The sequence below is a fragment of the Salvelinus namaycush genome, chromosome 33, assembly GCF_016432855.1.
Source record: "Salvelinus namaycush isolate Seneca chromosome 33, SaNama_1.0, whole genome shotgun sequence".
NCBI lineage: Eukaryota > Metazoa > Chordata > Actinopteri > Salmoniformes > Salmonidae > Salvelinus > Salvelinus namaycush.
The window spans coordinates 29,764,826-29,836,914 of NC_052339.1; positions in this window are offsets into that span (position 1 = coordinate 29,764,826).

Consider the following 72,089-nt stretch of genomic DNA (forward strand, 5'->3'; position numbering starts at 1 on the left):
CTCTCCTCCCTAAACCCTGGGCTGGATTTTCTCTGGGAGCCTGAGATGGAGAGAGTCAGAGAGAAAGAAAGAAGGAGAGAGAGAGGGTTAGAGAGAGAGAAATTGCGAGATGGAGATAGACAGAAAGAGAATATGAGAGCGAGAGAGAGAGAGAGAGAGAGAGCGAGAGAGAGAGAGAGAGAGAGAGAGAGAGAGAGAGAGAGAGAGAGAGAGAGAGAGAGAGAGAGAGAGAGAGAGAGATAATAATGAGGAAATGGGTCTGTCTGGTTAGCAGCCCCCACCCTGCACCCCCTGTCACATGACAGACAGATACAAACTAACACAAACACAGATTGCTTTCCAAAGTGGATGTTTTCTACTTGGTGTTTTTTTTTCACTTGTAAATATTTGGGGTGGGGGGGAATGGTACTTGTCTTTTCATTTCATCCTAATATGTTGTATTCTCTGTCAGCTGTCAAAACAACGTCCAGCTGGAAGCCACAAAATGTAGTCCACATGTTGAAGTCCGGCCTCTCCCTCTGCCTGCCCGGCTCTAATGGATCCCTGGCCCATTCACTTGCAATCCATAATGCAAACCAGAAGGTAGAAATTGGACTGTCGGGAGGAGTGAGCAAGTGTTCTTCAGTGACACACAGAAGAGCAAATGGGATTTTTAAAGAGAGCTCGTCTCGCACTGTGTTTGAGCGTTTTGCGGCCTCACAGGATGAGTCTAATTTGTCTTGTGGTGGAGGGAAAGGAAATCATTTCATCTGAGGATTAGCAGGGAAGGTTTGTTAGTTCGGAGACCAATGAGATGTGCTCAACAATCTAAATGATTACTGTTTGCTCCGTTGACAAGCAGTTAATGAACAAATAATTCCTAGAAAACAGGAATTGATCTGTAGAATGTGGTGGGGGTGGTGAGACTTGGTGGTGGAGAGTCAGTGGTCGTAGACGTTTGGATTTAATTTTAGCATTAGGATTATTCAAAGCAGTACCATTATTAATAAAATGACCTATCCTTCTTTACAATCCTATGACACTACGAGAACCAGCCTGCATGTGAATCCATCAACTCTTTCACTTTCTGACCATCTGTTTGTTATTATTTTCTGTCCTCCTCCTGGGTTCCTTTAAAGAGTTTGACCTTGACTTTGTCCTGTGGCCCAGGGGGGAGCAAGGCAGCTGATTGTGACAGGTGTCTAGTCTTAACAGAACGGATGATGACATCCTCTGGAGAGATAGGTTGGAGGGACTTTAAAATCTCTTATCTCTCTCATAACCACACAGATAGATATACAGCACTGCACTGCCAAGGTGGCCCCACTATAAGCATAGGAATCCCAGGTCTAATTTTGTTATCACCAGTTGTCCTCTGAAGCCTTGAAGGGCCGAACGGAATGAAACAGCTCTTAAGTGGCCGGAGAGAAAATCAAGAGAGATGTTTCACTTTAGCGCCTGTTTTATTTTTGGCATCTCAATATCCAATAGTACAAAGTACAGTAGCATTGCCTATAGGTATGTGGTACATCATGAAGAAAGCTTCATATGGCTGCGGATTTACAGGCTCCTGGTCAATTGTGCTATTTTGTGTGTTTTTATCTGAAGTTTTTAACCTTTTTTTGTACATAATGTTACCTCCATTGTCTCTTATGATCGAAAAGAGCTTCTGGGCATAAGAACAGTGATTACTCACCTCGAACTGGACAATAATTATTTCTTTAATCAGTCGGATGTGAAGGACCAGGACCTCCCGGACCAGGCCCAAATCCCCATCATTCGATATGAAGAGGAGACGCCGTTACAGAGGTCAGAGAGCCGGATGCCTGGCGAGACTGCGTCAGCGAGTGGATATTCCGCCTTTACCTTCCGTTCTGCTGGCGAACATATAATCACTGGAGAATAAACTGGATGAGCTTTGTTCGAGACTATCCTATCAACAGGACATTCAAAACTGTACTATCCTATGTTTCACCGAGTCGTGGCTGAACAAGGACATGGATAATATACAGTTAGCTGGGTTTTTTGTGCATCGGCAAAATAGAACAGCAGCCTCCGGTGTGTCTCTTTGTCAACAACAGCTGGTACGCAATCTCTAATATTAAGGAAGTCTCAAGGCTCTGCTCACCTGAGTTAGAGTATCTCATGATAAGCTGTAGACCATACTATTTACCAAGATTTTTCATCTATATTCTTCATAGCTGTCTATTTATCACCACAAACCAATGCTGGCACTAAGACCACACTCAACGAGCTGTATAAGGTCATAAGCAAACAACAACATGCTCATCCAGAGGTTGCGCTTCTAGTGGCCGGGGACTTTAACCTGTCTGACTCTAGCGTTCCGCCAGCGGAACTCCTCCCACATTCCACTGAAAAGGCAGAGCGCAAAATTCAAAATATATTTTTTAGAAATATTTAACTTTCACACATTAACAAGTCCAATACAGCAAATGAAAGGTACACATCTTGTGAATCCAGCCAACATGTCCGATTTTTAAAATGTTTTACAGCGAAAACAGCACGTATATTTATGTTAGCTCACCACCAAATACAAAAAAGGACAGACATTTTTCACAGCACAGGTAGCATGCACAAAGCCAACCTAACTAACCAAGAACCAACCAAACTAACCAAGAAACAACTTCATCAGATGACAGTATTATAACATGTTACACAATAAATCTATGTTTTGTTCGAAAAATGTGCATATTTGAGGTATAAATCAGTTTTACATTGCAGCTACCATCACAGCTACCGTCAAAAATAGCACCGAAGCAGCCAGAGTAATAATAGAGACCAACTTGGAATAACTAAATACTCATCATAAAACATTTCTGAAAAATGCATCGTGTACAGCAAATGAAAGACAAGCATCTTGTGAATCCAGCCAATATTTCAGATTTTTTAAGTGTTTTACAGCGAAAACACAATATAGCATTATATTAGCTTACTACAATAGCCTACCACACTCCCGCATTCATTCATCAAGGCACGTTAGCGATAGCAATAGGCACGTTAGCGTTAGCGAATAAACCAGCAAAAGATATTAATTTTCACTAACCTTCATAAACCTTCCTCAGATGACAGTCCTATAACATCAGGTTATACATACACTTATGTTTTGTTCGAAAATGTGTATATTTAGAGCTGAAATCCGTGGTTATCCATTATGCTAATGTAGCTTATTTTTCCCAGAATGTGCAGATATTTCTATTAGATATTTCAAAAATCTAATAAAACTATATTGAAAAAACATACTTTACGATGATATTGTCACATGTATCAAATAAAAACAAAGCCGGAGTTGGTAGTCGCCTATAACGAAAGCTATTCCGAAGGCAATCCCACTGTCCTCTTCGCGCCTTCCTGAAAACATGAAATCGGTGACACGTCATTCCAAGAGGATGTATTCCATCTCAGACCAAGATAATCACCTCCTTTCTTCTCTCACTGCATCTTGACATCCAGGGGAAGGTGTATGACGTGCATGTATAGTAATAGCTATCATGCCCATTTATAGGCAGGACTTAGAAGAGAGCCTCGATTTCAGACTTTCCACTTCCTGGTCAGAAAGTGTGCTGCCAAATGAGTTCTGTTTTACTCACAGACAAAATTCAAACGGTTTTAGAAACTAGAGAGTGTTTTCTATCCAATAGTAATAATAATATCCATATTGTACGAGCAAGAATTGAGTACGAGGCCGTTTAAATTGGGCACGTTTTTTCCCCAAAGTGACAACAGCGCCCTCTGTCCTCATCAGGTTAATGCAGGAAAACTGAGATCCGTTTTCAACCATAAGCCATGGATTACAGGCAACATCTGCACTGAGCTAAAGGCTAGAGCTGCCGCTTTCATGGAGAGGGACACTAATCCGGACACTTATATGAAATCCCGCTATGCCCTCCGACCAACCATCAAACAGGCAAAGCATCAATACAGGACAAAGATCAAATCCTACTACACAGGCTACACAGGCTTTCTCATAGGATGTGGTGGGGCTTGCAAACTTTCACGGATTACAAAGGGAAACACAGCTGCGAGCTGCCCAGTGATGCGATCCTACCACACGAGCTAAATGCCTTTTATGCTCGCCTCGAGGCAAGCAACACTGAACCATACTTGAGAGCTCCAGCTGTTCCCGACAACAGGGTGATCACACTCTCCGTAGCCGATGTGAGTAAGACCTTTAAACAAGTTCAAATTCACAAGGCCGCAGGGCAAGACGGATTACCAGAATGTGTACTCAGAGCATGCGCTAACCAGCTTGCAAGTGTCTTCACTGACATTTTCAAACTATCTCTGACCCAGTCTGTAATACCTACATGTTTCAAGCAGACCACCATAGTCCCTGTGCCCAAGAACACCAAGGTAACCTGCCTAAATGACTACCGCCCCATACCATGCTTGTAGCCATGAAATGCTTTGAAAGGCTGGTCATGGCTCACATCAACACCATCTCAGAAAACCTGGCCCCACTCCAATTCGCATACTGCCCCAACAGATCCACAGATGACGCAATTACTATTGGACTCTGCCCTTACCCTTTCCCACCCGGACAAAAGGAACACCTAACTAAGAATGCTGTTCATTGACTACAGCTCAGCGTTCAACACCATAGTGCCCTCAAAGCTCATCACTAAGCTAAGGACCCTGGGACTGAACACCTCCCTCTGCAACTGGATCCTGGACTTCCTGACGGGCCACTCACAGGTGGTGAGGGGTGGCAACAACACATTCGCCACGCTGACCTTCAACACGGGGGCCCCTCAGGGGTGCATGCTTAGTCCCCTCCTTTTCTCCCTGTTCACCCACAACTGCATGGCCACGCATGACTTCAACACCGTCATTACGTTTGCCGACAACACGACGGTGGTAGGCCTGATCACCGATGACGATGAGACAGCTTATAGGGAGGAGGTAAGAGACCTGGCAGAGACTCTCAGAGACTCTCCCTCAGTGTCAGCAAGACAAAGGATGAGTACGACCCCATTCACATCAACGGGTCTGTAGTGAAGCGGGTCGAGAGCTTCAAGTTCCTTGGTGTCCACATCACTAAGGACCGATCATTGTCCAAACACACCAAGACAGTTTTAAAGAGGGCCTCTTCTCCCTCAGGAAGCTGAAAAGATTTGTCATGGGACCTCGGGTCTTCAAAAAGTTCTACAACTGCACCATCGAGAGCATCCTGACTGGTTGCATCACCGCTTGGTATGGCAACTGCTCGGCATCTGACCTCAAGGCGCTACAGAGGGCAGTGCGTATTGCTCAGTGTATCACAGCTTCCTGCCATCCATGACCTCTATACCAGGCGGTGTCAGAGGAAGGCCCTAAAAATTGTCAAAGACTCCAGCCAACCAAGTCATAGACCTTTCTCTCTGCTACTGCACGACAAGCGGTACCGGAGTGCCAATTCTGGGACGAAAATCACCTTAACACTTCTACCCAAAGCCATAAGACTGCTGAACAGTTAATCAAATGGCTACCCAGACTATTTGAATTCACCCCCTTATTTTAATATTATATATTATACACACACACACACACACACACACACACACACACACACACACACACACACACACACACACACACACACACACACACACACACACACACACACACACACACACATATTGACACCACACACAAACACATAGGTTCACATTCCTTCACAATTTTTTTATTATCTATGCATAGTCACTTTACACTACCTACATATACATATTACCTCAATTACCTCGACTAACCCATGCACCAACACATTGACTCGGTACCGGTACGCGTTTTATACAGCCCCGTTATATTTTATTGTGTTACTGTTTTTCCTTTAGTTTATTGAGCACATTTTTCATACAGGCTCATAAGTAACCATTTATGGTAAGGTCTACACCTGTTGTTTTCGGAGCATGTGACAAATAACATTTGATTTGATGATTTGATATCAACCATTTTGTTTGTCAACAGTTAAAACTTCTTCAGGATAGGGTCCTTTTTTCAGAATTTCCACCTGACTGACATGCCCAAAGTAAACTGCCTGATACTCAGACCCAGAAGCCAGGATATGCATATAATTGGTAGCATTGGATAGAAAACACTTTGAAGTTTGTATAAATGTAAAAATAATGTATGAGACTATAACACAATTGATATGGCAGGCGAAAATCCAAAGTAAAACAAACCAGAATTGTAACTTATATTGGCTGAAAGCTTAAATTCTTGTCAATATAAATTCACTGTCCGATTTGCAGTAGCTATTACAGCGACAACATGCCATGCGATTGTTTGAGGACGGCGCCCCACATCAAAATATTTTTCCACCGGCCCAGGTTTCGTACATTCACGTATAACGAATAAATATTTACTTACTTTTTAAAATCTTCCTCTGATTTATCATCCAAAGGGTCCCAGCTATAACATGTAGTGTCGTTTTGTTAGATAAAATCCTTCTTTATATCCCAAAAAGTCGGTTTAGTTGGCGCCATCGAATTGAGTAATCCACTCGTTCAAATTGCAGAGAAAGGAATCCAAAAATCTACCCCTAAACTTTGTTTCAACGAGTCAAAATACATTTCTATTTACTCCTCAGATACCCTAAAATGTAATCAAACTATAATATTTATTTTGGAAAGAAGTATGTTCAATAGGAAACCGATTTTAGCAGGTGCGTAATGTCCTCATGGTGCGCGCAAACAATAATTTCCAAGACTGTGTCCTTCTACTAAAACTGTTTTTTCTTATTCGTTTTTGAAATGACAAGCCTGAAACCTTGGACATAGACTGCTGACACCCTGTGGAAGACATAGGAATTGCATACAGGGAGCTAATTTTCAATATGACCTTTCTCTTGCATTTCTAAGAGAATGGTATCTCAAAAAAATAATGTCCAGCTGATTTTTCTTTGGCTTTTTGGCAAACTTCAAAGTGTTTTCTTTCCAATGGTATCAATTATATGCATATCCTGGCTTCAGGGCCTGAGCTACAGACAGTTTACTTTGGGCACGTCATTCAAGCAGGAAGTGGAGAAAAAAGGGGCCTAGCCCTATGAATTAATGTGTTAATGAGTGGTCGCCGTGCCGTGTAGCTTCTATGGTGTCATCGTATTGAGATAGTCCCCTATGGAGTATCCATAATTCTACAAACTATGCAATAGATGGATCAGATGTCACCTTCATCTCTCTCAGTTAATGCCGTGACACCACAACACAACAACAACAACACCAACAGCACATCAACAACACAACAAACCTGGAGAAACTGTTTTCCTTCCTCATTAAAGGCATAGTGGTTCAGTTTTGGTGAAGATACTGCTATTGGAGTTGTTTGTGCAATGAGTTGGCATTATTTCCCCCTACGAGAAAAAAAGGAGATTAGTAACAGTGAATTATGCATATTTTATTTCCTGGATTATCTCAAACTCGAGATGCTATCTCGCTAAAACCCTTTTAAAGTCATTACATTTATGCAGACGGTATGCAAATATTCGTTGTTACTTGTTTATCTTTTTCTAGAAGTCAAATTTTAAAAGGAGGCAAAACTGGGTGTTTTATGAGCACACTGAAGTTTAGGATTATTCAAGTAGTTAAGAATAAATTGCCCCATACACACAATAATGAGGGTGCATAGACAAAAATAAACATGTAGTATACTGTATCAGCCCTACTGTACATAATACCAATAGGTATGTGCATTTAACCAGACACTGTAGCCGAGCCAAATCAGACGAGCACTGGAGATGCGTCCATTTGAAAGCTGTCCCAATTACACAAACAGACTGGCCCCGTATTGAGCACATTGTCGACAATAATAGTGGATCTATTTCCATCCTATTGGCTGGCGTTGGCCTGGGTTATCCATGCGTATGTATGGCCCCTCTCTGATTCCTGATCAGTGACTCTGCATGGGAGCTCCATCTACACAGCAGCAGTAGCAGCAGGCTTGGCGGCCCCGGTCCTCTGCTGCCTGCCTTTTCTCTGAATGCAACGCTGGGGAAAAGGGCCTTGAACCTCAGCCATCTCTCTGCCGAAGCAAGGTGGTGTGGGAGTGACAATTCTCAGCTCAGAGAGTTCCCCCCCCCCCCAAGACCCACACGCTCTCAGATCCTGGTGTGTGTTTGTGAGTGTCTGTGCGTGCCTGTGTATGTCTTTGTGTGTGTGTGTGTTTGTATGTGTTTGTGTGTGTGTGTGTGCACGTGCGTGCGTGCACAATGCACATATATGTAGTTGGATAAGGATGTGTGTCCAAAGGAAACAGACATGGCTGCCACCTCAATAATTGTCACTGATCCTCTATCTGTAAAGTACATTCAGCACATACGTGACTCGTTTCAGGAAACGCACATCACTACTTCACAGGTTTAGGCATTAAAACATAAACAGAATTTAAAAAAATCTAAATCTGTTTTTTTAGCAGGAATTCCCTCCTAAACATGTGAACTTTCATGTGCCTTAACAACAAAAGTGTGTGCCATCTGAAATATGAATAAAATTGTTCAATTATGAGCCTAGGTGGTTTAGCCACGGAAAAAGTCAGGAACCTTCCCGCTAGCCATTATTGGCTGAGATAATGGATGGGCTTTCTGCCTTCTGAAACAGCGATCAACAGTGCTGTTGTCACAAAAGAAATTGGCCGAGTTTTGAAATAAATGGAATGCCCGGTGGAAGCAGAGTATGATAATTAAGGAGATGGAGAAAATTCAGGCGTTTGATTGCAAATATGCGGAGGGGGTTGAAAAGAGAACACAAAAGGCTGTTGTATTAAACACCTGTCTCCGGATTACATCTTCAAACGAAGGGCAACCATGGCATCCGTGACAGAGAAGGAGAAGCATTCATCCATGTATACAGGTAAGAGAGAGAGACTCTAACTATCTATATTTTCAGATTGTATAAGTTTCTAATTTTGTCAGAAAGTTGTTTTCATTGCAAGTTAGCTAACGTTATGTGTATGATCTGTGTAGTAATATTATTTGTATCTTAGAAAGCCATATGTATTGCTAGTTATAGCCTAACGTTAGCTAGATAATATTGAACTTAGTTGGTTAGCTTTAGCTACCTGCAGATTCATACATGATGGCTAGCAATGACAATCAGTTTGTATTGCTATTAGCATGGGTTAGGATTATTGCTGCGTTCAAAACAACTGGGAACTCGGAAATCTCCGACGTCCGACTTAAGTGCGTTCAAGACAACTGGGAACTGGAAAAAAATGAGCTCCGACTGAGATTTGTTTTTTGAACGGTCATCCAACTCGGAATTCCAAACTCGGGAACTCGGGGACTTTCCGAACCAAAGATCACTGACCTCATGATTTGACCTAGTATTTTTCCAAGTTTCCAGTTGTCTTGAAAGCACCATTAGGATAATTGTTTAGCTAGCTAGCTACGTGTCTAAACAAAAGACTCCACTTCGCCAGATGATTACATGACCCATCAAATTAACCAGGTGTGTCTAAGGGGGATTATGGCAATCTATTGTATTTCATGAACATGTGTACATGTCTATACAATAGTGACCCACCCACTTAGCTAGATGTGGCTGAAGGGTGGTTATAGCATTTCTTTCACATGACCCATCAAGTGTGTCTGGGTAAGAATCATCTAATAATTATAAAATATTTATGCAATATTTAACTGGATATGCAAGTAACCAATTCCCTGTACCATTTATACCTTCTGTATCCTGTGCATGTGGCAAATACACTTTGATTGTATTTGATGTAGTGTGTGTTTACCAGAGACAGTAATGTGAAGATCAACATGACCTGCACCAAAGTCAGATTAGGATACAGGCCCAGGATCAGATAAAGTGGATTTTACTACTTTCACCACTTTTAATCTTTATACCTTACTCCCTCTGTTTAGCACATGGCCTCACATGTGAATCCTTAAAGAGATGGGGGGGGCTAAGGCTTAAGAGGGTCTGAACGACACTGAATGGGTGTAGACAAAGAAGAGCTCTCCAGTATGTGTACAGACATTAAATGGCAATTTTCTCAAAAGTGGGGTTGCAAGTTTATCAACTTTCAAAGCAGAATTACTTTCCCGTTGTTTCTCAACTGCAGTGTATGATCTATCTACATTTCACATTATTCTACATAGGACTGAATTGAGCCAGTCGGTCACATATATGTACTTGTCCTGGAATTGCTAGCCTGTCTTGCGTCTCTGGATGGTGGTACAGTAGCCAGGGTGTTGTGCCATGCAGCTCGGTGGATTATGTGAGCGGTAGGGGGGCAGGAGCTGCCAGAGTATCCAGCCACCACTGCCCATCGCCCCCATGCAGCCAGACTAAGCCTGGGCAGCCGGGGCTTCCATCCTCCATCAATGTGCAATTGACACATAAATAACACAGCCTGTCCACCACCCAGGCAAATTCAAATGCACATGTCAATGTGACGAAGCACTCGCCTGTAGGGGAGCATTGTTTATTTTCCAAGTGTAAATTAAAGACAAGTGGGACAGAACTGAGAACCAAAAGGGATCAACCAATGAATGGAAGGAAGTGAGCGCCACTATATAAATTGCATTCAGGGAAAAAAAGCAAAGGAAAACAGGTGGGTGGTACTGAATAGGATGGTCAGCGGCTTTTATCTCAATTAAAAGAAAGACAGGGAAAAGAGGGAGGAGAATGAGAGAGAGATAAAGGGAGGAGGAGAGAGATATAGATGGAAAGAGGGACAAGGAGAGATATAGAGGGAGGAGAAGGAGAGAGACAGAGGGAAAGAAGGAGGAGAAGGAGAGAGAGGGGGAAAGAGGGAGGAGAAGGAGAGAGGGGGAAAGAGGGAGGAGAAGGAGAGAGAGGGGGAAAGAGGGAGGAGAAGGAGAGGGAGACAGAGGGAAAGAGATGAACGGCTCACACAGGTTGCAGTGGACAGCGTGACCATGGAGGCTTCACCTTTCTCTCCAACCGCCAGCTCCGTGAGTCATACAGTATACCTTTACCTGGAAAACCGTTTGCTCTTGTGCATCACCTTACCCTCTGGACACACACATCACTGGAAAACCGTTTGCTCTTGTGCATCACCTTACCCTCTGGACACACACATCACTCTGGGGCGTATTAAGTCCTGTTGTTTATTCATCAGTGATGCAAAGCCTATGGCTGCGGTTTTCAAAATGGTAGTTCAGGACCCAATGGTTGGCTGTACTTCTAACCAATTCCTACAGTCTCAGCTTCTGACCAAACTGTGGCTGAGAAATAATTAAATTATGGAAGGGTCGTATGCAAATCTGGATATGGTAGGTTACGGGAGTAAAATGTTTGGGAATCGCTGTCGTTATCAGTTGCGTCACAGAGTCAGAAAAGCATAAGGTCGCCAAGGAATTCCTCTATTTCAATTATTGTCAACTTTAGAAGGCCGTTGTATTTATATATGCTATTTGCAAGTGTCAAGGTCGAGTTATTTAAATACAAATGCACTCTATTCACAGCCATGCCTATTCCTGAAATAGTTTACTAAAATGGTTACTACTGAAATAGTTTACTAAAATGGTTATTCCTGAAACAGTTTACTAAAATAGTTATTACTGAAATAGTTTATTGAAATGGTTACTACTGAAATAGTTTACTAAAATGGTTATTACTGAAATAGTTTACTAAAATGGTTATTACTGAAATAGTTTATTGAAATGGTTATTAATGAAATAGTTTACTAAAATAGTTATTAATGAAAACGTTTACTAAAATAGTTATTAATGAAATAGTTTACTGAAATGGTTATTAATTAAATAGTTTCACCCGGTGACATATATTTAGATATATACTGTGTTGTGTAGGGAATCATTGTACCATCTAAACCGCTGTGAAGTATCTTTTCAATAACCAAAAATGTTATATTTTCAGGTATTTGAAGCTGGTGTAGAGTAAAAGAAGCCAAAAAAATACTTTAAAATGTGAAGTATAGAAATAGCACACATATCTACTGCTTCTTAGACTTGCTTCAATGAGAATGACATATCTAATGCTTCCTAGACTTCAATGAGAATGACATATCTAATGCTTCCTAGACTTGCTTACATATTGCAAGTCAATGTTCCCCCATTGACTTGTTCCACATTTTGTTGATTTACAAAGTGGGATTAAAATGGATTTAGTTGTCATTTTTTGTCAACGATCTACACAAAATAGTCTTTAATATTAAAGAGGAAGAAAAATTTGAACATTTGTAAAAATATATATAATAATAATAATAAAAACACGAATAAATCTGTAATTGGATAAGTATTCAACCCATGTTAGAAACATATTTGGCAGCGATAACAGCTGTGTCTTTCTGGGTAATTCTCTAAGAGCTTTCCACACCTGGATTGAGCAACATTTGCCCATTATTCTTTAAAAAATTCTTCAAGCTATATCAAATTGGTTGTTGATCATTGCTAGACAACCATTTTCAGGTCTTTCCATAGATTTTCAAGCAGATTTAAGTCAAAACTGTAATTTAGCCACACAGGAACATTCACTATCTTGGTAAGCAACTTGGCAAGCTTTGTGTTTTTTTAATGGGTCCACCTGTCACCAGAGGGCGGCAGAGACCGTCCGAGAGACGTTAACGACTCTCAGGTACATCCTATTTACTCATTATATTATTTTGAATCTGTGTTTGAAATTCACTGCTCGATTGAGGGACCTTACAGATAATTGTATGTTTTGGGGAAAAGAGATGAGTTAGTCGTTCAAAAATCATGAAACTTCTTAAGGATTCGCCCCTTTTTTCAATTTCCGCCTAAAAAACATACCCAAATCTAACTGCCTGTAGCTCAGGACCTGAAGCAAGGATATGCATATTACTGATATCATTTGAAAGGAAACACTTTGAAGTTCATGGAAATATGACATGAATGTAGGAGAATATAACACATTAGATCTGGTAAAAGATAATACAAAGAAAAAAACATGTTTTTTTCTGTGTTTTTTTTGTACCATCTTTGAAATGCAAGAGAAAGGCCATAATGTATTCAAGCCCAGGCGCAATTTAGAATTTGGCCATTAGATGGCAGCAGTGTATGTGCAACGTTTTAGACTGATACAATGAACCATTGCATTTCTGTTCAAAATTTTGTGTCAAGACTGCCCAAATGTGCCTAATTGGTTTAATAACTTTTCAAGTTCATAACTGCACTCTCCTCAAACAATAGCATGGTATTCTTTCACTGTAAATTGGACAGTGCATTTAGATTAACAAGAATTGAAGCTTTCTGCCCATATCAGATATGTCTATGTCCTGGGAAATGTTCTTGTTACTTACAACCTCATGCTAATCACATTAGCGCACATTAGCTCAACTGTCCAGAGGGTGGGACACCGATCTGTAGAGATCCTTAACACTATTTCACACAGAGTGAGTCCATGCCACTTATGTACAGTGGGGCAAAAAAGTATTTAGTCAGCCACCAATTGTGCAAGTTCTCCCACTTAAAAAGATGAGAGAGGCCTGTAATTTTTATCATAGGTACACTTCAACTATGACAGACAAAATGAGAAAAAAATTCCAGAAAATCACATTGTAGGATTTTTAATGAATTTATTTGCAAATTATGGTGGAAAATAAGTATTTGGTCAATAACAAAAGTTTATCTCAATACTTTGTTATATACCCTTTGTTGGCAATGACAGAGGGCAAACGTTTTCTGTAAGTCTTCACAAGGTTTTCACACACTGTTGCTGGTATTTTGGCCCATTCCTCCATGCAGATCTCCTCTAGAGCAGTGATGTTTTGGGGCTGTTGCTGGGCAACACGGACTTTCAACTCCCTCCAAAGATTTTCTATGGGGTTGAGATCTGGAGACTGGCTAGGCCACTCCAGGACCTTGAAATGCTTCTTACGAAGCCACTCCTTCGTTGCCCAGGCGGTGTGTTTGGGATCATTGTCATGCTGAAAGACCCAGCCACGTTTCATCTTCAATGCCCTTGCTGATGGAAGGAGGTTTTCACTCAAAATCTCACGATACATGGCCCCATTCATTCTGTCCTTTACACGGATCAGTCGTCCTGGTCCCTTTGCAGAAAAACAGCCCAAAGCATGATGTTTCCACCCCCATGCTTCACAGTAGGTATGGTGTTCTTTGGATGCAACTCAGCATTCTTTGTCCTCCAAACACGACGAGTTTTTTGAGTTTTTACCAAAAAGTTCTATTTTGGTTTCATCTGACCATATGACATTCTCCCAATCTTCTTCTGGATCATCCAAATGCTCTCTAGCAAACTTCAGACGGGCCTGGACATGTACTGGCTTAAGCAGGGGGACACGTCTGGCACTGTAGGATTTGAGTCCCTGGCGGCGTAGTGTGTTACTGATGGTAGGCTTTGTTACTTTGGTCCCAGCTCTCTGCAGGTCATTCACTAGGTCCCCCCCCGTGTGGTTCTGGGATTTTTGCTCACCGTTCTTGTGATCATTTTGACCCCAAGGGGTGAAATCTTGCGTGGAGCCCCAGATCGAGGGAGATTATCAGTGGTCTTGTATGTCTTCCATTTCCTAATAATTGCTCCCACAGTTGATTTCTTCAAACCAAGCTGCTTACCTATTGCAGATTCAGTCTTCCCAGCCTGGTGTAGGTCTACAATTTTGTTTCTGGTGTCCTTTGACAGCTCTTTGGTCTTGGCCATAGTGGAGTTTGGAGTGTGACTGTTTGAGGTTGTGGACAGGTGTCTTTTATACTGATAACAAGTTCAAACAGGTGCCATTAATACAGGTAACGAGTGGAGGACAGAGGAGCCTCTTAAAGAAGAAGTTACAGGTCTGTGAGAGCCAGAACTCTTGCTTGTTTGTAGGTGACCAAATACTTATTTTCCACCATAATTTGCAAATAAATTCATTAAAAATCCTACAATGTGATTTTGTCTGTCATAGTTGAAGTGTACCTATGATGAAAATTACAGGCCTCTCTCATCTTTTTAAGTGGGAGAACTTGCACAATTGGTGGATGACTAAATACTTTTTTGCCCCACTATTTATGCTTGCCATAACAAATGGGTTGAATACTTATTAATTGAGGACATTACAGCTTTTAATTTGTAATTTGTAAAAAAAAAATATATATATATATATATATATATATATATATATATAAAATATTTCCAAAATGTAATCAAGTTTAAATTCAGGCTGTAACACAACAAAATGTGGAAAGGTCAAGAGGTGTGAATACTTCCTGAAGGCGCTGTATCCGGCTCCGTTTCACCCAGTGGGAAGTTTCTATTTCCATCAAATGTGTCTGCCCTCTTTTAAGGTTCTTTGTATGGTCCATTGTTTTGTTAAGTTGAAAGACATAATTGTATGTAATGCATTGTAAGTCCTTTTAATTGGGGGTAAAATTATTTTCAGCCTCAAACTGTTGAGTAGAAAAGTTTTATTAAAATGTTTTAACTCCCACTGTTCTTTTCTTCCTTATCTGAACGCTGACACATTTTCAAGCATGCTCTCTTTTGTAAATATTTACTATTGCATGCAAATAATTGATATACTAAAACATTATCTTATTAAGTATTAGTTTTGAACACTAACCTGGCTGACTATAGACATAATAATACTGAAAAACCATTGAGTTATATTCAAATTCAGACTTTTTGTGATCATCTGAGGGTTACATGCAGAATAATTTGTCAACAGTGGACCAATGGCAGCTGTTTGATTCTCTTCCCACTTCCTGGATCTGCCGCTCTGTCTGGACATTTGCGGTAATGTGTACAAATCCCGCAATTGATGTCCTTGCTGGGAGACATGGCTTGCCTTTTATAGTCCCTAAAATAAACAACGCTCGTTTCTCTCCAAGCGAGTCAAGAGACTGATACAGACTCTATCAGATTTCCTAAACGCAGACGTCAACGATAAATCTAGTCGAGATTGGTCGGAATTAGGTTAGCTCACTTGAATTCTATCTGCTTAACCCACAGCTGGTCGGCCTGCTACACCAAGGCATTGAATTTAAATCAGTCACTTAGTGCTATCAGATTGAACATTGGGAAAGAAGAGAGCACTCACACAGCCTCATATAGAAGCAAGGCAGGCCAGAAACAAAACCAGCCTTCTAATGCTCGCTGTCACTCTCTCTCTCTCTCTCTCTCTCTCTCGCTATCACTCACTCTCTCTCAATTCAAAGGGATTTATTGGCATGGGAAACATATGTTTACATTACGAATGCAAATGCTATAGACAATAAACAAAGGGGAGATGAACAAGGGAAACATTAGTTAACATTAAACTCACAAGTTTTAAAAGAATATAGACATTGCAAATGTTATATTATTGGCTAAGTACAGTGATGTAACAATGTGGAAGTAGTTGAAGTATGAAAGGGAGAATGATAAACGTATTCAGTAAATATTGGTTGTATTTACAATGTTGTTTGTGCTCTTATCATGGCCTTTTATCATGGCAACGGGCCACAAATCTTGCCACCTCATTTTGTGGGCAGTGGGCACATAGCCTGTCATCTGCCTATGGCGGCCTTTCTCAATAACAAGGCTATGCTTACTGAGTCTGTACATAGTCAAGGATTTTCTTAATTTATGGTCCGTCACAGTGGTCAGGTATTCTGCCGGTGTGTACTCTGTTTAGGGCCAGATAGAATTGCAATTTGCTCTGTTTTTTGGTTGATTCTTTCTAGTGTGTTGAATAGTCATACATTTTTGCTTTCTCATAATTTGGTTGGGTCTAAATGTGTTTCTGTCCTGGGGCTCTGTGGGGTCTGTTTGTTTGTGAACAGAGCCCCAGAACCAGCTGGCTGAAGGGACTCTTCCCTAGGTTCATCTCTCTGTAGGTTAGGGGCTTTGTGGTAGAATGTGTGGGCATCGCTTCCTTTAAGGTGGTTCTAGAATTTAACAGCTCTTTTCTGGATTTTGACAACTAGCGGGTCCCATTTAGTTAATTCTTGGTTTGTGAGTGGACCCCAGACCTCATGACCATAGAGGGCAATGGATTCAATAACTGATTTAAGTATTTTTTGCCAGATTCCAGTTGGGATGTTGAGTTTTATGTTATTTTTAATGGCGTAGAAGGCCCTTCTTGCCTTGTCTCATATCGTTCACAGCCTTGTGGAAGTTACCTGTGGTGTGGATGTTTAGGCCGAGGTAGGTGTAGTTCTTTGCGTGCTCTAAGGCAATAGTGTCTAGATATAATTGGTATTTGCTGTCTTGGCTACTGGACCTCTTTGGAACACCATTATTTTGTCTTGATTCACTGTCAAGGCCCAAGTCTGACAGAATCTGTGCAGAAGAGCTAGGTGCTGCTGTAGGCCCTCCTTGGTTGGGGACAGAAGAACCAGATCATCTGAAAACAGTAGACATTTTAATTCGGAGACCAGTAGGGTAGAGACAGGATACTGCAGACTGTTCTAGTGCCCTCGCCAATTCGTTGATATATACTGTATATGTTGAAGAGGGTGGGTTCAAGTCTGTGGGTTTATTGCTAATTTTAACGGCACACTTGTTGTTCGTGTACATTGGTTCTAATGGCATATGCTTTCTCCCCAACTAAGAAAACCCACTGCTGCTCCAGCTTCACCTGCCTTATGTCCAGCTGGGAGAATTTATCTTTCATTTCATCTCTTTTTTTCGTTTCAATTTCAATTAAATTTAAACTTAAGGAGCTTTATTGGCATGGGAAACATATGTTTACATTGCCAAAGCAAGTGAAATAGATAAACAAAAGTGAAATAAACAATAAAAAATGAACAGTAAATAGAATAAAGACATTTCAAATGTCATTATGTCTATCAGGAAGTGTTGTAACAATGTCAAATAGTTGAAGTACAAAAGGGAAAATAAATAAACATAAATATGGGTTGTATTTACAATGGTGTTTATTCTTTGCTGGTTGCCCTTTTCTTGTGGCAACAGGTCACTTATCTTACTGCTGTGATTGCACACTGTGGTATTTCACCCAAAAGATATGAGAGTTTATCAAAATTGGATTTCTCTCTTTCTCTCTCTCTCTCTGTCTGTCGTTCTCTCTGACGTTCTCCCTCTCCCTCCATCTCTCTCTTCCCCGTTGTCTATCTCTATCTCTCTCTCTCTCTTTCTCTCTCCCTCTTCCTGTAGCTACAGTTCCCTCTGTGAACCACGGTGATACTGTACGTCATCCCCCTCATCTACCCCACAGGAAAGTAGGAGGAGGAAGCTATCAAATAGGCTACTCAATGATCTAAAAATGATTCGATTCATGTTATCGTGAATTGATTATTGGTTATTGGGGAAGGATGTCACCAGATCACATGATTCAAGATACGACGGAGCTAGAGGATATAGCTAGGTCCTTAACCGTAATGAATACCCGAATTAGAGTTAAAGATATGCCTCCCACTGAGTTTCCTTCCGTAAGTGTTTACGGCTGGTCTTCCCTCTCTCGAACCAAAGCGACTCTTTGACATTTGTGACAATGAGGTCCTTTTCTCCAGGCTGTCTGCAGTGTGTTTAAAGCAGTTGTCTAATTACGAGTTGGTAATGACTTGGGTGTTTTCGAACGGCCCTGAGTTGTGTTTGGCTAACTGTTTAAGTAGTTAGGAGAAAATCAGGACATCGATATACTTCTCCAAATTAAGTCTCTCCTTCAGCGTGACCCTGCCACTCAGGCCCTGTGAATGAGTTGGCTTTTCAGTGTTTTCTTAGACAAATCGTAATTAAGGAGCCAATTAAGGGGTCACCTTGAGTTTATTAACTCTGCTGCCGGAAAAAAACTCTGATTTCACCCAACCTGAACCTTCAGTGTACGTGCGTGTCTTTACCCTTGTGTGTGTGTGTGTGTGTGTGTGTGTGTGTGTGTGTGTGTGTATGTGTGTCTCCACAAAGTGACTCATGTCTTAATTAGGTCCTGAACCTGGCAGGATGTGAGCCTGCCTCAGCTCGCCTGGCTCCCCCACCACCACACAGTCAGTGTTACGAATCCCTTTGGCCCGACAATCTAGGGGGGATGGTAATGGGACCCGTAACACAACTCATGCAAATTATTATAGTGACAACGTAACAGTGAGAACAAAAATAACCACAGACAACTAAATTACTACCGTCAAACACTCAAGGTTTATTTAAAAACACACGGTAATGGGGGGAGCAGGAAAAGGGGCTGAGCGGGACCCAAGGAATGAAAGAATAATCCATCATCAAAAACACCCCTAAGCTAGACTAGCCTACTTCACAAACAGCTAACTAACTAACCAAAAATACAGGGGGTGGTCCGCCCAGTTCTAACTAGTGTTTTTAACAATATTTAACTACGGGTAGTGTAGCCCAAGGGCGACTTGTCTGGTTACCCCCTTTTCCCACCATCAAACAAACACTCAAACACCATAACCAAAACAATACTCACAGGTGGGGACAAAGTGACATGTAGATGCAAAACACACAAGCGATCTACAGACAGAAGGCATTTACAAAAGAGATTGAGCTGGGGAGACAACAACTGCCAGGGGTTTTAAACCAAGGGAAAGGGACCGTGATTGGGTAAGGGAAAAGGAGCAGGTGTCTTCTGATTAGCGACTGATTGATGATTATTGTCACCTGTGAGTAGGGGAGAAGGAGAGAAAAGAAATACACACAGGATACACACAGAACACTTGTATCCGTAACAGTCAGTCAGCCTGGCTTCCCCCACCACCACACAGTCAGTCAGCCTGGCTTCCCCCACCACCACACAGTCAGCCTGCCTGGCTTCCCCCACCACCACACAGTCAGCCTGCCTGGCTTCCCCCACCACCACACAGTCAGTCAGTCTGGCTCCCCCACCACCACACAGTCAGCCTGCCTGGCTTCCCCCACCACCACACAGTCAGCCTGCCTGGCTTCCCCCACCACCACCACACAGTCAGCCTGCCTGGCTTCCCCCACCACCACACAGTCAGCCTGCCTGGCTTCCCCCACCACCACACAGTCAGCCTGCCTGGCTTCCCCCACCACCACACAGTCATCCTGCCTGGCTTCCCCCAACACCACACAGTCAGTCAGTCTGGCTCCCCCACCACCACACAGTCAGTCAGTCTGGCTCCCCCACCACCACACAGCCAGTCAGTCTGGCTCCCCCACCACCACACAGTCATTCAGCCTGGCTCCCCCACCACCACACAGTCAGTCAGTCTGGCTCCCCCACCACCACACAGTCAGTCAGTCTGGCTCCCCCACCACCACACAGTCAGTCAGTCTGGCTTCCCCCACCACCACACAGTCAGTCAGCCTGGCTTCCCCACCACCACACATTCAGTCAGTCTGGCTCGCCCACCACCACACAGTCAGTCAGTCTGGCTCCCCCACCACCACACAGTCAGTCAGTCTGGCTCCCCCATCACCACACTGTCAGTCAGTCAGTCAGCCTGGCTCCCCCACCACCACACAGTCAGTCAGTCTGGCTTCCCCCACCACCACACAGTCAGTCAGTCTGGCTCCCCCACCACCACACAGTCAGTCAGCCTGGCTTCCCCACCACCACACAGTCAGCCTGCCTGGCTCCCCCACCACCACACAGTCAGTCAGTCTGGCTCCCCCACCACCACACAGTCAGCCTGCCTGGCTTCCCCCACCACCACACAGCCAGTCAGTCTGGCTCCCCCACCACCACACAGTCAGTCAGTCTGGCTCCCCCACCACCACACAGTCAGTCAGTCTGGCTCCCACACCACCACACAGCCAGTCAGTCTGGCTCCCCCACCACCACACAGTCAGTCAGTCTGGCTCCCCCACCACCACACAGTCAGTCAGTCAGCCTGGCTTCCCCACCACCACACAGTCAGTCAGTCAGTCAGCCTGGCTCCCCCACCACCACCCAGTCAGTCAGCCTGGCTCCCCCACCACCACACAGTCAGTCAGCCTGGCTCCCCCACCACCACACATTCAGTCAGTCTGGCTCCCCCACCACCACACAGTCAGTCAGTCAGTCTGGCTCCCCCACCACCACACAGTCAGTCAGTCTGGCTCCTCCTCCACCCCCACACAGTCAGTCAGTCAGTCTGGCTCCTCCTCCACCCCCACACAGTCAGTCAGCCTGCCTGGCTCCTCCCACACCACATCTCAGAGGATGAGTCCTTTTACTCAGGCTGCCTGGTGCTCTGTCCCTCTGTTCCTTTACTTCTCTGACTCTGTCTCTGTCTCTCTGTCTGTCTTTCTCTCTGTCTCTGTCTCTCTGTCTCTGTCTTAGACTATCCCTCTGTTCCTTTACCTCTCTGTCTCTCTCTTTGTCTCTCTCTTTGTTTCTCTCTTTGTTTCTCTCCCTGTCTCTCTCTCTGTTTCTCTGTCTGTCTCCCTGTCTCTGTCTCCCTGTATCTGTCTCTCTTGGTCTCTGTCTCTCTTGGTCTCTGTCTCTCTTGGTCTCCGTCTCTGTCTTTCTGGGTGTTTCTCAAAATGCATACTACCGTGCGCCGAGCATGTAAATTGGAGCACGGGTGTCACGACTTCCGCCGAAGTCGGCCCTTCTCCTTGTTCGGGTGGTGTTCGGCGGTCGACGTCACCGGCTTTCTAGTCACCATCGATCCATTTTTCAGTTTCGTTTTGTTTTGTCTGTATTATACACACCTGGTTTCAATTCCCCCATCATGTTCCCTATTTAACCCTCTGGCTTTCATTTCTGTTTGTCCGTGATTGTTTGTGCGTTAGGTGTTGTATTTGATACGTGTTCGTATCTGTTTATGTTCCATTTGTGGAATTGTGCATTTATTTTGAGTAAAACTCTGTGGTTTCGCTCAACACCTGTGTCCTGCGTTTGACTCCAAATATTCTCCGCACACAACCCTGACAGAATCACGGACCTAATTTCAAATGGAGTCAGCAGGCGCAGCCAGCCCTTCTCTCCCAGTAGAGGAGCAGGTTCAACAGCACGCGACTATGTTGCATAGTTTAGGGACAGCCATGGATCGCGTGCTACAAACTATGGAAAGATGGGAGAGAGGAGGTCTCCCGGTAAATCATAACCCAGCACCAACACCCGCACCTCTACCTACACCACCATCCATCCCTCCACAGGTCGGACCCAGTGGAATTCGGCTCTCGCTCCCGGGAGCGTATGACGGAACAGCAGCTGGGTGTCAGGGTTTCCTCCTACAGCTGGAGCTATACCTGGCATCTGTTCATCCGTCCCCTTCGGGACACGAGAGGGTGGGCGCTCTCATCTCCTGTCTGACTGGTAAAGCCCTGGAGTGGGCCAACGCCATCTGGGGAAGAGAGGGATCTACCCTGGATAATTATGATGACTTCTCTCGCCGCTTTCGGGCAGTCTTTGACCATCCACCTGAAGGGAGAGCGGCGGGAGAGCGATTGTTCCATCTCAGGCAGGGGATGAGGAGCGCTCAAGATTTCGCTTTGGACTTCCGTACTCTGGCCGCTGGTGCGGGATGGAATGAGCGGGCCCTGATCGACCACTTCAGGTGTAGTCTACGAGAGGACGTTCGTAGGGAGCTAGCCTGCAGGGACACCACTCTCAACCTGGACCAGCTGGTGGATTTATCTATCCGGCTGGATAACCTGTTGGCCTCCCGCGGGCGTCTAGATCGGGGTCCGCCCATTCCATTACCCAGCTCCTTGGATCCAACCCCTATGGAGTTGGGAGGGGCTGCTAGGAGGGAGACCGGAGGGGGAACCACTCCATGTACCAACTGTGGACGCAGAGGGCACACTGCTGTCCGGTGCTGGCATGTTTCTCCTGGGAGTCGAGGTAGCAGGCGGAGCACTGGTGGGTCGTCTCAGGTGAGTAGGCACATAACTCACCCAGAGCCTTCTGTTGCACTCATGTGGTTATCTATAGAATTTCCTGGGTTTTCCCCACATTCCCAGCATAAGGCGCTAGTAGATTCAGGCGCAGCTGGGAACTTTATTGACCGCTCTTTGGCTCATAGCTTAGGGATCCCTATTATTCCGGTTGATGTTCCCTTCCCTGTACATGCCTTAGATAGTCGTCCTTTGGGGTCGGGGCTGGTTAGGGAGGTCACAGTGCCCATCGCTATGAGAACGCGGGAGGATCACGAGGAGAGAATTAGTCTCTTCCTGATCGACTCTCCTGCGTTTCCTGTTGTGTTGGGTCTTCCCTGGTTGGCCTCTCATGATCCGATTATTTCGTGGCAACAGAGGGCTCTCAAGGGATGGTCCTGTCAGTGTTCAGGGAGGTGTGTAGGTGTTTCCTTAGGTGCCACTACGGTGGAAAGTCCAAACCAGGTTTCCACCATGCACATTCCTCCCGAATATGCCGATTTGGCACTCGCCTTCTGTAAGAAGAAGGCGACTCAATTACCACCCCATCGACCGGGGGATTGTGTGATAGATCTCTTGGTAGACGCTAAACTTCCCAGGAGTCACGTGTATCCCCTGTCACAGGAGGAGACGGTGGCTATGGAGACATATGTCACCGAATCTCTGGGACAGGGATACATTCGGCCTTCCATCTCACCTGTCTCCTCGAGTTTCTTTTTTGTGAAGAAGAAGGATGGAGGTTTGCGCCCGTGTATTGATTATCGCGGATTAAATAAGATCACGGTAAAATACAGTTACCCGCTACCACTTATAGCGAGTATGACCGAGTCATTACACGGGGCGCGCTTCTTCACAAAATTGGACCTCAGGAGCGCTTACAACCTGGTGCGTATCAAGGGGGGAGATGAGTGGAAGACAGCATTTAGCACCACTTCTGGGCATTATGAGTACCTCGTCATGCCGTACGGGTTAATGAATGCTCCATCAGTCTTCCAATCCTTTGTGGATGAGATCTTTAGGGACCTGCACGGTCAGGGTGTAGTGGTGTATATAGATGACATTCTAATATATTCCGCTACACGCGCCGAGCATGTGTCCCTAGTGCGCAGGGTGCTTGGTCGACTGTTGGAGCATGACCTGTACGTCAAGGCTGAGAAATGTCTGTTCTTCCAACAGTCCATCTCCTTCCTAGGGTACCGCTTTTCAGCGTCAGGGGTAGAGATGGAGAATGACCGCATTTCAGCCGTGCGTAATTGGCCGACTCCAACCACGGTAAAGGAAGTGCAGCGGTTTTTAGGGTTTGCCAACTACTACCGGAGATTTATCCGGGGTTTTGGTCAGGTAGCGGCTCCCATTACCTCACTGCTGAAGGGAGGACCGGTGCGACTGCAGTGGACAGCTGGAGCGGACAGGGCGTTTGGTCACCTGAAGGCTCTGTTTACCTCAGCTCCCATGCTGGCTCATCCTGATCCTTCCTTAGCATTCATGGTTGAGGTGGACGCGTCCGAGGCGGGGATAGGAGCTGTGCTGTCTCAGCGCTCGGGTACGCCACTAAAACTCCGCCCCTGTGCATTCTTTTCGAAGAAGCTCAGCCCGGCGGAGCGAAACTATGATGTGGGGGACCGGGAGTTGCTGGCTGTTGTCATGGCTCTGAAAGCGTGGAGACATTGGCTTGAGGGGGCAAGACACCCTTTTCTCATTTGGACTGACCACCGCAATCTGGAGTACATCCGGGCGGCGAGGAGAATGAACCCTCGCCAGGCAAGGTGGGCCATGTTTTTCACCCGTTTTGATTTCACCCTTTCCTACAAACCAGGTTCCCAGAACGTTAAGGCAGACGCACTGTCCCGGCTGTATGATACAGAGGAGAGGTCCTCAGATCCCACTCCCATCATTCCCGCCTCTCGCCTGGTGGCACCGGTGGTATGGGAGGTGGACGCGGACATCGAACGGGCGTCACGTTCAGAGCCCATTCCACCTGACTGTCCAGCTGGGCGTATGTACGTTCCGTTTGATGTCCGCGATCGTTTGATCTGTTGGGCTCATACGTCACCCTCCTCTGGTCATCCTGGTATCGGTCGGACGGTGCGCTGCCTTTCTGGGAAGTACTGGTGGCCCACTTTAGCTAAGGACGTGCGGGTTTATGTTTCCTCCTGTTCGGTATGTGCACAGTGCAAGGCACCTAGACATCTGCCCAGAGGGAAATTACAACCCCTTCCCGTTCCACAGCGACCATGGTCACACCTATCGGTGGATTTTGTGACGGATCTTCCCCCGTCGCGGGGTAACACCACGATCCTGGTCGTTGTGGATCGGTTTTCTAAGTCCTGCCGTCTCCTTCCTTTGCCCGGTCTCCCTACGGCTCTACAAACTGCGGAGGCTCTGTTCACCCATGTATTCCGGCACTACGGGGTGCCTGAGGATATAGTTTCTGATCGGGGTCCCCAATTTACATCTAGAGTCTGGAGGGCGTTTATGGAACGCCTGGGGATCTCGGTCAGCCTTACCTCAGGTTTCCACCCCGAGAGTAACGGGCAGGTGGAAAGAGTAAACCAGGATGTGGGTAGGTTTCTGAGGTCCTATTGCCAGGACCGGCCGGGGGAGTGGGCAGCTTACATCCCCTGGGCGGAGATGGCCCAAAACTCCCTCCGCCACTCCTCTACCAACCTAACACCGTTTCAGTGTGTGCTAGGTTACCAGCCGGTCCTGGCACCATGGCATCAGAGCCAGATTGAGGCTCCTGCGGTGGATGAATGGTTTCGGCACTCAGAGGAGACTTGGAACGCTGCCCATGTGCGGTTACAACGGGCCATCAGGAGACAAAAGGCGAGTGCCGACCGCCACCGCAGTGAGGCCCCCGTGTATGCACCGGGGGATCGGGTCTGGCTCTCGACCCGAAACCTACCCCTTCACCTGCCCTGCCGGAAGCTGGGTCCGCGGTTTGTGGGGCCATTTAAAGTCCTGAGGAGACTGAACGAGGTTTGTTATAGGTTACAACTCCCCCCTGATTACCGTATTAATCCCTCGTTCCATGTGTCTCTCCTCAGGCCGGTGGTGGCTGGTCCGCTCCAGCAGTCTGAGGTGCGGGAGGTCCCTCCGCCCCCTCTTGACATCGAGGGGGTCCCGGCGTATACCGTAAGGGCCATCATGGATTCTAGACGTCGGGCGAGGGTCCTTCAGTACCTCGTGGAGTGGGAGGGGTACGGTCCGGAGGAGAGATGCTGGGTACCGGTGGAGGACATTCTAGATCCATCCATGTTACAAGAGTTTCACCGTCTCCACCCGGATCGCCCTGCACCTCGCCCTCCGGGTCGTCCCCGAGGCCGGTGTCGTCGCGCTGCTGGAGCCGCGCGTCAGGGGAGGGGTACTGTCACGACTTCCGCCGAAGTCGGCCCTTCTCCTTGTTCGGGTGGTGTTCGGCGGTCGACGTCACCGGCTTTCTAGTCACCATCGATCCATTTTTCAGTTTCGTTTTGTTTTGTCTGTATTATACACACCTGGTTTCAATTCCCCCATCATGTTCCCTATTTAACCCTCTGGCTTTCATTTCTGTTTGTCCGTGATTGTTTGTGCGTTAGGTGTTGTATTTGATACGTGTTCGTATCTGTTTATGTTCCATTTGTGGAATTGTGCATTTATTTTGAGTAAAGCTCTGTGGTTTCGCTCAACACCTGTGTCCTGCGTTTGACTCCAAATATTCTCCGCACACAACCCTGACAACGGGAGGGTTGGAGTATGAGTCCAAACAAAATGATGCGAAACAGAGCACGAAGGGAACTTCTCGATTGCATCGATGCAAGCTTCAACGAAAAGTTTGCAAAGAAATATGACGCAAACGTAAAAAGTTCAGTACATTTTCTTGCAATTAATGTCAGCCATTATTTGAGCTGAAGCGATGGAAAATACCCTCAGACTTTGGAATGAAATGTTGCCTATTCAAATCTCTTATGTTGCCTGACGGCAATATTTTAACCTCATATGTTAATAAATACATGCTGTGTCAATTTTGGCATGTTTACCTGCCTACAATGCCCACTGTAGTGTGCGTAGGTCGCAAGCCCATAGTAAGTAAACAGAGCTAACTGGCTAGCTAATACTGTTAGCTAGCCAGATAGCCATAAAGAATTGTTAGCTAGCTACCCACGTAGAATTGATATCTACCTTGGATAACATTGGTTTAAGGTCATTTTTGCCTATAATACTCTCTGTTTAGCTACAATATGACGAATCACATATAGCTAGCTGATAGTTATGAAGTAAAACATTTGCTTTGTGTATATCTTGTTTTGTCTTTATTGTTGCCGTTGTCCTGGCTGGAAGAAGGTTCCGTGAATGGGGAGATGCAGCGTAAGGTAATACAGTAGAGGGGAGTGGGAGTGCTTCTCAAATGTAATGTTTTAATGCGTTTCTCCACACTCTCGTCCTTACAAGAACATAATCAAGAGAACATCCTCAGAGAATGCACTTGGAGCATGAAAGTGTGGAGTATGGTATAGAGGTCGACCGATTATGATTTTTCAGCGCCGATACCGATACCGATTATTGGAGGACCAAAAAAGCCGATGCCGATTAATCGGCCGATTTTAAAAAAATGTATTTGTAATAATGACAATTACAACAATACTGAATTAACACTTATTTTAACTTAATATAAAACATAAATAAAATCAATTTAGCCTCAAATAAATAATGAAACATGTTCAATTAGGTTTAAATAATGCAAAAACAAAGTGTTTAAGTTCCTTGCTCAGAACATGAGAACATATGAAAGCTGGTAGTTCCTTTTAACATGAGTCTTCAATATTCCCAGGTAAGAAGTTTAAGGTTGTCGTTATTATAGGAATTATAGGACTATTTCTCTCTATACCATTTGTATTTCATTAACCTTTGACTATTGGATGTTCTCATAGGCTCCTACCTGGGCTCGAACCAGGAACACAATGACAACAGCCACCCTCGAAGCAGCGTTATCCATGCAGAGCAAGGGGAACAACTACTAGAAGGCTCAGAGTGAGTGACGTTTGAAACGCTATTAGCGCGCGCTAACTAGCTAGCCATTTCACTTCGGTTACACCAGCCTCATCTCGGGAGTTGATAGGCTTGAAGTCATAAACAGCGCAATGATTGACGCACAACGAAGAGCTGCTGGCAAAACGCACGAAAGTGTTGTTTGAATGAATGTTTACGCGCCTGCTTCTGCCTACCACCGCTGAGTCAGATACTTAGATACTTGTATGCTTGTATGCTCAGTCAGATTATATGCAACGCAGGACACGCTAGATAATATCTAGTAATATCATCAACCATGTGTAGTTAACTAGTGGTTATGATTGATTGTTTTTTCTAAGATAAGTTTAATGCTAGCTAGCAACTTACCTTGTCTTACTGCATTCGCATAACAGGCAGTCTCCTTGTGGAGTGCAACGAGAGAGAGGCAGGTCGTTATTGCGTTGGACTAGTTAACTGTAAGGTTGCAAGATTGGATCCCCCGAGCTGACAAGCTGAAAATCTGTCGTTCTGCCCCTGAACAAGGCAGTTAACCCACCGTTCCTAGGCCGTCATTGAAAATATAAAGTGTTCTTAACTGACTTGCCTAGTTAAATAAAGGTATAAAATAAAAAATAATAAAAAATATATAAAAAATCGGCGCCCAAAAATACCGATTTCCAATTGTTATGAAAACTTGAAATCGGCCCTAATTAATTGGCCATTCCGATTAATCGGTCGACCTCTAGTATGGTAGTACGAATATTGAGAAATACCCTGTGCCTCTCTCTCTGTCTCCCTCTCTATCTCTATCTCTCTCTCTCTCTCTCGCTCTCTCTCTCTCTTTCTTTGTCTCTGTCTATCTCTCTCTGTCTCTGTCTCTCTCTCTCGCTCTCAGTTTCTCTCAATTCAATTGAATATACTTTATTGACATGAAAAGTAAACACTTCCATTGTCAAAGTAAACATATAGTGATGATGGTGAAAGACAAGACCATACTAGAATGTTGATAATGAAGCAAAAACAATGATAGTGGTACTCAGCAATTACAACAAATATGAATAAAGAATATGCAAATATGAATAATCACACTACACTTCTCACTGGCTGTCCCTCACCAAGTATGTATTTAAGTTTATCTTCATCATTTAGGTTTGCATTGACCATTTTTGTGAAGAATGTATTTGTTATGTCAGAATATTTGTCACAGTTAGACAGATAAAACAGCTCTGTCTCTATTTCTTTGTGGGTGCAGAATGAGCCCAGCCTGTCCTCTCTGTGACGATCGGTCTTTATGGCCTGTCCTCTCTGTGCAGCCAGGTTTGCCTGTGATGACCAGTTTTTATGGCCAGCCTGTCCTCTCTGTGCAGCCAGGTTTGCCTGTGATGACCGGTCTTTATGGCCAGCCTGTCCTCTCTGTGCAGCCAGGTTTGGCTGTGATGACCGGTCTTTATGGCCAGCCTGTCCTCTCTGTGCAGCCAGGTTTGCCTGTGATGACCGGTCTTTATGGCCAGCCTGTCCTCTCTGTGCAACCAGGTTTGCCTGTGATGACCGGTCTTTATGGCCAGCCTGTCCTCTCTGTGATAACTGGTCTTTTATGTACCAGCCTGTCCTCTCTGAGCAGCCTGGTTTGCCTGAGACAAGCAGTCTCTATGGCCAGGCTGTGACATGTCTCTATGGCCAGGCTGTGACATGTCTCTATGGCCAGGCTGTGACGTGTCTCTATGGCCAGCCTGTGCCGTGTCTCTATGTCCAGGCTGTGCCATGTCTCTATGGCCAGGCTGTGACATGTCTCTATGGCCAGGCTGTGACATGTCTCTATGGCCAGGTTGTGACATGTCTCTATGGCCAGGCTGTGACATGTCTCTATGGCCAGGCTGTGACATGTCTCTATGGCCAGGTTGTGACATGTCTCTATGGCCAGGCTGTGAGATGTCTCTATGGACAGGCTGTGACATGTCTCTATGGACAGGCTGTGACATGTCTCTATGGCCAGGCTGTGACATGTCTCTATGGACAGGCTGTGACATGTCTCTATGGCCAGGCTGTGACATGTCTCTATGGCCAGGCTGTGACATGTCTCTATGGCCAGGCTGTGACATGTTTCTATGGCCAGGCTGTTACATGTCTCTATGGCCAGGCTGTGACATGTCTCTATGGCCAGGCTGTGACATGTCTCTATGGCCAGGCTGTGACATGTCTCTATGGATAGGTTGTGACATGTCTCAATGGCCAGGCTGTGACATGTCTCTATGGCCAGGCTGTGACATGTCTCTATGGACAGGCTGTGACATGTCTCTATGGCCAGGCTGTGACATGTCTCTATGGCCAGGCTGTGACATGTCTCTATGGCCAGGTTGTGACATGTCTCTATGGCCAGGCTGTGACATGTCTCTATGGCCAGGCTGTGACATGTCTCTATGGACAGGCTGTGCTCACTGAGCCTGTACATAGTGTTTTCCTCAATTTTCTATCAGACACAGTGGTCAGATAGTCTGCCACCGTGTGCTGTCTGTTTAGAACCAATTAGCATTGACGTTTCTTTCCAGTAGGTGATATATATTTATTTTTGCATCGTGATAATTTGGCTGGGACAGATTTTATGAGTGCTGTCCTGAAGCTTTGTTGGGTTGGTAGTGATTAGTGAATTGAGCCTCAGGTCCAGCTGGCTGAGGGGACTCTTCTCTCTCTCTCTCTCTCTTTTACTCTCTCCTTGGTAAGAAAAGCCTGGAGGACCCTTGAAGCCTTGAATTATAAGAGAGGATAGATAATAAGCTTGTTTTTGTGTATGTGTGTTTATGTCTGATTTTGGATGGCTTTTCAGTGTGTGTACGTCCCTGTGCATGTATGTTTGTGTGTGTGTATGCGCTCAAGTCTGTGTGTCGACCTGTACGTCTTTCCTCAACGTTCCCCCACCTTGTACCTTTGTGTGTGTGTCTGTCAGAGACTGTGTGTGTGATGCAGAGGGCAGACTTACACATGCTTCTAATAACAGGTGCCATCAGCCAGAGAGGCACTATGATCTATCAGCCAGAGAGGCTCCATGATCTATCAGCCAGAGAGGCATCATGATCTATCATCTAGAGAGGCGTCATGATCTATCAGCCAGAGAGGCACCATGATCTATCAGCCAGAGAGGCACCATAATCTATCAGCCAGAGAGGTGCCATGATCTATCAGCCAGAGATGTGTCACGATCTATCAGCCAGAGAGGCGTCATGATCTTTCAGCCAGGGAGGCATCATGCTCTATCAGCCAGAGTGGCGCCATGATCTATCAGCCAGAGAGGCACCATGATTTATCAGCTAGAGTGACTCCATGATCTATCAGCCAGAGAGGCTCCATGATCTATCAGCCAGAGAGGCACCATGATCTATCAGCTAGAGTGACTCCATGATCTATCAGCCAGAGAGGCTCCATGATCTATCAGCCAGAGAGGCACCATGATCTATCAGCTAGAGTGACTCCATGATCTATCAGCTAGAGTGACTCCATGATCTATCAGCCAGAGAGGCTCCATGATCTTCACTCTTCACACATGGATGCATTCGAGTTACATGACCTACATAACATGTTATACGCTCTGCTGGCTCCCTGTGTTGCCATAATAGAGGAGAGCGGTGCATTACAGGTGCAGCTGCAGAACCCGGCACGTACAAACAACGACGTCACCAGGGGATGTGTGTATGCCTGTGCCCTGGCACAACCTGTTCCCTTCTCCCATACCTGCTGCACCATCAGTCCCCACAGGACTAGTGAAAGAGAAAGGGTAATGTTATCCATTATAAACTGGGTGGTTCGAGTCCTGAATGTTGATTGGCTGACAGACAGAAGTGATATATCAGGCCATGTACCATGGGTATGACGAAACATGTATTTTTACTGCTCTAGTTATGTTGATACCCAGTTTATAATAGCTTGGGGGTTCTTGGTATATGGCCAAGAACCCCCAAGCAATTATCCTGCCTGAGAACAGCCCTAGCCAAGGTATATTGGCCATATACCACACACCCTCGTGCCTTATTGCTGAATTCTAGCATTGAAACATTTCCAATATCCTTGTAGATAGCAACTAAGAATGCTAAGCATACCAATGATCTCTCCTTTTCTTGTGTCCATATGTCTCAACAACAACAAAAATGACACGAGTGTAGCCACATGTTATAAGTCAATGGTTTTGTTGGTTAGGTGAGTTTTGTTTGTGTCCTGCAACTTGATCCTCAGCATTCTTACCTGCTTACCCTTTTCGGGAGATGCTCATCTTTGGATGTGAGGCAGGGGATTGCTGTTGACTGTTAATTCTTCAAGAGAACTGAGCTGTGGTCACAAGATGGGCAAGTTATAATTGAATTGAAGTGAGCATTTGTGCAGCTATGTGTCACTAAACCCTGTGTGTGTGTTCTCTCTCTCTCTCTCTCTCTCTCTCTCTCTCTCTCTCTCTCTCTCTCTCTCTCTCTCTCTCTCTCTCTCTCTCTCTCTCTCTCTCTCTCTCTCTCTCTCTCTCTCTCTCTCTCTCTCTCTCTCTCTCTCTCTCTCTCTCTCTGTGTGTTGGTATAGAGAGGGAGTGAACCTTGACTGCTTTGACAAGCTCCTGACAGTGTCTCATAGGTATGTGTGTGTGTATGCCTACATCCATCCCTGTGTGTGTATTGGGGGGTCTGTGCTGAGTCTGACAGGGGGTCCCTGTGTGTGTCTCCCTAGGTGGCAGTGACTACATCTGGACAGAGGACGATTCCTTGACGGCGGGCTCTCACACACCATACACTCACTCACACACCATACACACACCATGCACTCACACACACCATGCACTCACACACCATGCACTCACACACCATGCACTCACACACCATGCACTCACACACACACCCTGTACTCACGCAGGGGAGAGAGAGATAGCAGGAAGGGACAGAATAGGGTAGAGGTTAGCACGCTACTCTTCTCCCTTGTGACTCAGAGTGAGAGGAAAGGAACCGCCTCACTACACCTCCCTAGCAATGCTACACTCAGACACAACAACAAGGTGCTACAGCCAATAGGTAAGAACTCCATTCTCCTTTCAAAGTAGCACCAAATGAGCATCGGCCATGACTATTATGATTATCCCAGATAGCACCAATGCTAAATTCCCCACAGTATTTTTCTTCAAATGAGCATGCGCCCCAACTGCTATTCCCTCTTTTAATTTTAGCACCAATGCTAACTCCCCTCTTTATTTGGTATCTAGGAATAGTGGATGCTGCGTGTGTTCTCCTACCGCCTGTCTTCCGCTGCCCTCGGCCTCACACACTCCAACCCCCAGTCAGTCAGGACTGAGCAGACGGCCGCACAGATTGCCTGTCTAATTAAATGAACCACTGATTTGGCTTTGTAACAACTGCAGCTCTCCCGATTCCCCCCCCCCCCCCCGAGAGCAACCTGGATCATCACCATTCTGACAAAATTAATATTTTAAGGTTGGGCGTCAAAAGAGAGGGGGGGGGGGGAAATGGATTGATGCCGGAGCTGCGTCAACAGTTAGCTCTCGGCGGTGTGGAGTCGTCCTAATGGGTCCCGTCATATTTTGACGGATGAGAATGTGTGTAAACACACAGCGTGGCATATCTATTAGGTCATGTTTTTTGGTGTGTGTGTGCATGTGTATGAATGTGTGTGTGTGTATGCGTAATAGTGTGTGTGTGGCCTCAAACCTGTGTGTCACAAACGAGACATCTGGGTACAGTTGTTTACTGAGGGACTTATGTGAAAAGTCTACTATATTGTGAAATATTCATTTTTCACTATCTTCCAGAAGGAAATACTGTCACTGTATTTCACTCTTGGCATTTCTGCTGGAGAAAATCATTTGGCCCCCAACCCACCTTTAAACATGTTAACTGTAAGAGCTGAGGAACCAGTGACCTTACTTCTGTTGTTTACCTCAGAGGGGGAGAGTGGTGTTCCTGCCTGGAAAAACAGAGGAGAGTGTCCTGCAGTGTCACCCTGTGTCCCTCCACCCCCACAGTGGCATGACAGCCACGCTGCTGGCTGCATGGGGTGGCACGTGAGAGAGTTGCCTGTGGCAGCCGTGTCCCCTCACCCTCGGCTGGGGTGTGTATACAAGGGTGAGGGGGGGACGATAATGCCAGCAAACTAGCCCCACCGAGCGTTCCGCTTTCCACCCTCCTTTCCCCTCTCCTCACAGCGGGGGCCCTCTTTACATATTCAAACTAATCCTCCCTGAATATATAGACTGTTTTTTATGTATAGAGAGACATCCAGGAACCCCAAAGGGCATCCCCAGCCCTCAGAAGAACACTTTTTTATTTTATTAGTGCTTTATGTAATTCTGACAGAAATATACAGTAAGTGTATGCGACGGGGGGGGGGGCTGTGCGCAAGCTGGCCTGCAGATTTAAGGTGACAGCTCCTCTGAGACAAATAACATTGAGGCAATCCTGCCTGAGCAAAAATAAAATATCTCTGACTGCACAACTCAAATGGATGGAGTAGAATTCATTATGCACATGGTTCCGTTCTAAAGCCCTCTGTGTAGATGTCTCATATGAATTTGTCTTTTATATCTATACCATATTACATTTCTTCTTTTTACAGGAGACAACAAAAATTCTCCAAGCATTAGGACGGAATAATGTAGGATACTGTAGGTCACATTTAGCATGTAGTCATTCCTAAGGGTTATTAATGGGCAATAATTGACATGACACACAAATCACTTGTTCCTATATCACAATATGTCTATAATGTAACATTTTACTATATATTGCTTTTTCATCTTACATCTTATTGCCCATTAACCCTTAGGAATGACTACATGCTAAATGTGACCTAGTATCAAAATTATTCAGTCCTGATGCTTAGTGAATGAAACGCCTGCAATGGCAGTATTTGTTTGACTTCTTTGAACGCTGAAAAACCGTCAGTTTCTTATCTGTCGCTGTCGGTTACGGGATTTGTATGACTGTTTAGGGAGAATTCCTTTGTTTATTTAAGCAATATTGACAGATGGTTAACTTTCACCTGAAGAGGTCGGTTTAATTCTGGCAGTGTCCTGGCTTAATGTTAATGTTGATGTTGAGTATAAATTGGGGTTAACATGCAAAGATAAGGAGCCTGGGGCAGTGGTCATGTTAGTCTAAGGCTTGGGCTGGTCCTCGAGGGCCCTCGAGGACCAGCCCAAGCCTTAGACTAACATGACCACTGCCCCAGGCTCCTTATCTTTGCATGTTAACCCCAATTTATACTCAACATTAATATAAACGAACACCTAAGAGAAAAGCAAGCCCTCCGAGAGGTGCCCTGAGCTATAGACACTTTCCATGTTAATACAGCAGTTTAGTGTGCATATTTGTATTGTTATTGGGGGGGGGTAGCGTTCCATGAATAAGCAAATAGCCGCTTGTATTGAACATATTGAATATTAATTTGCCTTAACCGTGTGGTTCCTGCACCTGTATCCTTCTGGTTTTGGTGTTAATGTACCCATCACTCTTCAGTCATGGCCCATCATGCATTGCAATTAAGGAAATTGATCGAACCATGTCTATCTGTAATATTTAACTGGAAGGCGTTCTACTACTGTACCTTCCATATTAACCATGGCAAGCTGGGAAATGGCACTAAATGTAGCACAGCAAGAATAGTTGGCATACTTTGTCAAAAGGATTGAAAAGGTGGTGAAGTGTGTTTTTTTAATTTATTTTTTAACAGTCATTATGTGTAAACAGATGTTTGCCAGCTGCCAACCCACAATGCAGCGCTCTCAACAACATGAGATTCCTGTAGGACCCTCATAACAAAACAACTTCAGAGATAGGCCTATAACATCTCCGTCTGAAGGAAACAAGATGGCTGACGATATTCATGTGGGCAAAGTCATTCTGTTCCATACTAAAACCACAGTAGGTTTATGTCTCACTGTTTCTTTTTCCTCCCAGGCTAACATTTAAGTGTCTATAGCCTGCAAAAAAGAGAAAAGATTGTAGGAACCAGCTGTGCGGTTCTACCATGCTGGCTAGGCTTCTGTAAAAGTCACATTAAAGATGCACAACTAAAGCTCCAACAGCTTGAATATTACCTCTCCGCAAATTATTTATGGTTTGGAAAAATGCTGATAAGCATCTAAACCACGTTCTAAATAAAAACATTAATTGTTTTTCTTTCACTTTTGATTTATTTTTCACTTGTGCACTTTAACCATTGTTGACATGAGTGTTCCTCACTCACAATCAATTTAATTAACTTAAAATAGCAATGTGCTGTTCTTGAGATATAACTAGGAGGATTGATTCCCATATAATTACAAATTGCCGCAAGTCCATGTGATGAGCAAAGAGAAGCAGAAAGATAGAGATGCCATTTCAATATCGGGCCTTCTCATTGGTGTAATATGCCATCAGACCCCCCATTTCCCAGAACCCTTTTTCTTGGCTCAGCGCTCCTTGTCCACAAATGACTCCTCGCTCGCCAATATTGACCTAACTCCAAATTCAGAATATGAAGAAGTTAACCTTTAAAAAACACATTGCAGGAACATTAATTGACAAACCTCCCCCTCGTATTTTATAAGTACTCGATGACTGCATGTTTGATTGCCGCGGAGAACGCATCATAGACTATGAGGTCATCGTAAGCTTTCAGAAATATGAATATGATTGATCTTCTCTTTGCTGTTCGGTGCCGGGGTAGGATACGTCCTTGGTCTTTGTATGTTGCATGAAGAGATGAATGCTTTCCCTGCCAGCCGTTTCGGCTTTGCGAGAAGACCATTTCCAAAGTGTAACCGTGTTTAATTATCCAAACGGATTATCACTAGTTTGATTAGATTTGTGGCATATGAAGTTTATGTCACACCCTGATCAGTTTCACCTGTCCTCATTATTGTCTCCACCCCCTCCAGGTGTAGCTTGTTTTCCCCAGTGTATTTATCCCTGTGTTTCCTGTCTCTCTGTGCCAGTTTATCTTTTATGTTGGCAAGTCAACCAGCGGTTTTCCCGTTCTCCTGCTTTTTGCATTCTCCTTTTTCAAGTCCTCCCGGTTTTGACCCTTTCCTGTTTCTGGACTTTGTACCCGCCTGCCTGACCATTCTGCCTGCCTTGACCACGAGCCTCTCTGCCACTCTGTACCTCCTGGACTCTGATCTGGTTTTGACCTTTTTGCCTGTCCACGAGCATTGTCTTGCCTACCCCTTTGGATTAATAAACATTGATCTGCCTCCTGTGTCTGCATTTGGGTCTCGACTTGTGCCTTGATAGTTTACTTGATACTGTGTTAACTCTTTCTGCACAATCTTTTTTGCAGTTCCCATGCTTAAATATTTTATAACTGCAAATTACTGCAAAAACATTACAAAAATTGTAGTGAACTTGTTCTCACCAACATGTAGTTGTTGAAATAATTTCAACACTTCAATTTGTCTGACAGTTTGTTTCTTGTCTGCAGTTTGTCCCTGAAGGTGATTGGGGACATGAAGGGGGCAGAGCCTCCTCTCAACACAAGGCCTCGCCCAGGTCATCAGAGGAGAACCAGGAAGACGAAGCCACAAGCTCTACCCTCTAACTCAGGGAGAGGAAGAGGAGGAAGCCTCTTTGGTGTGAGTCCAACACTCTTCCTCTGTACACAACTAAAAAGACAATTATCACCTGAACTGGCCACAGCAACTGAAGGGACAGGGATTATAGACAGACCTCAGTGATGGACAGTGACTGATACATGTGGGATGTGTTGTGAATACACTCAAGCATACTCGCAGAACAGTTGAAACTCTGCCTGACGATTCGCATACTGATGATACAGGAAGGATGCTTGTCCCTTTTGTGATGCATCGTTTAGTAACATGGTCACATCATAGTAACATGGTTCCATTGGGCGGTGTGGTTTACATGATCACCCGTAGAGCACAGTCAGAATCAGGAGGCATAAACAGGCTGCCTATGCAGATAGAGCTATTTATTATCCAATAAAGAAAGAGACTTAATGATTCTGTGGGGCAAATTAATGAGGGTCATCAGGTCTTCATTGCTGCCCTAAAACAATGAAAAATTACAATTCTTAAAGTTACTAATCAGGGCCCAAGTGATAAAATATCAATATTGGCCCCACATTAAGCTGGATGATATTCGGTCCCTGGTTGGTTTGTCTGGTGGCCGGTGCTTGACGTGCTGAAGTTGGCCACAAATCAGCCAGTAATGGCGGTCTACTCATACACAATGATTCATTAAAGGTTGTGAGCTTATTAACATGTGTCGGTGGCTCGTGGCGTGCGAGATGAAAGCGGTTGGCACGTGGCTGGGATGTAAAGGTTTTATAGATGACCTATCATACTAAACCACACAGGCCCCAATATCAGATCTTAATAACCTGTCATTTTCATTTATGATCATTCCTCTATATGGTTGGCTATTATCGCACCCTCAACTTGTTGTTGAACCGTCCGAGGCCTTTTGGGACACTGAACCCAGCCGGGTCCTTTTGGGACACTGAACCCCGCCGGGGCCTTTTGAGACACTGAACCTAGCCGGGTCCTTTTGAGACACTGAACCCGGCCGGGTCCTTTTGGGACACTGAACCCGGCCGGGTCCTTTTGGGACAGAGAAACCGGCCTGGGTGCTCATTATACCTTTGTTTTGGCCTTGAAGTTGCTCCAAACCTCTATGAACCATCATAGCCATAGCCTGAGGCCGCTGTACGCACCATGCAGCAGACAGAAAGACAGACAGACAAGCAGCCAGCTAGTGTTATCTCTTCTGTGATCCACCCCAGAAGCTGTTAGACCTTAGCTTATCAAACCCCTCCTCTCAGAAAGAAAGATATCTGGGCCAGATGAACAGTACATAGAGAATCATTTGCAGTGTTCGGTGAAAACAGTATGAATAGCTGGAAAAGTCTGTATGAATGAAGGTGTTGTGTTTGGAGTAAACCACTCCAAACAGTATGGTGTTGACAGAAAGATGGATACCCCCACACTGTTTTCTTGTGCAATGTTTTGACCCTGAGGTCTTCATCAGTCTTTGCTGTATAGTGTTCTAGTCTAGAGTACAGCAGGCTACAGAAGAGGCTAGAGTTAATGTACAATCTAATCCTCGCTGTGTGATCCGTCCACTGTCCTCCTATAGCCTCTTTGTTCCCTCGTTTCCTGCCCCTGACATTACCCAGAAGCCTGTGGAGCTAATCTGCTCCAATTAGAGATCACTCCATTAAGAGTGACAGCGTCACACCCACCAATTCAATCAACTCCTCTAGTAAACGCTGAGCAGAGCTCCCTGTCACTGTCTGTCACTCAGGGACCATGAAGACCCATTCTCACAAACACACATGCACACATGTACGCACACACTTGAGCACGCCGGCACACAGATGAGAGTGGGGGGGGGGGGGGGGTTGTTGCAGTGTTGTATGTAAAATACGATAGGTGTTGTATGTCAAAGTATTGCTTCCATTCCTCTCCTCTCCCCAACCTGGGCTTGAACCAGAGACACTCTGCACACATTGACAACAGTCACCCACGAAGCATCTTTACCTATCACACTACAAAAGCAACAGCTTTTTTATCTGTCTGGTCTGGCTTGGTCCTCATCTGTCTGGTCTGGCTTGGTCCTCATCTGTCTGGTCTGGCTTGGTCCCTATCTGTCTGGTCTGGCTTTGTCCCTATCTGTCTGGTCTGGCTTGGTCCCTCATCTGTCTGGTCTGGCTTGGTCCCTATCTGTCTGGTCTGGCTTGGTCCCTATCTGTCTGGTCTGGCTTTGTCCCTATCTGTCTGGTCTGGCTTGGTCCCTATCTGTCTGGTCTGGGGTGTTCCTCATCTGTCTGGTCTGACTTGGTCCCTATCTGTCTGGTCTGGCTTGGTCCGTATCGGTCTGGTCTGGGGTGTTCCTCATCTGTCTGGTCCGGCTTGGTCCCTATCTGTCTGGTCTGGAGTGTTCCTCATCTGTCTGGTCTGGCTTGGTCCCTATCTGTCTTGTCTGGCTTTGTCCCTATCTGTCTGGCTTTGTCCCTATCTGTCTGGTCTGGCGTGGTCCCTATCTGTCTGGTCTGGCGTGTTCCTCATCTGTCTGGTCTGGCTTGGTCCGTATCGGTCTGGCTTGGTCCTCATCTGTCTGGTCTGGCGTGTTCCTCATCTGTCTGGTCTGGCTTGGTCCCTATCTGTCTGGTCTGGCTTGGTCCGTATCGGTCTGGCTTGGTCCCTATCTGTCTGGTCTGGCTTTGTCCCTCATCTGTCTGGTCTGGCTTGGTCCCTCATCTGTCTGGTCTGGCTTGGTCCCTATCTGTCTGGTCTGGCTTGGTCCTCATCTGTCTGGTCTGGCTTGGTCCTCATCTGTCTGGTCTGGCTTGGTCCCTCATCTGTCTGGTCTGGCTTGTTCCTCATCTGTCTGGTCTGGCTTGGTCCTCATCTGTCTGGTCTGGCTTGGTCCCTCATCTGTCTGGTCTGGCTTGGTCCCTCATCTGTCTGGTCTGGCTTGGTCCCTCATCTGTCTGGTCTGGCTTTGTCCCTCATCTGTCTGGTCTGGCTTGGTCCCTCATCTGTCTGGTCTGGCTTGGTCCCTATCTGTCTGGTCTGGCTTGGTCCTCATCTGTCTGGTCTGGCTTGGTCCTCATCTGTCTGGTCTGGCTTGGTCCCTATCTGTCTGGTCTGGCATGTTCCTCATCTGTCTGGTCTGGCTTGGTACTCATCTGTCTGGTCTGGCTTGGTCCCTCATCTGTCTGGTCTGGCTTGGTCCCTATCTGTCTGGTCTGGATTGTTCCTCATCTGTCTGGTCTGGCTTGGTCCCTCATCTGTCTGGTCTGGCTTGGTCCCTATCTGTCTGGTCTGGATTGTTCCTCATCTGTCTGGTCTGGCTTGGTCCCTATCTGTCTGGTCTGGCTTGGTCCCTATTTGTCTGACAGTCGTTTTGGGTCTCAGGTATACCTAAGTGGTAGAGGTGTATACACAGATTTTTACTGTGAATTTAAACAACATATCTGGACGACATGTCAATTCAGATGAATTTAGATATTTATTTGATCAGTATCTAAAGAAGTGCTTGTGGTATTATGTCAATATTGTATTCATGATATTGTTCTGTAATGCTGGACAGCACTTAATAGAGTGCATACTGTACGATTGGTTTGAACATTATGTATTGCAATTGTACTGTTCATGGACATTTCAACTATGCACATCCATACATCAAAGAATGATATTGTATTTGTCTATATATGTGTTTTAGTTCATACATAGTATTTTCTATGTACTCTTTTCTCCCCCAACAGGTCTGTTTTTCCCTTCTCTTCCATTTGTTGACGTTTGTTAGTTCGGGATGCTGAGCAGTATTCACACATACGCAATTCATCAACAAAGTCATATGCCCTGTGGAATATTCCTCACCAGAGGACAAAGGTATTCCGACGGTTCAAGTATTTGATTGCTAATGACAAACACTATTTCACCACAATTTACATTTCAAATCGATCCCTAGGAGCAATTATGTTTTGAGGGGGGGGGGGGGGAAGAGAAAAAGATGCCCTCAGGTCTGTGCTGCTTCACATTTGCTGATGTAAGTTAAAAGAAAGGCTTTCTGCAGAGCTATCATAAAGGAACTGGAACTTTCTGAAGTAGGCTGGTACATCTGCATATTCCTAAAACCTGGGGATGTTGCTCGTGGAGGGGGGGAGAGAAGAAAAAACATAAAAAGAAATAACACTTTGTCTAATTCTATATTTATGTACCCCTCAGCTTGTGTTATTCGCATAAAACAGTTTGTGTTCAGAAGTGCTGCGGTGATCGTTACTGTGCACGGTAGACACAGGGCGACTCTGCAGGCTGTGTTGCTGGGCTGCCGTGCGCTCCATTCATTTGAAAGTGGTCCAACTAAATAAAAGGAATTCAAATGTATACTTGACTGTCAAAGAGGTGTTTCTGATGAGTTCTCTCTCTCTCTCTCTCTCTCTCTCTCTATGACATTCTAGCACCATGTTAATTTGTCCATTTACTTCATATTCACAATAGTATTACATGCTGAGGTCCGAGGAGTAACTGAGGTCATTAGAGCATTTTATTCATATAAGTCTCTATAAAAATGTTACATTTATATACAGCTAGGTCATTCTAAAATCCACTGTAACACAAACGCATATCCAGCTGTCACGCCCTGACCTTAGTTCCTTTTTTATGTCTCTATTTTGGTTTGGTCAGGGCGTGAGTTGGGGTGGGCATTCTATGTTTTGTTCTATGTTTTGTATTTCTAGGTGTTTGGCCTGGTGTGGTTCTCAGAGGCAGCTGTCTATCGTTGTCTCTGATTGAGAACCATACTTAGGTAGCCTCATTCCCACCTGTGCTTGGTGGGTAGTTGTTTCCTGTTGTGTGTCTGCACCAGCCAGAACTGTTTCGGTCGTTATTCTTTGTTATTTTTGTTATTTCAGTGTTCATTTAATAAATATGGACACGTACCACGCTGCACCTTGGTCCTCTCCTTCCAACAGCCGTTACACCAGTGGAGGCTGCTGAGGGGAGGACGGCTCATAATAATGGATGGAACGGCGCACATGACATGGCATCAAACACATAGAAACCATGTGTTTTATACCGTTCCAAGAACTCCGCTCCAGGAATTACCACGAACCCGTCCTCCCCAATTAAGGTGCCACCAACCTCCTGTGCTTTTGGCACATACCAGTATTTTCTGTGGAATAAAATGGCCAACTCAAAAGGTTAGTTCACAATCACATTGGGTCATTAAAGACAGAGCATTTCTACTGTGGAAATGTACAGTTAGGCCCTCTCTAAGATCTGCCTTAACACAAAAGCATATCAGACACCATTCTGGGGATTACAGACCATTCTGGGGATTACAGTTCCTCACCACATGACTACTGTTATACAGACCATTCTAGTGATTACAGTTCCTCACCACATGACTACTGTTATACAGACCATTCTAGTGATTACAGTTCCTCACCACATGACTACTGTTATACAGACCATTCTGGGGATTACAGACCATTCTGGGGATTACAGACCATTCTGGGGATTACAGACCATTCTGGGGATTACAGACCATTCTCATGTCATGTGTCATTGCCCACGTAGCATTATTTAATTTAAAACAGAAATAGATCATATGGTGCTGATGTCTGTCATATGGTGAAACAACAGAACATAGAGCATAGAAAAAGAGTGAGTAGAATGTGCTGTAGATCCCTGCCAGCTCATTGTAATCACACATTCTACTGCACTTGCACTGACCCTTGGTAGCAACTCTCTGGTGCTTTAGTAAGCCATGCAAAATACAGGATGCAAGGAGGTCAACATCATGCCATATTTCTGAGAGTACCAAACATCTGGATGAAGCAGGTTTTTTTTCTAACTGTGGCCGAGGCAGATGTCCTGCTCACAGGAAAATAATTTGCTAAGGACTGAAAAATATATATATATATGAATATGCAAATCGTGGAACCTTGTAATGACTAGGAAATGTTCTCTCCATCTTTCATTATGCAGAGGTCATTGCTTAATGCAGACAGCTGGGATCGACCAGCTCTCGCTCCTTTTCTCCCCATGTCCCCCCTGTCATCTCACAGCAACTTGAACAAAACTGCAGCCTGGCACGAAACACACGGCCAGGGATAGGCTTGCCACACACACACACAGCTCGCATGCCACCCACACACACAGCTCGCATGCCACACACACACACACACACACACACACACACACACACACACACACACACACACACACACACACACACACACACACACAATTGCACACCACACGTGAGAGGAGAGGGGGGGGGTCACGTGACTCAACATACTTGGCTTGTAAGAGATGCATCTCTCCTGTCATTCTGTGTGTGAATTCTAGGATGTGTGCACATAAACCACACACACCATCCCTTTTTGTTTGTATTCCTTTTGATCAACTCTCATCCATCCCTGCTCCTCTCTCTCACTCTGCTGAGAGGAGCTGTTGAGCTCTGTCTCTAGTGTACATACATCTGTACTGAAGGCTAGCTGGCAGCCACCCTGCATTACTCAGACTAGCGTTAATCATTATGCATAACATCGTCTCCTCTACAGATAATCCCATGGTTTGAATGCAAAAATGTAATGAACTTCTCGGTTCATCGTATCTGACATTTGCTTAATTAATGGGTGCATTTAAAGTACATAGGCCCCGGTCATTGATTTATATGCATGATTTGCACATACAGCTGTTAGTTCCTGTAGGAAAGTCATCACTCAAAATGGACACGTTTCTACTGATACTGCGGGGTAATGAGAGACTGTTCACCGCAGTAGCAGCCTGTGGGGAGGAGAAACAACCCAATTTGGTATAATCTTTTCTTCTTGGGAAACAGCTAGATAACACCAGTATCTTTATTGTCACGTTATTCAACTGGACGGTGGAGTTATAATGAATCCGGTGTATCTCAGCCACAGTTTTTTTCGTAAAGCATTTTCTTTCCCCTCTTTCTCGACAATGATGTTAAATGACCGACTTGTAAGGAGGCTGTATTTTCATTAGACGGTGCAGTGGAATGTCGAAACTTGGACCGAATGCCCATTAGTCGAGCAATTGAAAACACTCACGCTAGCTAATGCTACCTCCGCGGTTTGGCTGTCACCCTGTATTTATCAGCCGCTGCTCAGCAAAGGCAGCTTACATTTTTCAACTGCCAGGCCTGAGTGAACGAGAGACAAGGATCAAGAAAGAAAGGGAAGAAGCTGGCATGAATAAAAGCGACACAGCACAGCTCGACGTGATATACAATACTAGTCTTGATGATGTCCCCCTCACACATTCTCCATTACTGTGCCTTCAGAAAGTATTCACACCCCTTGACTGTTTCCACATTTTGTTGCGTTACAGCTTGAATTTAAATGGCTTACAGTGAGATGTTGTGTCACTTGCACAATGCCCCAAAATGTCAAAGTGGAATTATATTTTCCCCAATTTTTCCAAATTAATACAAAATAAAAAGTTTAAATGTCTTGAGCAAGTAATTATTCAACCCCTTTGTTATGGCAAGTCTAAATAAGTTCAGGAGTAAAAATGTGCTTAACAAGTCACATAATAAGTTGCATGGACTCGCTCTGTGTGCAATAATAGTGTTTAACATGATTTTTTACTGAATACCTCATCTCTGTACCCCACACATACAATTAGCTGTAAGGTCCCTTAGTCGAGCAGAGAATTTCAAACACAGATTCAACCACAAAGACCAAGGAGATTTTCCAATTTCTCGCAAAGAAGGGCACCTATTGTTAGATGGGTAAAAAAAAAGGGTGACACTGAATATCCCTTTGAGCATGGTGAAGTTATTAATTACACTTTGGATGGTGTATCAATACACTCAGTCCCTACAAAGATACAGACATCCTTCCTAACTCGTCCTAAAAAAAATTGTCCATTTAAAATAACATCAAATTGATCAGAAATACAGTGTAGACATTATTAATGTTGTAAATGACTATTGTAGCTTGAAATGGCAGATTTTTTAATGGAATATCTACATAGGCGTACAGAGGCCTATTATCAGAAACCATCACTCCTGTGTTCCAATGGCGCATTTTGTTAGCTAATCCAAGTTTATCATTTTAAAAGGCTAATTGATCATTAGAAAATCCTTTTGCAATTATGTTAGCACAGCTGAAAACTTGTGCTGATTAAAGAAGCAAAATAGCTGGCCTTCTTTAGACTAGTTGATATCTGGAGCATCAGCATTTGTGGGTTCAATTACAGGCTCAAAATGGCCAGAAACAAAGGACTTTCTTCTGAAACTCGTCAGTCTATTATTGTTCGGAGAAATTAATGCTATTCCATGTGAGAAATTGCCAAGAAACTGAAGATCTTATGCAACGCTGTGTACTACTCCCTTCACAGAACAGCGCAAACTGGCTCCAACCAGAATAGAAAGAGGAGTGGGAGGCCCCGGTGCACAACTGAGCAAGAGGACAAGTACATTAGCGTGTCTAGTTTGAGAAACAGCATCCCGGAGTCCCGCCTCTTCACTGTTGACGTTGAGAATGGTGTTTTGCAGGTACTATTTAATGAAGTGTCACGATCGTTGTTAGGTGAATGAGTGGACCAAGGCGCAGCGTGAGAGAAATACATCTTCCTTTTATTTGACGAAGACGTAACACGAAACGAAACAATCTTACAAAACAATAAACGACCGTGAAGCTGTAAACGAAAGTGCACACACAAGCTACTAACGTTCAACATAGACAATTACCCACGAAATACCCAATGAATATGGCTGCCTAAATATAGCTCTCAATCAGAGACAAATGAACAACAGCTGCCTCTAATTGAGAACCAATCTAGGCAGCCATAGACATACAAACACCTACACAAGACACTGCCCCATTTAACATACAAAACCCCTAGACAGTACAAAAAACACATACATTCCCCATGTCACACCCTGACCTAACTAAAAATAAGAAAGAAAACAAAGATAACTAAGGCCAGGGCGTGACAGTACCCCCCCCCCCCCAAAGGTGCGGACTCCGGCCGCAAACCTGACACAGAAGGGGAGGGTCCGGGTGGGCCTTCTCATGGCGGCGGCTCAGGTGCGGGACGTGGACCCCACTCCACCATAGTCAATACCTGCTTTGATGGCGCCTCTGGAACGGCGAGTCCCGGACTGAATACCATCCTAGATGGCGCCACTGGACGGAGGGGCAGCTCCGGACTGAGGGGCAGCTCCGGACTGAGGGGCAGCTCCGGACTGAGGGGCAGCCCTGGACTGAGGGGCAGATCCTGGCTGGCGGGCGGCTCCTGGCTGGGGGGCGGCTCCGGCAGATCCTGGCTGGCGAGCGGTCCGGCAGATCCTGGCTGGCGGGCGGCTCCGGCAGATCCTGGCTGGCGGGCGGCTCCGGCAGATCCTGGCTGGCGGGCGGCTCCGGCAGGTCATGGCTGGCTGACGGCTCCGGCTGGTCATGGCTGGCTGACGGCTCCGGCTGGTCCTGTCTGGCGGGCGGCTCCGGCTGCTCCTGTCTGGCGGGCGGCTCCGGCTGCTCCTGTCTGGCGGGCGGCTCCGGCTGCTCCTGTCTGGCGGGCGGCTCCGGCTGCTCCTGTCTGGCGGGCGGCTCCGGCTGCTCCTGTCTGGCGGGCGGCTCCGGCTGCTCCTGTCTGGCGGGCGGCTCTGGCTGCTCCTGTCTGGCGGGCGGCTCTGGCTGCTCCTGTCTGGCGGGCGGCTCTGGCTGCTCCTGTCTGGCGGGCGGCTCTGGCTGCTCCTGACTGGCGGGCGGCTCTGGCTGCTCCTGACTGACGGACGGCTCTAGCGGCTCAGGACAGACGGGCGGCTTTGAAGGCTCAGGACAGACGGGCGGCTTTGAAGCCTCAGGACAGACGGGCGGCTCAGGCGGCTCTGGGCAGACGGGCAGCGCAGGCGGCGCTTGGCAGACGGACAGCTCAGACGGCGTTGGGCAGGCGGGCAGTGCAGGCGACGCTGGGCAGACGGACAGCGCAGACGGCTCTGGGCAGGCAGCTAGCTCAGATAGCGCTGGGCAGACGGCAAACTCTGGCCGGCTGAGGAGCACAGTAGGCCTGGTGCGTGGTACCGGAACTGGAGGTACCGGGCTAAGGACACGCACGCGCAGGCTAGTGCGGGGAGCAGCAACAGGACGCACAGGACTCTGGAGACGCACAGGAGGCTTGGTGCGTGGTGTTGGCACTGGTGGTACTGGGCTGGAGACACGCACCATAGGACGAGTGTGTGGAGGAGGAACAGGGCTCTGGAGACACACTGGAAGCCTGGTGCGTGGTGTAGGCACTGGTGGTACTGGGCTGGGGCGGGGAGGTAGCGCCGGATATACCGGACCGTGCAGGCGTACTGGCTCCCTTGAGCACTGAGCCTGCCCAACCTTACCTGGTTGAATGCTCCCCGTAGCCCGACCAGTGTGGGGAGGTGGAATAACCCGCACTGGGCTGTGTTGGCGAACCGGGGACACCGGGGACACCATGCGTAAGGCTGGTGCCATGTATGCCGGCCCGAGGAGACGCACTGGATACCTCTTACCTTAAAAATAAAAATAAGAAAGAAAACAAAGATAACTAAGGCCAGGGCGTGACATGAAGCTGCCAGTTGAGGACTCAAACTAGTCTCTGAATGTCCGTAACTGGCTTAGTCAATAGAGACTAAATGTATAGAATTGCAGGAAATGAACTGTAAAACGTAAATTGTTTCTATACGCTGTCACAAGGAGGGGCACTAAATTGTTTTGCTCTCAAGGTGGAGGGGACCCACGAGCCACTGCAGCCCCTCATGATGACTTCCGTTTTTTTTGCGGCCCCCACCCCCATCAAAGTTGTCACTAAGGTAATACTGCAAAAAAATGTGGCAAAGCAATAACTCTTTGTCTTGAATACAGTGTTCTGTTTAGGGAAAATCCAATACAACACATTACTGAGTATCACTCTCCTTTTCAGGCATTGTAGTGCCAGCATCATGCTATGGGTATGCTTGTAATTGTTAAGGACTGAGTTTTTCAGGATACAAAATAAACGTAATGGAGTAAAGCACAGGCAAAATCCTAGAGTAAACCTGGTTCAGTCGGCTTTCCACCAGACACTGGGAGATGACTTCACCTTTCAGCAGGACAATAACCTACAGCTCAATGCCAAAACTACAATGAATTTGCTAACCAAGAAGACAGGTTATGTTCCAGAGTGGCCAAGTTACAGTTTAGACTTAAATCTACTTGAAAGCCTATGGCAAGACCTGAACATATTTGTCTAGCAATGATCAACAACCAATGTGACGGAGCTTGAATAATTTTGAAAAGAATAATGGGCAAATATTGCACAATACAGGTGTGTAAAGCTCTTAGAGACTTACCCAGAAAGACTCACAGCTGTAATCGCTGCCAAATGTGCTTCTACAAAGTATTGACTCAGGGGTGTGAATACTTATGTTAGTGCGATATATCTGTATTTAATTTTCCCAAAATTTGCAAAAATGTATAATAATATGTTTTAACTTTTTCATTATGAGGTATTGTGTGTAGATGGGTGAGGAAAAAAAGTATATTTAATCCATTTTGAATTCAGACTGTAACACAACAAAATGTTGAATAATTCTAGGGATATGACTACTTCTAAAGGCTCTAGAGGTAGTAGTATATTACTGTAATGCTTGGTCCAGTGGTGTAAGGCCATCGTTATCAGTAGATGTCGTGGCAAGGTTTTTCGGGCCGCTGGCCTCTAAGCATTATTTGGAGTTGGGACGGAGAAAACCTTGGTAGAGCTTGGATCAATCTCTCACCTGGGGAATGACTGCAGCATATTCTTATCACCAACCTATTGATTTTTCCATGCACAAGCCCCTTATGTGCAAGAGGTGTTTTCATGTGCACGGCGCAAAGGGGAACGCTGCCTGCAGCACGCACACACACACACACACACACACACACACACACACACACACACACACACACACACACACACACACACACACACACGCATATTCATTTCTGTAGACACCCATAGGCATATACGCACAAAATGCACTCATCAGCATATTTAGTGACTTTCCCATACATACATACATACATACATACATACATACATACATACATACATACATACATACATACATACATACATACATACATACATACATACATACAGTTGAAGTCAGAAGTTTACATCCACCTTACACATTTAAACTCAGTTTTTCACAATTCCTGACATTTATTCCTAGTAAAAATTCCCTATTTTAGGTCAGTTAGGATCACCACTTTATTTTAAGACTGTCAAATGTCAGATTAATAGTAGAGAGAATGATTTATTTCAGCTTTTATTTCTTTCATCACATTCCATGTTTCACCCTCGACAACCACTGTGATTATTATTATTTGACCCTGCTAGTCATCTAAGAACATTTGAACATCTTGGCCATGTTCTGTTATAATCTCCACCCGGCACAGCCAGAAGAGGACTGGTCACCCCTCAGAGCCTAGTTCCTCTCTAGGTTTCTTCCTAGGTTCTGGTCTTTCTAGGGAGTTTTTCCTAGCCACTGTGCTTCTACACCTGCAATGCTTGCTGTTTGGGGTTTAAGGCTGGGTTTCTGTACAGCACTTTGTGACGTCAGCTGATGTAAGAAGGGCTTTATAAATACATTTGATTTGATTTTAAATAAATAAATTGAATTTGATTCCCAGTGGGTCAGAAGTTTACATACACTCAATTAGTATTTGGTAGCATTGCCTTTAAATTATTTAATTTGGGTCAAACGTTTCAGGTAGCCTTCCACAAGCTTCGCACAATAAGTTGGGTGAATTTTGGCCCATTCCTCCTGACAGAGCTGGTGTAACGGAGTCAGGTTTGTAGGCCTTCTTGCTCGCACACGGTTTTTCAGTTCTGCCCACAAATTTTCCCATGATGTCAAGCAAAGAAGCATTGAGTTTGAAGGTAGGCCTTGAAATACATCCACAGGTACATCTCAAATGATGTCAATTAATCTGTCAGGACTTTGTTGTCCTTAACCACAACTTTGGAAGTATGCTTGGGGTCATTATCCATTTGGAAGACCCATTTGTGACCAAGCTTTAACTTCCTGACTGATGTCTTGAGATGTTGCTTCAATATATCCACATAATTGTCCTTCCTCATGATGCCATCTATTTTGTGGAGTGCAGCAGTCCCTCCTGCCGCAAAGCACCCCCACAACATGATGCTGCCACCCCCGTGCTTCACGGTTGGGATGGTGTTCTTCGGCTTGCAAGCCTCCCCCTTTTTCCTACAAAACATAACAATGGTCATTATGGCCAAACAGTTCTATTTTTGTTTCATCAGACCAGAGGACATTTCTCCAAAAAGTATTATCTTTGTCCCCATGTGCAGTTGCAAACCGTAGTCTGGCTTTTTTATGGCGGTTTTGGAGCAGTGGCTTCTTCCTTGCTGAGCGGCCTTGACATAGGACTCGTTTTTACTGTGGATATAAATACTTTTGTACCTGTTTCCTCCAGCATCTTCACAAGGTCCTTTGCTGTTGTTCTGGGATTGATTTGCACTTTTCGCACCAAAGTACATTCATCTCTAGGAGACAGAACGTGTCTCCTTCCTGAGCGGTATGACGGCTGCGTGGTCCCATGGTGTTTATACTTGCATATTATTGTTTGTATAGGCGTTTGGAAATTGCTCCCAAGGATGAACCAGACTTGTGGAGGTCTTGGCTGATTTCTTTTGATTTTCCCATGATGTCAAGCAAAGAGGCACTGAGTTTGAAGGTAGGCCTTGAAATACATCCACAGGTACACCTCCAATTGACTCAAATGATGTCAATTAGACTTTCAGAAGCTTCTGAAGCCATGACACCATTTTCTGGAATTTTCCAAGCTGTTTAAAGGCACAGTCAACTTAGTGTATGTAAACTTCTGACCCACTGGAATTGTGATACAGTGAATTATAAGTGAAATAATCTGTCTGTAAACAATTGTTGGAAAAATTACTTGTGTCATGCACAAAGTCGATGTCCTAACCGACTTGCCAAAACTATACTTTGTTAACAAGAAATTTGTGGAGTGGTTGAAAAACTAGTTTTAATGACTCCAACCTATGTTGGAGCATGTAAACTTTCGACTTCAACTGTACACACACACACACACACACACACACACACACACACACGTTCTCTCCTTAGACCTTCCTAGCTAACCTTGTTAAAGCAGTGGGGCCAACTGTTTCGCTCTCTTTATTAAATACACTAATCATTAAGGACTGAGGTTCTACCCTAATCATTAAGAACTGAGGTTCTACCCTAATCAATAAGGACTGAGGTGGTACAATAATCAATAGGGACTGAGGTGCTACCCTAATCAATAGGGACTGAGGTGGTACACTAATCAATAGGGACTGAGGTGGTACACTAAACAATAAGTACTGAGGTGCTACCCAAACCAATAAGATCTGAGGTGATCCGGGGCCCCTCCCCAGTCCCTGCACCGTACCTCCATGCATCATCATGGGGGCCACATTAAGACCAGTGGATATGATTGCTTTGGTCTGTGTCACTTTGATTCAGAACTGATTCCATAACCAGCATAGACAGGAGAGGGTGATATGTATTTAAATAATGTATTCGTTTTGCAGAGCAACGTCCACAATGCCTCGCAACATATGAAATGTAATAACTTATCATTGCGTCTGTGTGTTCCATGGAGATGCCGGTCTGGAATTGAGTGTATTTGAATGCAAATCTTGCTGTGTAACTTTTGATGTAGTCAGACGTTGAATGGTAGGCATGCTATCATGTATTGATAAGAAGAGAGGTAATATAATCATAGATGTAACCATTTATGTTATCAAAACACTGGAAAACACATTCAGTTCAGCTTGATTCAGCTGTGGCACTGGCGCGGGGAAACAAAAGGAAAAAATAAACGATTGCTCTGGAATTTGTCAAAAGCCAATGATCATTCTCACATCAGAGAGACCCAATCAATATCACATTACTTTGAGTAGAGTATAGACAAGACTCATCAAATTGATTATTTGTGATGCTACAATGACAGTTTCATTTGCTCGCCAACAAAAACATTGACAACAACCGCTGTTTAATTACCTGACCTGCGTGGCACGAAGGGAAAAAACACAACAAACAAGATAAATGCATATTTATTTGACTAAAAATAACGCCTTGGACGTAAAGAGAAATGAGGAATGACATGTCATATTTGTACTTACATTTCAGAAATATATTTCCAAAGGCCTGGAAAAGGAGAATTCATCATTAAGTTTGTGTGGGCCACAATGTTACGTTAGGGATTATTCCATTTCCTAATGCATTGTACATGTCACTATGGTTTGTGACGCATACCTTCACGACCCCTTGAGAGGGAATGTGTGGGGAGTACATTACTGGGTGGCAAAAGATGGATACCAGAGTTTGAGGCCTCAAATCATGAAACTAGTTAAGACATAAAACTTATCCTAATCCTAACCATGCCACAGCATTTCTTTAACAAAGACTGTCTCCCTAAATATGACTATTCTTAACCACTACTTTTCCTTCTAGGACTTTTCCGTTTGCGAAGGACGGCTCCTGGTTCCTAATGGCTGAAAGTCTTCAACACAGAGTCATCTAGAGAGACGAGGCACAGGGCCTCCTTAGATGATTAAAAAGTTATTTTCAGAACTGTCCTCCTAGGATTTAAAAAAAAAACATTTTGTTGAAAATATTAAATTGCTCCAATCAATCCTGCTCGTGGTGCAGTTTGTACTGCTGTTCGCATGGTGTGTAGATATTTGTCATCGTTTTCCTCTGGCGCTTTTCCAACTGCCCTGATCAACAATTAATGGTTGAGATGTCTTCTCTGTTACCTATGGCGGATTAGGCAGATGCAGCTTTGCAAAAACTAGGGAATGGAACTGAACAGGAAAAAAAGGTCTCAATGTTGAATATTCTCCAGGTGCTGTATATGTCACAAATAATATTAACACATCTCTATTAACCACTGCTACAACTACTAATGCAACTAATACAAACTACTGCTACAACTACTAATGCAACTAATACAAACTACTGCTACAACTACTAATGCAACTAATACAAACTACTGCTACAACTACTAATGCAACTAATACAAACCACTGCTACAACTACTAATGCAACTAATACAAACTACTGCTACAACTACTAATACAACTAATACAAACTACTGCTACAACTACTAATACAATTAATACAAACTACTGCTACAACTACTAATACAACTAATACAAACTACTGCTACAACTACTAATGCAACTAATACAAACCACTGCTACAACTACTAATACAATTAATAGAAACTACTGCTACAACTACTAATACAATTAATACAAACTACTGCTACAACTACTAATACAACTAATACAAACTACTGCTACAACTACTAATGCAACTAATACAAACCACTGCTACAACTACTAATACAATTAATACAAACTACTGCTACAACTACTAATACAATTAATACAAACTACTGCTACAACTACTAATACAACTAATACAAACTACTGCTACAACTACTAATGCAACTAATACAAACCACTGCTACAACTACTAATACAACTAATACAAACCACTGCTACAACTACTAATACAACTAATAAAAACCACTGCTACAACTACTAATGCAACTAATATAAACTACTAATACAACTAATAAAACCCCCTGCTACAACTACTAAAACATACTACTGCTACAACTACTAATTCAACTAATACAAACTACTGCTACAACTACTAACATGACAAAGTACCTGTAACATATAGGGTGGCAGGTAGCCTACCGGTTAAGACCAGTATCTATGTGTATACAGTATATCCTCTGCAGCAGAGGTATCTCTGGGTCTTCCTTTCCTGTGGCGGTCCTCATGAGAGGCAGTTTCATCATAGCGCTTGATGGTTTTTGCGACTGCACTTACATTTTTTTTTTAAGTTCTTGAAATGTTCCCTAAAGTAATGTCTTAAAGTAATGATGGACTGTTCTTTCTCTTTCCTGTTTTGAGCTGTTCCTGACCTAGTATGGACTTGGCCATTTATCAAATAGGGCTATCTTCTGTATACCACCCCTATCTTGTCACAACACAACCGATTGGCTCAAACGCATTAAGAAGGAAAGAATTCCACAAATTAACTTTTAACAAGGCACACCTGTTAATTGAAATGCTTTCCAGGTGACTACCTCACGTAGCTGGTTGAGAGAATGCCAAGAGTGTGCAAAGTTTTCATCAAGGCAAAGGGTGGCCACTTTGAAGAATCTCAAATTTAAAATATATTTGCATTTGTTTCACACTTTTTTGGTTACTGCATGATTCCATGTGTGTTATTTCATAGTGTTGATGTCTTCACTATTATTCTACAATGTAGAAAATTGTACCAAATAAAGAAGAACCCTTGAATAAGTAGGTGTGTCCAAACTTTTGACTGGTACTGTATATGTATGTATGTGTATATATATTTACAATCTATCTGCAATATTAAAGCAGGTCACTGGTTCGATTCCCGAGTCGGCTAGGTGTGCCCTTGAGCAAGGCACTTAACCCTCATTTCTCTTTTAATTTGCTACATGACAAAAATGTAAATATATACTTACAAATATATTCACATGGTGATATTTCTATTGGTAAAAACACATTTAAGTAATCTGACTTTCATGTTAGTTCCTTCAGTACAAGACATACAGCACTGCAGTGTACAGTCTATTTCTAACACACAGTAACACCACAATTCCCAGTGCTCTGCAACATCTCCCACCAAATGACCTTTAGTGTTCGCCCCATCTGAGGACAGAGGGCTCTGGATTCGGATAGAATCAATATTCTATTATGATAGTGCGTTGAGCTGTGGAGGTTTACTACTTGCCCGTAATAGTCTCACTATTTCATCCTATGGCAGGCGGACCAGGCCACTGCAGGCTGTTGGCTCCCAGCATTAGGCCTAACACTAATGTTGCCCACTAACGGCAACCTCCAGTCCTATAACATGGGCTATGGCCTCAGCTCTGCAGTCCAAGGGCACGTTCACAAGGCTAATGTTTTTTAGAGATAGAAATGTCATAAATAGAGCTGATGTGATTCCTGATTCAGTCAGGAAAGGCAGGTTTTGTTCAATGTAGTATATTTATGTCTGAACATTCCACAACGTTGTGTCCTGCTTTAATGGTTGTTTATGGGGGGGGGGGCTTGGGGAATATGGAGGGGGCACTCCTGTCAGAAGGGAGGGCCTAGGGGAGTATGGAGTGGTTGTTCATGAGGGGAGGGGCTTGGGGAATATGGAGGGGGCACTCCTGTCAGAAGGGAGGGCCTCGGGGAGTATGGAGTGGTTGTTCATGAGGGGAGGGGCTTGGGGAATATGGAGGGGGCACTCCTGTCAGAAGGGAGGGCCTCGGGGAGTATGGAGTGGTTGTTCATGAGGGGAGGGGCTTGGGGAATATGGAGGGGGCACTCCTGTCAGAAGGGAGGGCCTCGGGGAGTATGGAGTGGTTGTTCATGAGGGGAGGGGCTTAGGGAATATGGAGGGGGCACTCCTGTCAGAAGGGAGAGCTAAATGTCAATGTTAAGTCATTAAACGGCAGGCTAGTCCCCATAAAAGATGAATTCCATTATGGCCGTCGTCTCAAATAATTAAGTAATGTGAGTATTTGATGCAGCCAAACGTTGTTACTTTTTAGAAATCCTGGCGTTTAAATATCCTCGGGGCCCCGAGTTTATTGTTTGTGATAAACATTATGAAGTTAACAGGACGCTACATAGTAGAGGACGGTTGTAACTTAATATTACCTTTTCATTTCTGTCAGGAACTCCATTTTCATTCCAAATACGATTTGAAAGAACTTTGTTATAAAATATCCTCTCTCTATATACACTGAGTACACCAAGCACTGAGAATAACTTCCTAGTATTGAATACTAAACTTTTGACAGCTTTAATACACGTATAAGTGAATTTGTCCCAATACATTTGGTCCCCTTAAAAGAGGGGAGTATCTAAAAAGAAAAAGGGCTGTAATTTCTAAAAGGTTCACTAGATATGACTGAAGATACCCTCAGATTAAAGCTGACAGTCTTCACTTTCACCTCACAGTAATTGTATCAATTCAAATCCGAAGTGCTGGAGTACAGAGCCAAAACAATGAAAAATATGTCACTGTCCCAATACTTTTGGAGCTCACTGTACACCTATCTGTCACAGGCGGCTGGTGAGGGGATGATGGCTTATAATAATAGCTGGAATTAAGTTAATAGAGTGCTATCAAACAGATGGAAACCCTTTCGTTCCAGTCGTTATTGTTAGCCCTTCCTCCCCAATTACGGTTCCAACAGCCACCTGTGCTATCTGTCGTGAAACAAATAGTCAAAGTGGCCACGTGGTATTTTTTATGCATACTTATGTGGGAAGGAATATCAAGCAGTCCCTCCTTGTGAGGAATGCAGCAGTGCCCTCTTCAGCCTTCTTCTAAACTCGTAACACTCTTCACTACTTCCACATTGTCATTTACAGCAGATGTAACGCCACGCGTTCTCTGTTTGTTTAAACAAGGTGTTTTTTTTAGCTGTGATTGGTGTTTTTTTTAGGGGGATTGTCCCTCTCAGCATTTGTCTGTCTCATCACCTCCCTCCATACTCGTTGATGGAGGACTGGGTGACTGCAGGTGCACGATGGCTCTGTACCCAGCGTCGTTCATCATGATGTAACCGTGAGCAACTGGGATCTCAATTACCTTTGCCTGGCATCATTCCAGCTATAAATTAGGTAATCGTCCTTGACTATAAAATTTGAATTACCAAGACTTAATTGCTATCATTACATTTTTTCTGTAATTCTATTCATTTAACAGAATGGGGTATTGGGATTTATGGTATATAATTTTCATTACAACAATGCATTCCTAAATAGAAGGGGAGAAACATTTGATATAGGAAAGGGGAACCAGTGATTTTCCTTTCCGTTCTCTCGTTACGACCTCAGCTTGATACGGTGTACGATAAACAAGTAGGAAAGACGGACACCAACATGGTTTTCTGAATCCGTACAGGCACACAAAGCACACTGGGTAAAAGGGGGGTGAATCAGGGCAAGGCAATAAAAACAAAAAAACGATTCACATTGTGTGTAATAAGTGAAGCTTGTGTCTTAATGGAACGACGGGACAAGACAGTCCTCTTTTTAACTCTCCTCTCAGCCTTTGTGCATATACGTCAGCTGTGCTTAATCCTGTTGTCCCCAGTATGGTGGAAGAATATGTTGCATAACACTTAGCAACAGAGCTATAAGCTCCCATTTATCCCTCTGATGTCAACGTGGGACTAGACGTCTGTGAGGTTTAGAAGTGTGTGGCCAAGTAAGTGCTGACAACATTCTGCAACCTGCTGCACTTCCTGCACTTTGCCGACCTTAAAGTGTGGCCTCAATTCAGAGCGCTTAAAAGAGTAACACTGTAATTAACCTAGCGTGCTACAGTACAGTCGTGGCCAAAGGTTTTGAGAATGACACAAATATTAATTTTCGCAAGGTCTGCTGCCTCAGGTTGTAAGATGGCAATTTGCATATACTCCAGAATGTTATGAAGAGTGATCAGATGATTTGCAATTAATAGCAAAGTCCCAATTTGCCATGTAAATGAACTGAATCCCCAAAAAACATTTCCACTGCATTTCAGCCCTGCCACAAAAGGACCAGCTGACATCATGTCAGTGATTCTCTCGTTAACACGTGTGAGTGTTGATGAGGACAAGGCTGGAGATCACTCTGTCATGCTGATTGAGTTCTAATAACAGACTGGAAGCTTCAAAAGGAGGGTGGTGCTTGGAATCATTGTTCTTCCTCTGTCAACCATGTTTACCTGCAAGGAAACACGTGCCGTCATCATTGCTTTGAACAAAAAGGGCTTCACAGGCAAGGATATTGCTGCCAGTAAGATTGCACCTAAATCAACCATTTATCAGATCATCGAGAACTTCAAGGAGAGTGGTTCAATTGTTGTGAAGAAGGCTTCAGGGTGCCCAAGAAAGTCCAGCAAGCGCCAGGACCGTCTCCTAAAGTTGATTCAGCTACGGGATCGGGGCACCACCAGTACAGAGCTTGCTCAGGAATGGCAGCAGGCAGGTGTGAGTGCATCTGCACGCACAGTGAGGCAAATACTTTTGGAGGATGGCCTGGTGTCAAGAAGGTTTGCAAAGAAGCCACTTCTCTCCAGGAAAAACATCAGGGACAGACTGATATTCTGCAAAAGGTACAGGGATTGGACTGCTGAGGACTGGGGTAAAGTCATTTTCTCTGATGAATCCCCTTTCCGATTGTTTGGGGCATCTGGAAAAAAGCTTGTCCAGAGAAGACAAGGTGAGCGCTACCATCAGTCCTGTGTCATGCCAACAGTAAAGCATCCAGAGACCATTCATGTGTGGGGTTGCTTCTCAGCCAAGGGAGTGGGCTCACTCACAATTTTGCCTAAGAACACAGCCATGAAGAAAGAATGTTACCAACAAATCCTCCAAGAGCAACTTCTCCCAACCATCCAGGAACAGTTTGGTGACGAACAATGCCTTTTCCAGCATGATGGAGCACCTTGCCATAAGGCAAAAGTGATAACTAAGTGGCTCGGGGAACAAAACATCGATATTTTGGGTCCATGGCCAGGAAACTCCCCAGACCTTAATCCCATTGAGAACTTGTGGTCAATCCTCAAGAGGCGGGTGGACAAACAAAACCCCACAAATTCTGACAAACTCCAAGCATTGATTATGCAAGAATGGGCTGCCATCAGTCAGGATGTGGCCCAGAAGGTAATTAACAGCATGTCAGGGCGGATTGCAGAGGTCTTGAAAAAGAAGGGTCAACACTGCAAATATTGACTCTTTGCATCAACTTCATGTAATTGTCAAAAAAGCCTTTGACACTTATGAACTGCTTGTAATTATACTTCAGTATTCCATAGTAACATGTGACACAAATATCTAAAGACACTGAAGCAGCAAACTCTTGGAAATTAATATTTGTGTCATTCTGTAAACTTTTGGCCACGACTGTACAGTGGTAATGCCCTAGTTTACTGTGCTCTAATCTCTGCACTGTTTTCTATTGTATCTGTGTCGTGTTAATACTTTTTTATTTTTTACATCTTTGTTCTAATCATAGTTTCTATGTCCAATTTTTTTTTCAATACACAACTTTGTTAACCCCGTTCACTTCCACCAAGAATTAGTTTACCCATCTGCTTCGCAGATATTAGCCCTACTGTAGGCCTACCCAGAATGCTTTATGGAGTGCAGTGGAGTGGGAGAGATGGTCCATATCCACCGCAGAGTAACATGACCAGCGCTGACACAGACCAGGTTGCTTGGTCATCGTGGGGTTTGATGTGGAGAGATCCGCACGTCAGTGCAGGTGGGGTCTGATGTGTTTGCGCGATGTGCGGCATAGCGGGAAGCTGTGTTTTGACTGTGTCAGCCAGCATCAGCTCAGGCAGAAACTTGGACGACCATCTCTCCCTTTAGTCTCCATTGCAGTCATGTCAGCCAGATGCATTCTTGGGGTCCTTCAGAGTACTAGTGACAGCGGAAACCTGCCAAGGAAGTACATGAGATGGCACAGGGATAGACAGACACTTATGGCCTTTACCTAGGGGCTGTAGCTAGGGCCTTTACCTTGGGGGCTGTAGCTAGGGCCTTTACCTAGGGGGCTGTAAGTAGGGCCTTTACCTAGGGGGCTGTAAGTAGGGCCTTTACCTAGGGGGCTGTAGCTAGGGCCTTTACCTAGGGGGCTGAAAGTAGGGCCTTTACCTAGGCGGCTGTAAGTAGGGCCTTTACCTAGGGGGCTGTAGCTTGGGCCTTTACCTAGAGGGCTGAAAGTAGGGCCTTTACCTAGAGGGCTGAAAGTAGGGCCTTTACCTAGGGGGCTGTAGCTAGGGCCTTTACCTAGGGGGCTGTAGCTAGGGCCTTTACCTAGGGGGCTGAAAGTAGGGCCTTTACCTAGGGGGCTGAAAGTAGGGCCTTTACCTAGTGGGTTGTAGCTTGGGTCATTACCTAGGGGGCTGAAAGTAGGGCCTTTACCTAGAGGGCTGAAAGTAGGGCCTTTACCTAGGGGGCTGTAGCTAGGGCCTTTACCTAGGGGGCTGAAAGTAGGGCCTTTACCTAGGGGGCTGTAGCTAGGGCCTTTACCTAGGGGGCTGTCGCTAGGGCCTTTACCTAGGGGGCTGAAAGTAGGGCCTTTACCTAAGGGGCTGTAGCTAGGGCCTTTACCTAGGGGGCTGTAGCTAGGGCCTTTACCTAGAGGGCTGAAAGTAGGGCCTTTACCTAGGGGGCTGTAGATAGGGCCTTTTCCTAGGGGGGTGTAGCTATGGACTATAAAGGGAGGCTTAGATTAAAAAGTTCAGGGGAGCGTGCTCTAAACACACTGAGTTGAAGAGTGAGAGGAAACCAATGTTAAACTGTGACCACTTCTCAGTGGTCTAACGAAGTTCCCCCGACCTCTCAATCACTCATCACCTTCCTGACTGTCCTGACTGTAGAATAACGATCTTATTCTGTTTAAAATGGCATCATTTACTAGATTATTTTTCAAGATTTGTGGTTTAAAGGGATAGGTCTTTAACCCTAAATGCCATAACTCATTAGATAATTGTTTTAACAACTTTGTTTGAAGTCTAACTTTGAGTTGTTTCACACATGGTATTCAGACTATGCTAAATTAGGCACAATTGGAACTTGTTCTTTTGAGCCAAGCAATGTTAACGCTAGCCTGTAGTGGCTGTAGCTAGACAAAATAATCCTTATCATAGATGGCAGTTACTGCCCAACCGTAGACTACTTCCAATGAGTCAATTAGCAAGTTTAAACATTTGGGTGAATTATCCCTTTAAACGTGCCAGTTATGGTCTCCCTCCAATACCACGCGAGTGATGGATCCAAATTGTAAGCCCGCTCCTGGAACTAGTTCCTTGTTCCTGCACTCTCCAGAACACAGACAGTAGTGATGCGCTTCATTTCCCCTTGTCCCACGACTCCAGCGCCACTGCTCCGCTGACGCTTCACCGCTCCGCAGACGCTCCACCGCTGTCGTCCGTATGTCGAGCACTGTGAGATGGTCATCCCGTAAATGAGGCCCCCTATGATGTAGACCAGAGCCCATCTGCCCGGAAGATAACTCACTCGTTTTCTCCCAGCACTCCATCATCGCTCGTAAACGGAGTGAGGAAGTTAGGGTGGAGGACGCCATTGTGATAGGTCATTAGGAAAGGAACACAAAGAAACAGAACACTGTTAGGTGCACTGTTATTGGACGAACAAAGTTTTGACCTGTAATGGGGTCTTTATCTGAACACTTGGGATATGCTTTTTATTACAGCTATGTTATAATTGTAATGGAGCTCTTGTATTATCAGGCTCTGATGTTAACATGTTTGAGTGAAAGGGATCGATTTTCTTTTTTAAATGATACAACGGTACTGACTTTGATGTGCTTCACTCGATTCTAAACAGAGGCCTGCTTCAGCCATAGCCCTCACACTGAAATACAGGACATTTCTTTGACGAAGCACCACTCTTTACCTTCATCTGTTGTGTAAATTAACATTTAATAGCCGTAAACATTGAATATGTTCATTCCTGACATGGTTAGAAACAACTGCGTCAAGAATGAGCCGGTTTTGGCTGCGAGCACTTTTGGTCATAAGGAGCGGCATTAATTGTTTATCAAAAAACGAAAGCACCATCCATTTCTCAATATCGTACTCACTCTGTAAACAACAAAGCCTGCTATTTGTTTATCACAACAACTCCTCGTTGAATGGCAGCGACATTTTGCAAGCCCCCGGGGATACGACATCTCTAAGAGGCTGACGACCAAACGAGGAACGATGAAAGACGATGGGGATCATCCATTTGTCACACTCCCCACAACAAACAGACATGTTGGGTGTTATGGAGGCACAGCTGACCGGGATGTTTCGCCAATACGTGGCATATAAAGAGAAAGCTGACTGCAGAGCTCCAGTCAGGTCAATGAAACGGGCGGCATGGAAACAGAGTGGGGTGTTTTGACCATAACTGGCATCCAAACGTTTTGGCTGTGTTTCCTGTTCCTGATTTCAGTCCGACACCATCTGTTGTACAGCCTCTATTTGTTTGGAGCTGCTTGAGTTGGGTTAAAGAGGAAGTCACTCGGCAGTGGGAGAAACAACGACCCTGGGCGACTGTGGACGAGGGTTTTAGAGAAACCGACGTGAAGCATGCAACGGACGGTGACACGGTCAACATGGACATCAGCAGGACTTTGATTTTGTCATCTCACCCTGAAAATAGAGCTTTGGCAACAGTGGCGTGGAGATGAGAGTAGAAGAGAAGAGGGTGGTAACCCTTCTGGGTGGAGGCCAGAGGTTGTGTTTGTACTGGTTTTGATAATCTGCCGTCCCTCAGGTGTGACAGAGGTGACACCACCATCAGACCCACCGCTTAGCACGTGGAGGTCAGGCAGGGGATAGGGCCATCCATCCCCTCTCTTCCCCTCGCTCTGCCCAAGATCAGGTGCCCACCGTGGGGTGACAGTGCTCAGTGCTGGGGGAAGAATGGAGAGTGGTAGGTCTATAGATTGGGTGTTGGGGAGTGTCCCATCACGTCCCTCTCTGATTGAGTATGATGCATGCTGATTTGCGGCGAGGCTGTGCTTGTCAGCGGTGAGGCGGTGTCTGGTGAAATTAGCCAGCACCGATGGAGTGCCTATAGAGGAGTTCTTTAAGCCATCCCGGCACAGAGGCAGAATGACAGACCGTTCACACTTGACACACACTTCACCTCCTCCAACCTCTTTACCGCTCTGTCCCTGTCAGAACCTGCAGCTCAAATTAACTACACCCTCCAACCCCTTTACCCCTCTGTCCCTGTCAGAACCTGCAGCTCAAATTAACCACCCATCCATCCCTTTATCCCTTCGTCCGTCAGCCATGAACCCCCTCCCCCATTTCTCTATCCCTTCGTCCGTCAGCCATGAACCCCATCCCTCATCTCCTTCTCTAGATGTGTGATGCTCCGGGGACACGTTCACAAACAGCACGCTTCCTAAGTGATGTGTTTTGGGTAATACACTGGAACGACTGGCGGGATCAACCGACAGGTCGGGAAGCCATGAGGCCCTGGTTGGTTTCCCAGGCGTTCCCCAGCGGGGCTATATGAAACAACAGGAGTGTGAAATGAACCGCCTCCACTCCGAGGGGTGTGTGTCTGTGTGTCTGTGTGTCTGTGTGTGTGCGTGTGTGTGCGTGTGCGTGTGCGTGTGTGTGTGTGTGTGTGTGTGTGTGTGTGTGTGTGTGTGTGTGTGTGTGTGTGTGTGTGTGTGTGTGTGTGCGCGCGTGCATATTCGCGCGTGCGTACCTGTGTGTGTGTATATGCACATCCACGCGTACATACCTGCGTGTATGTGTATATGCACACTCATCAATCAATCAAATGTATTTATAAATCCCTTTTTACATTAGCAGATGTCACAAAGTGCTGTACAGAAACCCAGCCTAAAACCCCAAAAAGCAAGCACTGCAGATGTAGAAGCACGGTGGCTAGGAAAAACTCCCTAGAAAGGCAGGAACCTAGGAAGAAACCTAGAGAGGAACCAGGCTCTGAGGGGTGGCCAGTCCGCTTCTGGCTGTGTCGGGTGGAGATTATAAGAGTACATGACCATTAAGGCCAGATATTATATATATATATATATATACCATCAAGATGTTCAAACGTTCAAAGATGACCAGCAGGGTCAAATAATAATCACAGTGGTTGTAGAGGGTGCTACAGGTCAGTACCTCAGGAGTAAATGTCAGTTGGCTTTTCATAGCCGAGCATTCAGAGGTCGAGACAGCAGGTGTGTGTGGTTTCTCGCCCCTCTTATTCCAGTCCAGGTAGTGTAGGTAGCCGGCAGAGGGAGGCAGGTATCACTGGTCAGCACAGAATGTGCATTAACACTCTATTTAAATCAAGAGAGCCTATTGTTCTCAGCTGGATGCAGCAATCCGCTCACATTACCTGTGAGTTTGGCATAATTCTAGATTTACTCTGGTAGGTGAGAAACTGTTTTCCATGGGCCGTGGTTTTACCCTTACCACCACCACCCCTCCCCCATCCACTCAGTGTGTGTGTGTGTGTGTGTGTGTGTGTGTGTGTGTGTGTGTGTGTGTGTGTGTGTGTGTGTGTGTGTGTGTGTGTGTGTGTGTGTGTGTGTGTGTGTGTGTGTGTGTGTGTGTGTGTGTGTGTACTAAACACAATCATGGTCGAGTGAAGGGTGAATGCTTTGTACATTCACTCCCCTGAGATCTTCCCTAATCCACTGTGTCCCATTTTAGGACCATGACGTTACATATCTAGATACACCGTAGTGGATGATTAGCGATATTACTTACGAGCAAAGGAACACTATTTCACGCACATCTCCGCCCGGACTAAATGAGGCCTTTCAAATCCAACCGCAGCTTTTAATAGCTGTTACTAATATTACAGGTCATAGATGATGGCTCTTCAGACTCTGGTTGATCACACACGGATTATAACCGTTATTTACGGTTGTATATCACTTTGGCATAAACGCATACTTATGGAAATGCACTCACTATTCTCTACGGTAATGCACTTTATAATGGTGGTTGCTGCAATGAATCATCAACCAACATCCTCTATAACAGTGCTTTCTTTATCTTGACGGGAGAATTTTACTTGTAAATTGGTGTTATTCAGTTAACTCACATAGATCGTTTGGAGACACTGTTTGAAATGCAACTGATGCTTGTCACATGATGGCTCCACATGTACCAATCAATGAAATTCTGCACACACACACACACACATGCACGCATTGTCTCATGTAACATATTGGCCAATAAAAAAAAAGTGATTACCAGGTTGACTATGTATGTGTGTACGTACGTGCTTGCACATGTGTGTGTGTGTACCGCTACACTACAGCCTTCACATTGCTCTCAGCAACACAGTAAGGACTCACACAGCCTTCACGTTGCCCTCAGCAACACAGTAAGGACCCACACAGCCTTCACGTTGCCCTCAGCAACACAGTAAGGACCCACACAGCCTTCACGTTGCCCTCAGCAACACAGTAAGGACCCACACAGCCTTCACGTTGCCCTCAGCAACACAGTAAGGACCCACACAGCCTTCACGTTGCCCTCAGCAACACAGTAAGGACCCACACAGCCTTCACGTTGCCCTCAGCAACACAGTAACGACTCACACAACCTTCACGTTGCCCTCAGCAACACAGTAAGGACTCACACAACCTTCACGTTGCCCTCAGCAACACAGTAAGGACCCACACAGCCTTCACGTTGCCCTCAGCAACACAGTAAGGACCCACACAGCCTTCACGTTGCCCTCAGCAACACAGTAAGGACCCACACAGCCTTCACGTTGCCCTCAGCAACACAGTAAGGACCCACACAGCCTTCACGTTGCCCTCAGCAACACAGTAACGACTCACACAACCTTCACGTTGCCCTCAGCAACACAGTAAGGACCCACACAGCCTTCACGTTGCCCTCAGCAACACAGTAAGGACTCACACAGCCTTCACGTTGCTCTCAGCAACACAGTAAGGACTCACACAGCCTTCACGTTGCTCTCAGCAACACAGTAAGGACCCACACAGCCTTCACATTGCTCTCAGCAACACAGTAAGGACCCACACAGCCTTCACGTTGCTCTCAGCAACACAGTAACGACTCACACAACCTTCACATTGCTCTCAGCAACACAGTAAGGACTCACACAACCTTCACGTTGCCCTCAGCAACACAGTAAGGACCCACACAGCCTTCACGTTGCCCTCAGCAACACAGTAAGGACCCACACAGCCTTCACGTTGCCCTCAGCAACACAGTAAGGACCCACACAGCCTTCACGTTGCCCTCAGCAACACAGTAAGGACCCACACAGCCTTCACGTTGCCCTCAGCAACACAGTAAGGACCCACACAGCCTTCACGTTGCCCTCAGCAACACAGTAAGGACTCACACAGCCTTCACGTTGCTCTCAGCAACACAGTAAGGACCCACACAGCCTTCACGTTGCTCTCAGCAACACAGTAAGGACCCACACAGCCTTCACGTTGCCCTCAGCAACACAGTAAGGACCCACACAGCCTTCACATTGCTCTCAGCAACACAGTAAGGACCCACACAGCCTTCACGTTGCCCTCAGCAACACAGTAAGGACCCACACAGCCTTCACGTTGCCCTCAGCAACACAGTAAGGACCCACACAGCCTTCACGTTGCCCTCAGCAACACAGTAAGGACCCACACAGCCTTCACGTTGCCCTCAGCAACACAGTAAGGACTCACACAACCTTCACGTTGCTCTCAGCAACACAGTAAGGACTCACACAGCCTTCACGTTGCTCTCAGCAACACAGTAAGGACTCACACAGCCTTCACGTTGCCCTCAGCAACACAGTAAGGACCCACACAGCCTTCACGTTGCCCTCAGCAACACAGTAAGGACCCACACAGCCTTCACGTTGCTCTCAGCAACACAGTAAGGACTCACACAGCCTTCACGTTGCCCTCAGCAACACAGTAAGGACCCACACAGCCTTCACGTTGCCCTCAGCAACACAGTAAGGACTCACACAGCCTTCACGTTGCCCTCAGCAACACAGTAAGGACCCACACAGCCTTCACGTTGCCCTCAGCAACACAGTAAGGACTCACACAGCCTTCACGTTGCCCTCAGCAACACAGTAAGGACCCACACAGCCTTCACGTTGCCCTCAGCAACACAGTAAGGACCCACACAGCCTTCACGTTGCCCTCAGCAACACAGTAAGGACCCACACAGCCTTCACGTTGCCCTCAGCAACACAGTAAGGACCCACACAGCCTTCACGTTGCCCTCAGCAACACAGTAAGGACCCACACAGCCTTCACGTTGCCCTCAGCAACACAGTAAGGACCCACACAGCCTTCACGTTGCCCTCAGCAACACAGTAAGGACTCACACAGCCTTCACATTGCTCTCAGCAACACAGTAAGGACCCACACAGCCTTCACGTTGCCCTCAGCAACACAGTAAGGACTCACACAGCCTTCACGTTGCTCTCAGCAACACAGTAAGGACCCACACAGCCTTCACATTGCCCTCAGCAACACAGTAAGGACCCACACAGCCTTCACGTTGCCCTCAGCAACACAGTAAGGACCCACACAGCCTTCACGTTGCCCTCAGCAACACAGTAAGGACCCACACAGCCTTCACGTTGCTCTCAGCAACACAGTAAGGACCCACACAGCCTTCACGTTGCCCTCAGCAACACAGTAAGGACCCACACAGCCTTCACGTTGCCCTCAGCAACACAGTAAGGACCCACACAGCCTTCACGTTGCCCTCAGCAACACAGTAAGGACCCACACAGCCTTCACGTTGCTCTCAGCAACACAGTAAGGACCCACACAGCCTTCACATTGCTCTCAGCAACACAGTAAGGACCCACACAGCCTTCACGTTGCCCTCAGCAACACAGTAAGGACCCACACAGCCTTCACGTTGCCCTCAGCAACACAGTAAGGACCCACACAGCCTTCACGTTGCCCTCAGCAACACAGTAAGGACTCACACAGCCTTCACGTTGCTCTCAGCAACACAGTAAGGACTCACACAGCCTTCACGTTGCTCTCAGCAACACAGTAAGGACTCACACAGCCTTCACGTTGCCCTCAGCAACACAGTAAGGACCCACACAGCCTTCACGTTGCCCTCAGCAACACAGTAAGGACCCACACAGCCTTCACGTTGCTCTCAGCAACACAGTAAGGACTCACACAGCCTTCACGTTGCCCTCAGCAACACAGTAAGGACCCACACAGCCTTCACGTTGCCCTCAGCAACACAGTAAGGACTCACACAGCCTTCACGTTGCCCTCAGCAACACAGTAAGGACCCACACAGCCTTCACGTTGCCCTCAGCAACACAGTAAGGACCCACACAGCCTTCACGTTGCCCTCAGCAACACAGTAAGGACCCACACAGCCTTCACGTTGCCCTCAGCAACACAGTAAGGACCCACACAGCCTTCACGTTGCCCTCAGCAACACAGTAAGGACCCACACAGCCTTCACGTTGCCCTCAGCAACACAGTAAGGACTCACACAGCCTTCACGTTGCCCTCAGCAACACAGTAAGGACCCACACAGCCTTCACGTTGCCCTCAGCAACACAGTAAGGACTCACACAGCCTTCACGTTGCTCTCAGCAACACAGTAAGGACTCACACAGCCTTCACGTTGCTCTCAGCAACACAGTAAGGACTCACACAGCCTTCACGTTGCTCTCAGCAACACAGTAAGGACTCACACAGCCTTCACGTTGCCCTCAGCAACACAGTAAGGACCCACACAGCCTTCACGTTGCCCTCAGCAACACAGTAAGGACCCACACAGCCTTCACGTTGCTCTCAGCAACACAGTAAGGACTCACACAGCCTTCACGTTGCTCTCAGCAACACAGTAAGGACCCACACAGCCTTCACGTTGCCCTCAGCAACACAGTAAGGACTCACACAGCCTTCACGTTGCTCTCAGCAACACAGTAAGGACTCACACAGCCTTCACGTTGCCCTCAGCAACACAGTAAGGACCCACACAGCCTTCACGTTGCCCTCAGCAACACAGTAAGGACTCACACAGCCTTCACGTTGCTCTCAGCAACACAGTAAGGACCCACACAGCCTTCACGTTGCCCTCAGCAACACAGTAAGGACCCACACAACCTTCACGTTGCTCTCAGCAACACAGTAAGGACTCACACAGCCTTCACGTTGCCCTCAGCAACACAGTAAGGACTCACACAGCCTTCACGTTGCTCTCAGCAACACAGTAAGGACTCACACAGCCTTCACGTTGCCCTCAGCAACACAGTAAGGACCCACACAGCCTTCACGTTGCTCTCAGCAACACAGTAAGGACCCACACAACCTTCACATTGCTCTCAGCAACACAGTAAGGACCCACACAGCCTTCACGTTGCCCTCAGCAACACAGTAAGGACCCACACAACCTTCACATTGCTCTCAGCAACACAGTAAGGACTCACACAACCTTCACGTTGCCCTCAGCAACACAGTAAGGACTCCTGATAAGGAGAATTAGTAAAAACTTGGGAGCTGCCAATCAGTGGCAATTAAACTTTCATCTTGGGCTGAAACAGGCACAAATAAATTAAACCCTTTTGAGAGGCAATGTGCGCTCCCCTGATAATGTGGGCTTGAAGTGGTTTCAGGGGCTGTGGAACAGCCTCTACCATGGCATTGGTGCTGAGGGAACAGACTGGGGACAGGGGGGAGACTGAAACTCACAAAGTTCGGTGTCTGGCTTACACACACACACAGAGAGAGAGAGAGAGAGAGAGAGAGAGAGAGAGAGAGAGAGAGAGAGAGAGAGAGAGAGAGAGAGAGAGAGAGAGAGAGAGAGAGAGAGAGAGAGAGAGAGAGAGAGAGAGAGAGAGAGAGAGAGAGAGAGAGAGAGAGAGAGAGAGAGAGAGAGAGAGAGAGAGAGAGAGAGAGAGAGAGAGAGAGAGAGAGAGAGAGCTTTAGCTAATACCCAGTGCTCTGGGTGTATTTAATAATGCCAGCCAGGAGCACGCACATGCAGCACCTAGAGCTTGGCTCTCTCGCTGCTTGCTCTCAGATGATGTGTATAAGGAGAGGGTTCTGATTGTAAATGCAGTTCCACAATCGTGTGGATGTATCATCATATTGGACCTTAGAGTGTGGGGGGCATTTGATAACCAAACGGAGCATGACGCTCCCAGTACAAATATAAATTATATTTGGAATTATGCTCCAGCCAACTACAATAGAGAGAAAATGTCCCTTTAACATCAACCTTTAAATGTTGTGATATTCCAACGTGTGGTTGTCCACGACCTGCGCTGAGGAGAAGGGATATTTCATTAATATATTTAATGAATTAATACTCTTATCTCCTTCCCCATGCCCGACCTGTAGACTGGTGTTTAATTCTAAAGTAATTTTCCGTATATATGAGCATGGATTTTTATGTATTAATGTCATGGCCCACGTCTGTGAATGACATGATTTATTCCAGAATGGCGGCAGCCACTTGCATTCAATCTCACCACAAAAAGCCCCAGAGAAACAGAGAAGCGAAACAATAATATGAACAATATTAACAGTAATAACGGAAAAAATTATAAGGAAAACAACGACGACAATAGTAATCACACGTAGGGAAATACCTTAGCGTTTGACGGAATCGTACACAATTATCATGCATGTGTATATAATATAATTCATTATATCTCTGTGTCTCCTAGCCTGCGGCAATCAGCATAGAATCAGTTGTCTATGTATAATACATCTGAGAGAGAACCATGAGTAATCCAGGGGCCAGGGAGTGTACCAGTGACTGAGAGAAAACCATGAATAATCCAGGGGCCAGGGAGTGTACCAGTGACTGAGAGAAAACCATGAATAATCCAGGGGCCAGGGAGTGTACCAGTGACTGAGAGAAAACCATGAATAATCCAGGGGCCAGGGAGTGTACCAGTGACTGAGAGAAAACCATGAGTAATCCAGGGGCCAGGAAGTGTACCAGTGACTGAGAGAAAACCATGAATAATACAGGGGCCAGGGAGTGTACCAGTGACTGAGAGAAAACCATGAGTAATCCAGGGGCCAGGGAGTGTAGATGTTTATCTTTGGACTGAATCAAAGTGAAGATGTAATATTGTGATAATCCATATTTGATGAATTCAAGGCCGACTTGTTTTAGTTAAGTTCTGCTTTTTTCCCGACATGGGCTTGCCTCTGTAATTGAGTTTCCAATAACACTGTGATTATCCACCCCGTTTGATAATTGAATCCAAGCAAATTTTTTTTTTACATTCCAATATTGTAGATGTGTGATTATTATGCATTTGCATGTAGATTTCAGTGGCTCTCTGGAACTCATCACTTTCCTCTTAACTTAACTTAATTTACTATATTATTATTGTCATTATTATTATAGGTGACATCTGGCTCATAACAAATGACGGAAAGCTCTTTAGCTATGAGAACAGAGTAAATTATTGTTAACGTTTTTTATACCAATTTCACCAGTCTCTGTCTTCAGGTATTAAAGAGCCTCCCAAAAATGCTCAAAATTCTATCCAACCTTAACCTGTTTACCATTCTCATTATACGTTCAAAAGTGAACATTTTTCTGTTGAACTCATCAAATTCAGATCAACGCCGACATGTTCACATTTTCAGTTTGATCCTTGCTTAGGAAATGCTATCAAACTTAGATATCCTGGCCCCAATTCTCAGCTGTTACATAATGTAGACAGCAGTGGAGCGAGTGTGAATGTAATTTCCATTCGACTGATAGGCCCCCTACAGAGTACTTCCTGTACAGAGATACACAGTGGAGTCACAACGTAGGGCTGGCTCCTGAATATGGGAGTATTGCTGCTCTCTTCATACACAGAAAGCATCCAGAATTCATGAATCTCCCTTCTCTCTCTCACCCAGGCTTTAGGTATGAACCAAGACTTGGATTCTCTCTTCCTCTGGAGGATACATATTTTTTAACGATAGCAGAAGTGAAGAGACGTAACAACGCAACAGATCCTGGACGAGCCCCAAGAAGTGGGGAATTATTTACCACCGCCTGCATACATCAGACTGCTGCCATCGCATCACGCTGCAAACCAAGAAGCCATTGCCCTTTGTCTGTTCTTCAGCGCAACGCTGCTGGAATAGTGATCAGTGGGTGGTGTTTAGTGCCTGGGTAGTGTTAGCTCTGACGCTCTGAGCTGTCCTCGCTGTCAGATTGAGGATGACTGGTCGACTAGTCGCTTTGAGCCACTGGGCACAGGGGGCTATGAATGGAGCGGGGGGGGGGGCTCCCTTTACTTCTACACATTGCTGTAGCCACAGGGCCCATTGTGGATGGCACCAGCCAAAACATTATACTGGGAGTTTAGGTTTGTTGTTTTGCATAAATG